The 62593-nt window shown below is 42.2% G+C and overlaps 1 protein-coding gene across 2 annotated transcripts; it reads left to right on the top strand.

The window, feature by feature from the left end:
• Positions 1-17514: 17514 nt before the first annotated feature.
• AQP4 (aquaporin 4) lies at positions 17515-26582 on the top strand. 2 transcript variants are annotated; one of them, XM_066992888.1, is made up of 5 exons: positions 17515-17532; positions 21557-21971; positions 22893-23057; positions 23427-23507; positions 25637-26582. In XM_066992888.1, exons 2-5 carry the CDS (start codon positions 21591-21593, stop codon positions 25913-25915), a joined length of 906 nt encoding a protein of 301 aa, XP_066848989.1. In that variant the 5' UTR covers positions 17515-17532; positions 21557-21590; the 3' UTR covers positions 25916-26582. The 2 variants fall into 2 exon arrangements, with proteins under 2 accessions (XP_066848989.1, XP_066848988.1); XM_066992887.1 differs by lacking the exon at positions 17515-17532 and adding an exon at positions 17610-17719.
• The last annotated feature ends 36011 nt before the right edge of the window (positions 26583-62593 follow it).

Here is a 62593-nt window from a genome sequence, read left to right as displayed (position 1 = left end):
CTGCTCTTGGTCTGCCAGTGTCCGATCATCCATCCAGGTCCCAGCAATTTGTTGCACAGAGGGTGCATATACCCATCACCTACCAACCCCATGGGCTGCTTTTTGACCCCAGAGCTTCCTGAAGTCACCATTTTGTTGTTCTTCCTGCCTTGTCAGCACCTAGCAAACCCCAGGGGCCGGGTGGATGCTGCAGTGTTAAATGGTGGATGTGTATTGGTGGTTAGTCCTAGAGGCAGTTGTGTCCAGTGTCCCACAGTCTTGGTTATAAAATGAAATCTTCTATTCTCCTTCTCTCTCTCCTCCCTTAAGTGCTGTGTGACCAACACATGTGGTCATTCTTGCAGTCCACAGCTGCATTCAATGTGGCCAGAATGTCCTAGGAGGAGAAATCGCTGCAAAATGAATAGAGAGGAATCCCTATGCCCTTCCAAATGGAGAAAAAAATAAAATAAAATAAATAAAATAAAATAAAATAAAATAAAATAAAATAAAATAAAATAAAATAAAATAAAATAAAATAAAATAAAATAAAATAAAGTAAAAATAATAAAGACACCTATTGTTTGTTTTCTGGAGTGATTTGGAACATTTTGCTCCAGCATCTTCATATAGCAAACTGTAGAAGAAAGAAGCAGTTTGGCAGGAAACAAGCAAGTGAAATGTCCTTCTCCTATGTTCCCGACAACTGTTCATGGTCAGAACTATTGCTGTCCTTTCCCTCATCTTGTGCAAATGTATGGCTTCAGTCCTTCTGCAGAATTAATTGTGGGACACATAGGGAGAGAGACCATTTCCTACATAACTCCCACTGCTTGTTTTTGCCTCAATTTCCTTCTCAGAAGAGGAGGAAAGCCACTTACAGCCTCCAAAGTGCCAGCACATAGCCCCACAGGCTCTTCTCATCTCTCCTCGTGGCAGGATGAGCTGCGCTAAGGACAGAAGGTAAAAGCAGGCCTGGCAGCCAGACGCAGAGGTGGTGCTGTATGGGGCTACCAACACCTGCAGCAAAGCCAGCCCATTCCCTGGGGCTGTGGAGCAAATCTTCAGCGTGAGGCTTGGAGAAGTACAGATGTTCATCACCAACGAGGACATCCATGGGTGCCTCAGGGAGATAAACGCACACGGTGTTACTCGTGTGAGCCATCGTTGTGCCTCAGATGGTCCCACAGATGTTAACACCAGAAGTGTTTTGCATGGGATGTCTGACCAATGGACCGTCCTGATGCATGCCTTTCCTCAGGTGAGTAACATGTCCGTAAATCTCCCCCTTTACACTCAAGATGGTGTCTGATTCCACCTTCTCCCATAGAAATCCCTCTGTTTTTTCTGTACGGCTGAGGGCTCGGCCCAGGGGCCCATGCTGGAGATGCGGTTCCTTGCCAGGCTGATGGTCTGGGCATCATTACGCTACCGCCCAGGTGCCCTTGCATCACGCCAGCCACCCTTTACAGAAAAGCCCTTATTGAGTAACATTGAGTTCCCATGTATCTTTACCGAGCACAATTGCTTTTTTTTTTTTTTTAATATATTTTGGCCATGCACTTTCATGACTGTCTTGAGCAGGACCCTGCATTAAGACATTTAAGAGCAGTTCCTGACAGAATTTTTATTTTGTGTCATCCAACCTCCAAATTCATGTGAAAACTGCCTTTAGATTTCACTTGGATTTGACCTTGGTGTACAAAGCATCTTTTCTACTGACACAGCAATGCTCTCTAGATCCTCTGCTCTTTATAAATATTGATTCCCACCTCAAATCCTGAATGAATCTCTCTTGCCATGTAGGGACTTCTTCCAGGTCATCAGGGATGTTAAATAAAAAATAAATATACACCAATATTTTGATACCCTTATATTTGCTTTGTCTTGTCTGCTGCAGATGTTTGTTAATTGTTAATTTACAGAAAAAAAAAAAAAAAAGCTTATGTATCAATATATTCCCCAGACTATATGCAAATAAAACAGTTTAGCATCCTAATAAAGAATGGAGATGAATTCATGTATGTTTTGAATGAATTCTTTAATTCAGAGAAATAAATAGTAATACATTACAAAGTCTCTGAAGAACTCGAGTTTAACCTTGAGCTTGCTTTAGTGACAAACTTCAGCTTATCTGATCAGAGAATGAAAGAGATTATGAGGAGGGGAATGTAATTGTATTGAAAAAAATGTATGGTCTCATAAGATTTCATATACTAAGTGGTCTTAGATAAAGCCATTGTTTGAGTCAAGGGGGGTGAAAAAAATGTTATTAGCAAATGTTTGGTTTCTGCAAATGAGAGAGAAAATGACATTGATTTGCATGCATCCGTGGACATAGACATCAGGTCCCTGGGTTGTCATCTTGAAAATCTGGTATGGTTTGTATTTGTGATTTAGAAAGGGAGGACACTACTTAAGGCCTTTAAAGTGTGTATGTGCACAGAAGTGTAATTGTTTGAGCTGCACTGTTGTTCTATGGCTCTAGTGAAAGTAATTCAACTTCTTTTGTATGCTCAACTTCAAATTTCATAGCCCCTAACTGCACTTAAAAATTCATTTTTTGAAAATCTAACCCAGACTTGTGTGAAGAAGAGCCTCTCCACAGTCATCTTCAGTGACCTAGGGGATTCAGATGATCTCAGTAGCAGAATCTAGATTGTACTTTGCCTCATTAACCACATTTTGAAAATCACCAGCCTGCTTTGCCAGGAATTAAGTTACATGATTTAAAATTAACATAAGAGTTTAGCATAATTGAAGTGGGACTGTGATATCTGACTTGTGGGATTATAAGAGATGAAGGCATAATTTGCAGCATAAAAGATAACCTCTATTTTTAAAAGTAAATTTTAAAAGGTCAAAGTGTGAAGTTGAGTTTTAGTTTAGCTTATATTTTGTATGACTGCTAGGCAAAAACAAAAGCTGAAGGTCATCCACTGTAACTTACATAAAATCCCATCTCCACAATGATGCACAGATGTTTGTTTTGCTCAGAAAAAAGATACAGAACATATGCAGAAGAGGAATGAAAACACACTCCACAGCATTCATTCAGTGCAATTGCATATATACTAAAGATCAGCTGCAGCTTGCAGAGCCTGTTTTACAGGGCTCCATTACAGTAAATGCTTTTTAGTTATGAACATATCTTCATTTGCAGATCTCTAAGCACTGCTGTAATGCAGGTCAGTTGTCAGCGTAAGTCAGATGTTCCATAAAGGCATTACAGCGAGTCCATGGCAGGGCTGGAGCGGGAGGAGAGCGCTCCCTTGGCTGTTTGCTCTGCTCCAAACATCGCAGTTGTACTTCCCTCCTGAAACAAAAACTTAATTTTGGGAAAGTAGCATTCCGTATTTGCCTTTCTTCTTAAACGAATGCATGTTAATTTGAAAACAAAGGAAACTTCACAGATGTGCATTCACAAATTCTTGGTGTTTTTGCCCACATGAGGCAGCTGCCTCTCTCCATGAAGGATTTGGCCTGCAAAGCTGAGACAGCCATCACCCCTATCTCTTCTAAAGCTAAGCTGTTGCTCGCTGGCAGTCAGAGGTGTGCAGCCACAGTGCAATCAAATATGACACAGCCTCCTGAAATGTCCTCTGGTGTAACTCCCCCAAAAGGCCAAACTTATTGGAGCTACTCCTGCCTTGGGCTATTCTATCTCGGTGATGGGTCATTGGAGATCACCACTTTAATTTTAAATGTAGTTTAAATTTAAATGAAAATTACAATATGACACTTTTCAGAAGTCTGAGAGGAAAATATTTTAATAGACCTCTGTATTGTGTATGTAGGTTATATATAAAAGTCTTTGTTGTACGTGCCTTCAGGCTAACCATGCATCGGATAAGTATTTTTAACTGTACTGTTAATACCAGTTTATCAGCCATGTAACCTGCTGTGATGCTTTCAGAGCTAAATGAATCTGGCCTTGGAACCTAAAGTCTGAAATCAGGCCATAAATTGTTACACTTCATAAAAAAAAATAAATATAGATGTACTTGTCCTGTATCAAGAAATTAATTTACAGTTCAGAGGACAGGGCAGGGACACAGAGTACTGGGGGATGGAACTGACTTGGCAAAGGGAATCTGCCCATAGCCCCAGATACTTGGGACTGATTTGCCTTCTGAAAAGTGTATACGTGGGTGGGTGGAGGAAACAGTCATATTACTTAGTTTAATGAGAATGTTTGCAGTGAAAATGGGTGGTCATAAAAATATTTATCTGGGGGGAGAACTGCTAAGCTCTTGGCTCTGTAGCTAATTGCAGGGAGTTCATCAGATTCCTGAGGTATAGCTCTGCTTGTGGCTGCAGTATCAAACTTGGACTTCAGACACCTGGATTCTCCTCCAACTTCTGTAGCTTCATGGACTTGTCGAGCAACCTGACCTGCTCTCTGCCTCCATTTCCCCATTGGTAAAATGGTCTTGTAAATGGGTGGTAATTACACCATGAGTCTTCTGCTAAAAGTATTGAACTCCGTGCTTTAACAGATGTGTTTTGAAGTAAGGTATTAGTATGGAATTTAGCTCATAGGATGTTCATGCCCTTTCTTTACATTTTTTTCCCAGTGGACTGGAGGAAGCCAGGGACTTCCCAGATTTGTTCCAGCCAAGAAGTGCATCATTCAGCTCCGTTCTGTGCAGTTGGCAGCCTTAAGAATGCAAGCTCTGTTTCAAAACACTGTGCATCTGTCAAGCCTGCCCAGGCACTGCCTCAGCATAAAACCAGTGCCAGGTTGTCTGACCAGAGGAAAGTGCCCCTCCGGTTCCTTTTGTACAGATGAGAGCAGACAGAGACAGGCTGAGAATCTTGCTTTCTCATTTTATTTTGAGCTCAGTTTAAGAGAAGTTATTTTATTCTGGTGCAATAGCCCTAAACAGTGCGATGCTCAACTTAGAGGTTCTGCAGAAGCAGAGGAGATATGTGAGCACCGTAAACAACATTAATCGTAGAATCATAGAATCATAGAATGGCTCAGGTTGGAAGGGACCTCAAAGCTCACCTCATTTCAACCCCCCTGCCATGGGCAGGGACACCTCCCACCAGACCAGGTTGCCCAAAGCCCCATCCAGCCTGGCCTTGAGCACCTCCAGGGATGGGGCATCCACAGCTCCTCTGCGCAACCCGTACCAGTGCCTCACCACCCTTACAGTGAAGAATTTCCACCTAATGTCCAGTCCAAATAACCCCTCTTTTAGTTTAAGACCATTCCTCCTTGTTCTATCATTATCTACCCGAGTAAAGAGTCCTTCTGCATCTTTTTTATAAGCTCCCTTTAAGTACTGAAAGGTCACAATGAGGTCTTCCTGGAGCCTTCTCTTCTCCAGGCTGAACATCCTCAGCACTCTCAGCCTTTATTGATGGATCCCACACATGTAAGCAAGCTCCTTCCTTCTCCCAAACGCTATCACTGCATCACCTTGCACCCAGGGCCACGTTCCCCCAGCTCCCTGAGGTTCTGGCAACCCTTGAGACAGCCTCCAGTTTGCCTGGCTGCTAGAGACTCTCAGGATTACCTCCCACTAGCACAGCCACTTTTCCTGTGGCTCTGTGGAGGCTACTAATAAGGTGGAGACTGTATCGACACAGAATACGTAGCTTTGTCTTTAGAAAGTGATGTGATTCACAAACCTGACAGAGGAGAAAGAGCCCCCTTTCCTTACAAAGTGAAACAGAAAAACCGTAACTATCATAACTATCATCACTTACATACGTATGTATGTATATATATATAAGTATAAATATGTAATTATTTCTGCCTTTCCTCTGCCTTCTCACAGTTTCCTGCCTTCTTAAGTATGTCAGCACAAACAGGTGCACCAATTGCTGGTTCGCTCTCAGCTGTCAAGCATAAGCCAGCTCCAGCCCAGCACATCTATGTTACCGTGGCACTGAGGCTGCACTAATAAGCCTGCCTGAGAGTATGGTACTGTCAGTCACCATCTGTGCACACATAACCGTCTTGGTCTTATTCATGTAGAAATTCCTCCCATGTATGTCAGATTTTCTCCTCAAATTCTTTCCAGAAAACAGTTTCCACGGAACCTCCCAATTCTGCTCATTTTTCAAGATTTGCAAATGAAGTGTCCCATAAAATTTGCATTCAACAACATTCTGGGAAGTGATGGGTAGGAGCAGAGCAGTTTTATCCAGGCATCACATAGAGATGTAAATTAGCACTCAGTGGACTGTAAATACATGTCACTAGGATATTAAATGCTAAAGGTTTAATTTTCCCAAGCTAGTTACTTGGGTGTAAAAACTGGATGTAGGCAGACTAGCATCTGCCCATTGAATTATCTCTTTCTTAATAAAAACAGGCGCTCATGTAGGCAGATCTTTAAGTTTTAGGATTGAGTTATAATTCATCAGAAAACGCTGTGTGTGTGTGTACAGACAGATGAGTTCTCTATCGAAAAGTTTCCTTCCTTCAAACTTACACACATGCGTGTATTAATGCATGCATATATTTTATAAATGCTTGTGAACACACACATAATGTATATATTTGAGAGGCATAACATTTAGCCAAATGCTTCTCAGTGATGGTATTGGAAGATATTTAGCTTCAGTTCTGCATTTGACCTTAAAGATCTTAAATCTGTATTAAGAGATACACTCTGTAAAGAAAAAGAGCTCCCATCTATTGGCTTGGGATGTGCTGACAGAATTTGGATTAACTCTATTCCCATCTCTGAGTATAGCAGAGAATGAATATGGTAGCATTGTACATGCAAAGGTATTGCATGCTGTATAGGCATTAAAACATTTTAATAGTGTGTTGTGGAGCCACCAAGTTATTCCAAATGAACCTGAGCTATTCACAGGGACTGCAAGTTTACCTTTTGCACAGGTTTTCTTCTTACTTCTTTAGCTTGCCCAGAAGAGGATGCTGCCAGGTCTGAGGGACTGCAGTTTGTGCAGCTGCACCTGGTTCTTATCGTGGGTAAGGCTACAGGTTTTTGGGGGGAGGTCCTTTGGTGGGTAACTTGGGAGGAGGGGAAGTAGACAGGAGTATCAGCATCTTTCTGCTTTCAGGAGTGTTCTGGTGGCATCACCTATAACGTACTCTGAGACATAGACACCAGTTGTCACCTTTTCTGTGACTTCTGCTATTGTTTAAAAAAAAGAGAGAAAAAAAGAAAAGGGACAGAAGGAAAACCTCTAATGAGAAGGGGAAATGTTAATTGTGGCTGGAGGTGACAGTGCACAATAAGAAATTTTGCTGCCTTGCTTTTGTATCTCTGATGAAAGTACCCTAAGAGTGCAGCACAGCAAACATTCAGCTCTGAGGGAGGATGATGTTTCCAGAAATCATCCTGATCCCTGCAGGTCCTCCTGAATAGCAGGGAAAATGCATACACAGTTAGACAAAACTGTTCGGTGTCTCAGCCATGCTGCCAACAGATGCTCTTCTCCCATTTCTCCCCGAACCTTCCCGACTGCCTTCAGACAAGGGGCTACCAGGTAGGGACCAGGTGGGCCCACGATCCCGCATTGCCTGTGCATGCAGAGGCTCCGAATGGAAGCGTTGCTACCAGCCAAAAACCTGACTCACAACTGGCTTTCTGCCTTGCTTAAAAGTGCTGCTAAGATTGAATTTTTCAGGTTAAGCCATTGCACATTAGGCTACTCCATCCACGAGCCAGCGGTTGGAGGCTATAGGCAAATCTCTTCAGGTCTGAGCGAGTGCTGCTGCCAGACAGACCACGAGGAGCTGCAGGTGCCTCCTCTGAAAGGCAGGTGCCCCTAGGGGAGCCCCCAAAGTGTGGCTGGAGAACCCACTTCTTGGGTAAATGTGCCTAACAGCTGCGGACAGGGTAGCAATGTTCAGTATGAAAAGACAACCCTAAATGTACTTTAACTGGAACCAGCAGAGGCTACTTTGTCAAAACCATAACTTTCTGAGCAAGCCATAGAAAAGGAGAGGGAATAATTCAGGACACTTGAGAGATTCTTTCTAGCATTTTCAGTTTGGCTTTTTTTTTTTCTTCCCCTCCTGCAAGCACTAGGGCATTTCTATAATTTATTGCAATTTACCAAAGGAAAACAAGCTCTCCCACTGACATCTTTATAGCTCAAATCTGTTCTCTGTGCTGTCTTGGTTGCAGAACTGGGCACACGCTGAATGAGAGGAGTGAGAGAAGCTGGGAACTCGTTATGTAAAATCTACAGTAACCAAGCTTTTCTAGTGCTATTATGCCCTGACCCCTTACTTTGGAGCAATAACAAAACCACTGAGACTGGACAATTATAGGGTTTCCCAGGCTCTTTTTTTCTTTCTTTCTTTCTTTTTTTTTTTTCTTTTCTTTCTGGCCTCATCACAAAACCCAGGCAAGTCAATGGTGTGCCCAAACTTCTGAAATGGTCTAGGTCTTTTGGTATATCTAATGAACAAAGAAACAGTGGGGAAATATCTCTGTTTTATTTATTATCTGAACAGAACAGTAGCCTGTCTACAACAAATTCCTTGCTCTACATCACTGAAGAAATCTCTGACATGTTTTCTAATTGCTTGATATTTGGGCTACACTATGATCCTCATCGCTTTTATGTTCACTTTGTTTTCTGCATGTGGTTTAAATTCTTGACACTCGTGTGTAACTCAAGTAATTATTCTCCCCTCTGAGACGATATTTGTTCCATTTCAGCATTGACACTTAAGTAAAAAATAAAAGGGCTTTCTTGTCTACAGGCTTCTAGGACTTCATACACACATTCTGCCTTTTCGCGATGTTGGAAACTGAGTCATCTACAATTCCACAGCTATGCTATCAGCACTTTGCGACAATGCATTTGGGATCAGGATGAGCTAAACCTTTTAAGGATGAATTACAAATTTCCAAAACTGAACAGCAAAAACTGCATTGTGAGACTGCATGGAAGTGCCTCGCTGTGCCATTCACACAGATACGTTCAGTTCACAAGTCTAAAACCATTTTCTAAGAGCCCCTTCTGCAAACTCCACCCTGCAGGACTGAGGAACAGTTGGTGTGGTTTTCTGCCCCCTTTTACACCCCGAGGAACGAGCGGGCTGGCGTCTCACCGATGATGGTGCTGATGAGGCGTGTAGCTGAAAAGAATCCCTTTCACTGGCGTGTTGGTTCTGCCGCGCTGCTGGGAAGAACAATCTGCTCGTGTCAGTCAAGTATGCACGATGAAACTGAAAATCCGATGGGTTTGGAGGATGTTAAACATATTCAAAAGGGGACATATGAAACCACTAACCCCTCAGAATTTCCTATTTCAGTAGTGCATTCTTAAAATATATATCTTCTCTGTATGCATTCTTACAAAAATAGATACAATTTTAACAAATATTTTTTGGCATGTATCCTTGAAGAGGTAGGATTAGACATTTCTACCTCCTTTTTAAACACTAATTTAATACAATACCTGCCTTCACAAAAATAATTCTCTCCACGAACCTCACACAGTTCCCTGCAAACAGTTTATAGCTGGGCTATAAAGGCTAGCCAAAGCATGGGTGCAGGAAAAGAGATGACTGATGATTATGGAGAAGTAAGCCTTGCAGAATGGTGTCAGACTAATTGTTCTGTATTGATGTCTGCAAACAAATCAACAAAATATTTATTATCCCCAAAGTCTTCTGGAAAAAAAAAATGTGTTTTGGTGCTGTTTTTAATTATTTACACAGCTTACTGCTTTTTTCCTCAGTTGGCTTGAAAATTGGCTTGTCCTTCTCTAGGAGCGCACAGAAGGCAGTAGTGGAAGTTATACTGGAAAAATATCGCTTAGAAAGTAACAGGAGTTTCTTGCAAACAAATACAAGGAAAGCCCTGTGGCCCTCTGCTTGATTTCATCCAGTCGTTGCAGATTGCATCCACCACTCTCCCTCCACCCCTGTGGGGTGCCAGGAAACACTCAAACACTGGGCTAGAGCTTTGGGTCTCAAAAGACGGTTTGCTATGTCTGCATGTGCTTCCAGAGCACATTCACTGCAATTCAGCAGCTGAAGACAGAATATTGTTGAGTGATCAGTTTTCATATGTTGGCCAACCAACCATGCACCCATGCAGAGGCTATAAGCTGGTACCAGTAAAGGTGAAGGTGGTGTCAAGAAGTGTTTATTTATTTATATTTTACTGAGCTGTATCTCTATTACCTTTGTTGGTAATTCAGCCAAACACAAGAATCTTCAGAGCAGTACAGCTTCTGTCATAAAAGAAACTAAGTAAATCCAATTCCTCAGTTTAAAAACCTGTTAGTCCACTAAAAATGCAGCATCTGCATCAAAAGTTATTAGGCTTCCCTATTTTTTATTATTATTTTTTTTAAGCTGGAAATGTGAGAAACTGTCAGAAATGAAACTAATGTTCTACAAAGGATTTCAAGAAAAACATGCTGTCAGATTTTCTTTAGAAGCTTATGGACAAAAGAGCTTGAACTTGTAAATATTCATAGTCAGACCCTGCTCCTCAGATAGTTCAATGAAAGAAGAACCTTTGCATTGAGGAAAGATCAACATCTTCACTTGTCCTGAGGTGTAGCTTTTAGAAGCTATTATTATTGAGAGGGAAGAAGAAGAAGAAAGAAAAAAAAAAAAGAAAAGAAAAGAAAAAAAAACAGTATAAAATACATAATATTAAGAAGACTGTTACTATTGTAATCTGCAAAGACAGCCTGAATGATCTGAAGCAAAATTGTCTTTTTCAAAACACGCTGCATAAACCCATTCATGGCATACATTTCCACTAAGTGTATAAATCCATGAATATGAAGCTATGTATGTATTATCATTATATTATTATAGCAGATGGCTTGGGCAAAGAGCAAATTCCCAGCAGTGGGGCACATGTCAGCTATCCAATGCCACCAAGTCTTGGTATTTCCCTCCACAACCACCACCCCCCCAAAAAAAAGAAAAAAAAAGTCAACACAGGATAAATTCATTTTTAAAATTACACACTGGTTGACAGAGGTAGCTGCACTGAGCAGTGTGTTTGTGCATTTCTAGAGGCTTTACCACAATACTGAGTGACATTTGTTTAAAACATTACCACTGTACATTAGCCATGGAGCATTAAATGGATTCAGACCTAGTCGACAGATCCCTGAAAGTACTTAATGGACCTGTGTAATGGTAGCTGTTGGCAGGGATCTGAAGGGATTGCTGTAGGGCCTCATGTGGTTCAGGGGGTTCCTCAGTAAGTAAATCTGAAGGTAAATATAGAATCACTGCCAATTTAGTTTGAACATAAATCAGTATGTTGAGAAAAGAATGGACAAACAGAGCACAGTGAATTGTTTTCTAGTTTTATCCCTGTCAGACAAGATGTCTTCCAATACAAGAACATGCAAAATTTAATGTCTCAGAGTGAAACAAGCCTTATCTGCAGAATGATATCTATGTCCTGAGAAGGACAGAGGGGGCTTTGTGGAGGGGTGAGGAAGAAGGCTTCCTCAGTGTGATGCTGCAGTAAGAATGGCTCGTACAATTCGTAGGTGTGCTACAAGATGTGTTTTTACTTCAAAACATGCGTGCTGGGAGTCCAACATTTAAAAAGAAAAAAAAAAGTATTTTAAACAGCATGTTGAAAAAGTAGCAAAAGCAAAATCAAGACCTGAAAAAAAAATGTTAGAGTAATTTCTTTAGAGTGAGAGCTCAGCCTGCTTACCTTCTCAAAAGGATGATGAAGAGATGACTTGCTCACATTATATAACTATCCTCATGGGAACAAAGTAGAAGTACAAGAGGCTTTTTAATCTGGGAGAGAAGAGCATAAGAGGAACCACTGTATGGCAAATGAATTCATACAAACTCATTTTAGAGAGAAAGGCCATTTTTGGTGATGTAAATGATTAGTCTGGGGAATAAACTGCCAAGGGAATGGGTAGATTTTCTATCCTGTGAGTTTTCAAATCAAGCAAAGACGCTTTTTGTAAAATGGATTTAACGAAATGTAAGTTATTGAACTGTGTTATGAGGTGAAACGTGATGGTCTATGGTATATAACATTAGCTAGAAAATGTTGTGTTGCTGTCTGGTCTTAAACTGCATGATTCTTTGACTCTTGTGAACAGAACCTTTTAGTTGTGGCCACATCAGGTAGAGATGGAAGTAATATAACAACTAAGATAAAAAGCACCTTCAAATAAACCATCTTCTGCAGCTGGCAAGCAAACTTCTCTCCTGGAAACCAGATTCTTGCTTGAGTGTGCTTCTTGTTTCACAGATACTGGAATTACATGTCATAAAAGGCCTTTATGATGTAGGTCTTTACGATAAAGGTTTATGATATAGGTCTTTATGATAAAGGTCTTCTGGTTAGTTATAACTTTGTGAGTGTGGGGTTTTTTTGTTTGTTTCTGTATTTGGTTTTTTTTGTTGTTTGTTTTTTTTTTTTGTTTTGTTTTTTAAGTAGTACTCTTTGTTTTTAACACTAGGTGAAAGAAAAAATCAAATACACAAACGATATCACTTCTACCATGGCTCAGCAGCTGATAGGATCAAAAATCATTGAGGATAACAGCTGCACAGGGAAAGAGAGGCAGAGCTGTCATGACCTTCATTTCTGAAGGAAATTAAGGGCCTGGAGTGGTGCTGAGGGAAGAGGTTGAGCATTTGGAGATGAGGAGCTGATAAACAGCAGCAGGACTGTGAAGGAGAGCAGCTCAGATCAGCCAGGAAAGCATGGCTGGATACTAAAGAACATGCAACAGTGGGGTATACAAAGTGTAATACTACTTTTTCTGTGGCTGATAAAACCTGTGAGAGCTTAAACAAATTTCAGCGTCCCACCTAGAAAAGTTAGACAAATCTCTTTGGCCCCACTGGGTGCAACTACATGACCCTCAGCGCACAGCCCATCAGCACCTTGGGCTCTTTCTCCCTCCCAGCACAGGTCATTACCTCCTTCCTTCTCCCGCATTTTCAGTCACCCCGCTGGGATGCTTCCCACCCACTGCTGCACCCCCATGAGTGCCCGGGGCTGCTTTTCCTCTCTAGCTCATCAACCCGTGGCTGTGTGTCTATTCCTACATATTCCCAGCAAAGGGCCTGTCCGTGCCATGTTGTAATTAAACTACTTCTAAAGATGGAAAGCCTCCAGGTGGTTCCTATACTACCTAGATCACAGTTTTGCTTTTCCAGCTGTAATTGCTGCTTATTGAGCTGGGGTGGGGAGCAAAGAAAAAGCAGTCGATCCAAATCGTCTCATCAGGAAGGTAATGGAGCAGGATGAAGGAAGCGCAGCAGTCATCCAAGTGCACAGCTTCTTGTAAAACCTTTATGAAAAGCCTGAATGAATCCCTCAAGTGAATGGCCATTTTGTCCCTTTCAGTTCTCCTTCTCCAGCATGGGACTCAATGTGCAGCTTGTGGACAGACGGATTCCACAATAAACAGAGAAGGAGAGTAAAACTAAACCCTCTGGAGCTTGGCCAGCAGCAATGTCAAATCTCTTGACTGATTTCCCAGTGAATTCTTGCTCTAAATGTCAGGAGAACATAGCCCTGCAGCCAGATCTGGACCAGACTGATACCGAGGCGTGACAAAATGAATGACCTAAGTAACAAGATTACACCACAGGAAAATTAAAACTTCAGAAATGTGCAAAGATCACATTTCAGTAAGCGGTGCTTTATGTAAGATCCTTTTAGTAGACAAAGCTTAGCCCAAACTTATAAAACATAAAGTGGCGAGGGGGGGGGGGGGGGGTGTCATTAGTGGCGACAGAATGAAATGTTCGGGCCAGCGGTAAAGAAAGTCGGCGTTTCTGCAAGCGCCAATCATTTTTGAAAGGCTTGCAGCCTGCTTTCAAGCGCTCTTGTCAACAGGAGCCAGGGAAGGTCACAGGAATTTAGTCTCCTAGGAGCCTGTGCCACTGTGGAAATGGCAGCTAAGTCTCTCCATCACTTCAGGCACTTCTGAAAATCGTTCTTGAGGCTCTCCTGCAAGTGACAGCAAGTGTCCCTTTCGCTCTGGTTACCTGCTGCCTGCTCATGCTCACAGGGCTGGCAGGAACCTGAGCAGCCTGGAGATCTCTGATCTTCCTTCAGCTGCAGCTGAGATTGGCCTGAGGGCTCAAAACACATTGGAAAGAGCAAGAACACCCAAAGAAAGAGGGTGGTAGGAGAGAGAGCACATTTGGATAAGCTTCATTCCCTTTGGATACAGAAAGCCTGAAGTGGTGCTGAGAGAGGAGCTCAGCAAGCTGAGCAGCTTAACGAGAGCAGCATGAGGGAGAGCAGTCCAGGTCCTCTGGGTACAAGTGAAAGAGGACCTTGGTCACTGACAAAGCACACAGTGCTTCTAAATTATGCCTTTTTACTGTTGTTCTGGATTTTCTTCTCTCTGTTTCAGCCTACAACCCCCTTGAGGCAGATGTGATGGAGTTGCCCAGGATGGATATCCATGGGACTCACCATAGGAGTGGAGGGACTCTTCCCACGCTGCAATTCAGCGAGGTGACAGTCTACTCCAGGGAGATTTTCTGCCTCTCTCCCTCGTATTATTTTAGCCGGAATTATCTGTTTGCACATTCCTCTCCAACCTCGGCAGAGTGCCCACTCCTCCACGACAGACCAATCCAAAATCCCAGACCCAGCACGCTTCAACTGTCTGGGAAGTCCTTGTTCAGAAGGTGGATGTGCCTTACGTGTTGCAACATCTTCTCACCATGGCTTACTTTCCTAGGGAGATCTTTTATTCATGATGCCCTAAAAATAACTATAGAAAGTCAGCTGTAATGTTCAGTGAAGGAGAAGCAGAGGCACTGTGAGTTTCTGCTGCGTATTTCCCCCCCGCCCCCCCCTTAGACAGGGATTGAAAGTTAGCTCAAATTTAAAAATTGTCGTGTATATTCATTTGTGGGTTATTTCCTTAATTGTGTTTAGCACAGCAGCAGGAGGAATGTTGGAATGTTTCATCCTTGGGCAGAGGTCCAAACCAAGTTGAGCCAGGTTTTAAAGAGATGAAAATAGATAGGGGAGGAAGAAAAAAAAATAAAAAAAAAATCTATGTGGTCCCCCAGATCTCAAGAATGGCAAATATATCACACATTTATCCCTGGATGAATTGGGGTTGCTTTTCTCTGTTTTTCAGTGCCACCTCAAGGGATGTCTTCGTTGCCTCTGTGTTTTCAACAGAACATAGTCTGTTTGATCAGGGCTGGCACAGTGCAGTTTGCCCCAGGTTTGTGCCCAAAGCATTGCCTTTCTCTGTTTATGTGGCCACAACCTTTGTCTAATTCTCCAGAAGACCTATTGCAGTGAGAATGGTAGCAGTGACAGAAGCTATTAACGTTCTGGCTTCTCCGTGTGGTAGGGATCTGCTCTGCCGATCACAAAGAGCAGATACGTACTGTCCACGAGAAAAGGAAAAACAATTATTTGTTTTGCTAAGTGAATTTTGTTTGCAAATAAACTAATGGGCCACGAGAGCCCAGTCTGCAAGGTGCCAAAGAACAAGCGTGCTGTCAGGGCGAAGCTGTGAAAGCAACCTCAGCCCTGGTTGGAAACAGGCAGCTCCAAAACTGGGAAGAAATTTGAGATTTCTGTGTGCTCCTTTTGTGGCCTTTGGAACAACAGAGAAAAGGACATGTTAGAAGTATCTGTGGTACAAAAGGCTGAAATAATCAAATAATTAATTCATTAAATGCAGGTGGTAAAAGATGTGTGTGATACATTCAAGTAAGGGAATCCACAGGTGTTTGAAAGAGAGCACTAAAAAGAAGTTTTTTGTACAGTAATTCCTGTTCAAAGGGCAATAGGGATGAAAAAAAAAAAAAACACGTATGCAGAGGAGCATCCTAACTGAAGTGCTTTCACTGTGGACAGCAACTCCTGCAGCCTCAATGTGAAAACTTGTCTGTGAGTATATGAAGTATACGACAGGCTTATGTGCCCGTATGACAGTATTTGGAATTGAAGTTTCTGGAATCACTGTAACAGGCTGTGAAACTGCCTGAAAAAGACTGAGAAACCAAATGCACCAGAGGAAGGAGCAGAGCTGTGTGATGATGCCTGCACCCCTTCTTGGCTGAGCGCAAGACAGCAGCAAATGAGGCAAAGCTTGAAAACAAGAAAGTCAAACATCCAGCCAGCTGTTTTCCTTTGTCATCAAATTGTGAGTGCCTCTTGGTCCCCTTTATGACTCTGCTCTAAAGAAGGGAATTGCAGGCAAATGTGAGAGAAACACCTACATTTGTACTTTATGATCACCTGGTACGTACCATTAACTCCGATCTGTATTTAACACATAGGCATGAGTTCTTTATTGCTCGGTGTTCAAATTTGTTTAGGGTATCCTGAACTGATAGCGTTACACATTGGACTCACTTTTTGCCCATGTAACTTGTTGCCTACAATCTCCTAGCAGAAGTTAAGAGAGGATATCCGTGGTTTTCCATGGTTTCCACATCCAAAGTAGTTCTTCAGCTCTTGCACTCTTTTCTAATGTGCAGAAAGATTGCCTGGCACAGCGGGTATAGCACCGGCCAGTTGATTATTACATCTAATTTTGATTCTTTCTCTGTTGCCATATGGGTGTATGGCAATAGATGTAGTTTCTCTGTGCATGCTGTTTTAACCTGGTTTAACCCCTGAACAGCATGTCCTTTAAAACATTTTCTATGTAACTTATGCACTGATTATTTTACTGCGTTCAAAGGTCAAAGCCACCTGGAAAAAAAGAAAATTAAAAAAAAAAAAAAAAAAGAAAAGGAAAAAGAAATAGCAAGAAAAAAGAAAAAGAGCAAAGGAAATAGGAAAAAAGAAAAAGAAAAAGAAAAAAAGAAAAAAAAGAAAAGAAAAGAAAAAGAAAAAGAAAAAGAAAAAGAAAAAGAAAAAAAGAAAAGAAAAGAAAAGAAAAGAAAAAGAAAAGAAAAGAAAAGAAAAGAAAAGAAAAGAAAAGAAAAGAAAAGAAAAGAAAAAGAAAAAAAGAAAAAGAAAAAGAAAAAGAAAAAGAAAAAAAGAAAAAGAGAAAAAGAAAAAAGAAAAGGGGATTTTATAGATAGATACTTTGTTCGATATTCATGCCTGCCTTCTTCAAGTGTCAGGTTCTGTGCAGTCTCTAACAAAATAATCCTGCCTGGAAACTTGGGTAACTTTATTGATGGTCTGTTTTCGTATAGCCTAAAGGGCTGTTTTTTCGTCAGATTTTTCTCATGCTATGGATGGATTGGGTTCCTCTCAAGGTGAGAACCACCTGAATTGTCTCACCGGCATCAGGGTCAAGAGCTCTTTTCAGCGGCCCCCGCCGGCTTCCCACACGAGGCAAAACTTTGCTGAAGGCAGCAGATTAACCCCTCCGCCCCCCTGGGAGCCAGCAGGGTCCCGCTGAGGTATGCGGGGTGTTTCACACACCTAGATCTCCCCACCTCACAGCGCCCCGGACTCGATTCCCGCGAACCCAGCGCGCAGCGGGAGAAGAAACCGCAAAATCTCCCACTCGGACCGATCATCCCCAAACCGCGCAGCCCCCCCCCCCCCCCCCGCGCTAATTAATTAATCCTATTCCCAAGACCGCAAGCGCCCCCTCTCCGCCTCGAGCCCCCTCCCGGCCGTCGGGGAGCAGCAGCAGGTAGGGAGGGGAGCGATTGGGAGCCGCGCCCCCCCCGCCGGTCCCCCCCGGGCCCCCCCCCGGGTCCTCCCCCGGGCCCGGTCCCGGCCCCGGCCCCGGCCCCCGCCCCGAGCCCCGCGCCCCCCCCGGCCGGCGCCGCAGCTCCGCGCGGAGGCATGAGCGACCGGGCGGCCGCTGCGCGCCGCGGGTGAGTGCGCGGCCCTCCGCGGGGTGCGGAGGGGGGAAAATACGGGGGGGGTAGGGGTGGAGGGAGGGGGGGAGGAGATAAAGCTCGAGAGGGGGCTTGGGGAAAGTTTCGAGGGGGAAAAGGGGAGTCCCGGTGGGGATTCTCTGCGGTGCCAGGGTGCGGGGTAGGAGGGCGGAGGGGGGGGGGGTATGCATCGTGGGGGGCTTGCACGGAGCCCGGCCCTGTTCCCTGAAGGTGATAGCTTTCAGTCGCCCTTGGGGTTTGAGGCTGGAGGTGCCGGAGGGCTGCAAGCCGGCGCTGTTCCGCGCCCTACAACTTTTATTCGCCGCGATCGTGCGCTTGCCCCCCTCCCCTGCCGCCCCCCTCCCCACAAGCGGGTGCCCGGTGTCCCGGCGGGACACGGCCGGCACAGGTCGGGGGGGCCCGCGGATGCCCCCCAAAGAGCCGCGGATGCCCCCCAAAGAGCCGCGGATGCCCCCCAAAAAGCTGATGCTCACACGGAGCTTGCACCCCAGGTAGGGTCGCTGCAAGCCCCCCCAGCTGCTGGCCCTGCTCCCCGCAACCATAGTAGTGAGGGGAGGAAGAATTTGGTAAATGCCGTTTGACATTTATATGGATGACAGCGTTACTGCTTACGCTGCTATGGCTTCGGAGCTGTAGTCACTCCGGCAATGTCCTGGACACCAGTGAGTCCTGTCCGTACCCCAGGCTCCTTTGGCCCTGATGGCAACGTGAGCTGTGAAACCCACCCTGCACCCTATCAGTCTCCCGTGTGGTCTAAACCAGAGGATTTCAAGTGAATCCATACAAATTTAATGTGTGACCGGAACACAAAAGCATTGTTCTGCTTTTCTATTTTGTATTTGTGTACGGCAACGATGAACAGCAACTACTCCAAAAATTGTTTTGCAACTTTGATGGCAAATCTTAGTGGCTGGAAAGTCACGTTTTCAGTTTTAGAGCTGGCAGCCATCACCATCTCATCTCGAGGCTTTAAATTAACTGCATGCAGAAAGAATAGTGGACGTTGGAGGCGGTGTTGATTTCCAAGTTGCTTTTGGATTTAAGTGAAAACCTGGGCTCAGGGCTAAAACACAGTATTAAGCTTTTATTAGCAGGTGCGCAGCTTGAAAGAAAAAAATTTGCTGTGACAGCTGGGTGTTTTGCTGGGTGTTGAAATCATAGAAAAACAGACTGCTTCAGAAAAACATTTCTGTATTCAGAATAGGTGTTTAGATCATTAACTATCAAAGTATGGCTGGCAGTACAGTTCTACCATTTTCATATTTTCCATGCAGTGTGCTATTTAAGAAAAATAGAAACTTTCTTTATTTCGATGAACAAGGTTTTGTGCTTTTAGACTTGATGATCCTTATGGGTTCCTCCCAACTCAGGATAAGATTCTGTGATTCTTTGATTCTATGATTCTATGATTCTATTGAGTTATGCTTTTGACTTATATCCAACATTTCTGCATTTTCAGGGCTGTAAATAATATTGACTGAGTTGATTGTACATGTTCTCATAGGGTCTAGCAGTATGACATGGGCCCTCCTTAAGTGGTAGCCTGGACAGGCCCGTCAGCAGGTCAGCAGAAGTTGTGATCTACCAGATCCTCCCTCTGTCACACATGTGCATGCACCACTCATTCACTCTTGCTGTGTTCTGGGACTTTCCCCAGCTGGAAGGAAGCTAACTACACAGTTTTAATACCCAATACAATCACTTTTTTCTTTCCACTCCTACAAGATGAAGGGATGTAGCTAATTTGCACATCTCGCTGTTCTCTGCATACAGAAGGAGATGGGTTGGGCACTCTTGGACAACGAAGCCAGGAGTCACCATACCCCTGTCTCACATTCTCCAAAAACCTACGGTCCCCTCACTCTCTTCAGTGGTAGGAAATTTTACAAAAGTCTAGAATATAACACCAGGGCTTGAGTTTTGCTTAGAAAAAGCAGGCGCAAGCTAAAGCTCAGGGAAACCCATGGTGCATCTCAACTGAGATGGGTGTGAAAGGGTATGAGTGCCACTTTCCTTGCCTGTGCATCCAGGTTTCTTTTCCATGGACACCAGGATATGCCTCATCCCTGTATGAAATGTTCATCCAGGACAAATCCTGTGACGCTGACCCCTTCTCAGTGTAGATGCAGTTCCTGTGTCCTCCTGAGGCCACTGAATTAAGTTGTTAGTAAGGGAGTAGCAAGGTTGTTGGAGGTAAGCTATAGACAGTCTTTAGGTTGCAGTGAGAATCTGGGCATAGTGTTCAAAGACAAGGATCCCCAAAAAGCTGTGTACTTTAGCACTGGGGGAGGTGGTGAATTTGGAGCCATTTTGAACAAAAAAGCCTGATCTAGGTAGCTGGTCATTAACTGGCTGCTAGTATGAGATCTTACAAGTCCCACTCAAACTTCAGAGTCTGTCAGATCACTTCACAAGCACAGCCATTTGCAGGAAATAGTGTAATTCTTGTTCTCTTCTGAGAGTCTAGAGAACTGAGATAGAGTACAAATGACCTACCCAAAGTACACAGTAAATTAGCATAAGAAATGAGACAAGGAAACAAATTATTTGCTCCAGTCACAGGATTAAATTGCCTTTCCCTAACTCTCAGCAACTGTTAAGAAATTCATGGGCCATTCCTCTTGCAATAACTTGAAAAAGCTAGACATGCATTTTATGCTTCTTTCTGATGTAAGTGGTATTAAATATGCATTGTAGCTCAGTTACCTTAGATAACTGAGCATAAATTCATCCATCTTCCACTTGAAATTTTGTTCCCAAATGTAACAGCTGAATATTCTTTCTTTTGTTTTCTGGGTTTTTGTTTTTTGTTTTTTTTTGGAGGGGTTGTTTTTTTTTGCTTTTGTTTTTAAAAGAAGAATCTTGTTAACATTCCTTAGAAACTCATTAAAATGCTTCCCTTTTGGCTTATTCTCCTAATTTATTAATACCACAAATAACTTTTCTTTGGTGACCCACTTTCATAGGTATCTGAGCATCTAGCAAAACTGTAACTCATCAGGAAGGCTGCACAGACTAACGAATAGCATTTCCAGACAGGGGAAAATCAAGACGTTCCTTTCTTTACCACATGCAGTTGCACACACCAAATGTACAGAAAACATGTTTCTATTCCACTACTTAACTCTGCACCCTTAGCCCCTAAAAAGGACTTAATTGACTGCATGATTGATTTAAACGTCAGAATTTAGGATTGCATCTATTCTCCTGGCTGGATTCAAATTTTACTCTATGTCCACAGAGAAGAAACAGATTTTTGCATAACTATAAATTGAAGTATTGGTTTGTGTGAGTGTTCAAACAAATAGACTTTCTTTTACAAAAAATATTTGGTTTTGACTAAGATACTTTTTACTGAAATATTGTACCTGCATTGTGAAAAGTACACATTTTCTTAGAAAAAGAGAATACCCACTGATTTAATGAGCATGATGCTTAACAGGCCACTGGAAGTGGTAGGGCTTTGCAGACTCTTAGGCAGAAGTCAGCTAGTGTAGAAGATTACACTTATTTTCATTCTCATTTATTTCAAAAAATATAGGGGGGTTCTTTGCATGAACCAAAGCTATAGGGACAGATTTATCACAGAGTATGACTAATTACCCTGTGTATCACACCTGCAGATACTCAAACACTGGCAGTATTTTAAGGGCAGTCTGTTTTGACAGTGCACACATCCGTGGTTGTCCCAGTCCAAGGATACTCAGCCTTGAAGCCTTCCCTCCAAAGTCTGCCAGATAGCAACCTTCTAACAGGAGAACATAGGAGAACATTATTGCTTGACTTCTGATGAAGACTTGTTTTCCTTTTCAGTAAGTGTGGACGTCTGTGCAAGTGTGAGAGCATCATGGTAGCGTTTAAAGGCGTCTGGACACAGCCCTTCTGGAAGGCTGTTTCAGCAGAATTTTTGGCCATGTTAATTTTCGTCCTTCTCAGCCTCGGTTCCACAATCAACTGGGGTGGAGCAGAGAAGCCCCTGCCTGTAGACATGGTCCTTATCTCTCTCTGCTTTGGACTCAGCATCGCAACCATGGTGCAGTGCTTCGGGCACATCAGCGGTGGCCACATCAACCCTGCTGTGACCGTGGCAATGGTCTGCACGAGGAAGATCAGCCTCGCCAAGTCGGTCTTCTACATTCTCGCCCAGTGCCTGGGAGCCATCGTGGGGGCAGGCATCCTTTACCTCATCACACCACCAAGTGTGGTGGGAGGCCTGGGAGTCACTATGGTAATCACTTCTGCTCCAGCTCCTGGAGTAGACTAACTCGGAGCCTAAGAAAATATAATCAGTGTCACACAGAATAAAAAGAGCTCAAGTAGAGATTTTAGGAGCTGGTTGGTTTATTTACAACATCCAGACAGGGTTTAAAGCTCTCCCTGGGATGGCTTTATGCAGCGCAATATCTATAGCTATTCTTTTTATAAAAGTTCTCTTTTCTAGAACTTCCCCAAATCTGATGACAGCAGGTAATGTTAATTTACATACAAAATTTAAATAATATATGCATGAAATGCCATTTTCATATGGACTGGGGAGGGGAAATTAATTCTATGCCATTATGATGGGGATTGAAAAAACATCAATTTAAAATGACATACTTTTGAAATAGATTGTGGCTTAGATTTCAGCTTTGTTCTAAACTAATAAGAAATGCCATCAGTTAGCCCTGTTGCAGGACTTATTAAAAATGCACTTGAGCCGCACACTGCTTAATTTTTAATTGAAATTTAAATTAATTAAGTCAGGGCTAATTAATGAATTTATAATTGAATAGTAAATTACAGCGCTCCCAAGAAAAAAAATGGTGAAGGGGAAGTGCAGCATTTGCAAATCCCTGTGTAAAAATAAACTACACTTCTGCAGTCTAACTTTGAAGTTCTTGTTGGATGTTACTGGCAAGCTGTCTGTTGTCAGTCCAGCTATAATTTTCCATGGCTCTCAAATTAAAAAAAATAAATAAATGGGAAAAGGGGGGAGAAGAAGGGTGGGAATCTGCACCTCCAAAAGTTCATTGTTGTCTTTCACTGTGTACTATTTAGGAAGTCACCAAAAATATAATTCATTGAAATATAGTCAATGCATGTGGTTGCTTTCTGATTTACAAAATTGCTTTTGCTTCATCTCCGGTGTTTCTTTCTCTTCTTCCAGGTACATGGAGATCTTTCCGCTGGCCATGGACTCCTGGTGGAGTTGATAATTACATTCCAGCTGGTTTTTACTATTTTTGCCAGCTGTGATTCAAAACGAAACGATGTCACTGGTTCAGTAGCTCTAGCAATTGGATTTTCTGTTGCAATTGGACATTTATTTGCTGTAAGTTAATGGCTTCTCTTTAAAAAAAATAGAGCCTTTGTCCCGTTATGTCTACTTCAGACGTAAATGGAAGCTTCTGTAGACTTTATAGCTGCTATAGCTGTATAGCTGTTGTAGTTTTTATAGGTCCATGACAAAAAAACATTGGAAGTAGCAGGAGGGTCCTCTTGGGCTGCTGCATCAGAGATTTCCTGCCTGTTCTTATGATGGCTTTGTTAATTTTGTGATAAGACTCTGGAGAGTGACAATACCTACTGTCAGGATTAGATGTCTTACAAAACCAGGGTGTCCCATAGTGCAAGGACTAAAAGAAATTGAATAACTACCTTTGAGACTCTAATAACAGGTAACATTTTGTCTCTACTTTAGATCAATTACACCGGTGCCAGTATGAACCCTGCTCGATCATTTGGACCTGCTGTCATCATGGGGAAATGGGAAAACCAATGGGTAACTCTGCTTTCATGCTTCCTTCACCTTAGCAACAAACAGCTATCAGGATTTTTCATACATCATCTGCCTTTAGTTGTCTATCCTTGCACACCCCATAGAGGCATCACTGAAGAAGACAGGTGCTGACTTGCCACATGCTTTAGAGTAATCTTGCTGCTCCCCTGGGGCCGTAGTGTGGTACACAGCACACTAGAATAGCATTTTGCTATTCGGGGGTCATTTTGTGGAGGTAGTAGCTGTGGTAGAAAGGAAATCATACAAAAACTTCCAAACAAAAAAAGCAATCCAGCGAGACGGAAAGAATTGAACTGCTAGAAATAAAAAAATCCTCCGAGGCAGATTGCAACCCCCCCAGTCATGCTGATGAGAAGTTATGGAAGTAATTCTGTTGGCTTCACGTCTCGCCTGGTTCCACGGCAAATTGGGGCAGACATATACAACGAGAGCAGAGACCCTCTGCAATCTCTTTCCAGGGAGAGAACCTGCCTCGGCAAATGCCCGCACTGAGAGACAAAGGAGTTGCAACCTGGTCTTTACAAACTAGACCAGATGTTACCTGTTTTGATTTTTGATGAGAAAGCATCCCCTTAACTACAGGTATTTGTGCAGGAAACAACTTGATAAACAGATTGTGAGTGACACAGCCATTTTTATAGCATCCCACTACTGAACTTATCAAAAAACAATTAATGTTTTATAGGGAGAGATGGATTGCAGCTCAGCCTCCCCTAATTAAAGATAAGGAAAGCACTTCCAGGGACACTTTCAGTACTAACTATAAGATCTGCATATTACAGTGCATATAAGGATTTTCTTGATTTTTAAAGTATGGAGCCCACATTGCTCCCACTGCAGCTAACAACAGAGATAGCATTGTCTTCAGGCCCTGAGGCTCCAGTTCTGCAAACACGATGCCATGTGTAACTTTGTTCCCAAGAGTTATCCTATTGAGGCAGATCTACCCAGTTATCAGTGAATGGCTTGTTCATACAAAAAACTGCAATAGTTTTTCACGAGATTAATTATCCATTCTCTGAGGGAGCCTGTAATTTACCACTAAAGCTGTAAACAGTAAGCAAATGTACTATGTAGAAAGTTGTAGGAGAAGCTTAGCTGCTGTCCTGGTCATTTGGAAAGACGGCCTTTCTCTCCTCCTTCAGAGCGGTGACATTAGCATGTCATTAAGAGAAGTCAGTGGGCCTCTTCACCTACTAGTGTTACAGAATTGCTGCATGTTGTACTGAAATAGCTACCCTACAAAGTTGTGTGTGTCATTTGCATATGGTTATACAAATTAGATAATCAGATAGATGGCTGCCTGTTGGGTTCTGCAGGATCAGAAGTCAAATTTGGACTCTTGGAAATGTGAGTCTGAAATATTGAAACAGAACTGCTTGTATATATGCATTAGGATAGGTTTTGTTTCCTTACACGTTGATCATCATCTTGGGTGAAACTGCAGAAAGAAGATGTTTTTTACATTGGTATTTATTTGGTGTGTCATCTGGCAAACAACACAAATGCATTATCTACAGGTGGAAAATAAACAATGAAAATTTAGAGAAAGCTTCTTGGAAAGAGGTGGATCAATAAAAGTTGACAAAACCATTTATCTCTGAGGCTATGGGCTTGGTTCTCAATCACCTTACTCTTGCTAGTTTAAAAGAAAAGCAGAAATACTAGGGAGTATTGCTGAAGTGGGCAAAATACCTGTGAGAGAAGAGAGACAGGGAGGAGGCAGAGAGGGAAAAAAGGCTACATGGAACTAATGCTGTTAACTGCCTAAGAGACTGCCTTTTGACATATTTCATACATCACTTCAGAGAATTCACTTCACTGTTGAGCTGCAGGTCACCATCTGTGAAACTCAGTGCTCCTAACTAGAACCTAACACTTCTCTGCCTCATAATCTGGTATGTGGGCAGATTTCATCCCAGGCCATGAAATCCAGTGAACTATATGGCCATACATTTCTGGAAAGCAGAGTTGTTTTAAATGATTGGGCTAGAGCACTTCATATAAAGTTTTCGGAGTGAAGTCTGTAGTGACATGATTTCCTCTGAGATCCTGGCTTCTTTCTTTGCTGTATAGCTTAATGCCTATGTTTTTCCCACCTCTCTTTGTAGGTTTACTGGGTGGGACCAATAATAGGAGCAGTCCTTGCTGGTGCTCTTTATGAGTATGTCTATTGCCCAGATGTTGAACTCAAGCGCCGTTTTAAAGATGTCTTCAGTAAGGCTACCCAGCCATCCAAAGGGAAATACACAGAGGTGGATGATAGCAGGAGCCACGTGGAGACTGATGACCTGATTCTGAAGCCTGGCATAGTTCATGTGATTGATATTGACCGGGGTGAGGACAAGAAGGGAAGAGATCCGTCCAGCGAGGTGCTGTCTTCTGTATGACTAGCAAGGAGCACTGAAAGCAGAGAGCAGCCTGCTAGCATGTCCACAGATATCCTTCCACCTATTAAAGAAACAGATCTCCTCTAAACTGAGCATCTACCATTTCTTAAAAGGTATGGTGTGGGCAGCTGCATGGTAGTGACATCATCAAACCATACATCTGCTCAGTTGGAATATTAAGCCTTCACTATAATTCTGATTCCCCATGAATTATTCCAAATTAAGAGTTGTTTCTACTACTTTCATTCTCTTCTTTCTGGAATAACCCCAAAGTCAAAAAAAAAAAAAAAAAAAAAAAAAAAAAAGGAGTTGAAAGCATTCTCCTCTAATAAATCAGTCAATAATGAGATGAAGATAGAGATGTTTAACATTCAGATTGACAGTTAAGACATATCAGGAAATGCCTATAGACATGAAGACCTACTTATCAGATTGTTCTTCTGACACTTAATTGGCTGTTGTCAGCTCTCATTAGAACATCTTATCCATTAAGCTTTCTCTGCAAGGTTCAGGGAGAGCATCAACAAAATTTAAGAGTTCTATCCAAAGTCAAGCAAAGGAGTATTGTTTCCACTTACATACATCACTATTGCCTTGCAAACTACCTCTGGAAAAAAAATGGTATTTTAATAGGTTTTGAAAAAAATTCTATCAACCCATCAAATTTCACTCATATGATTTCCTGTATAAATATATTACCTTCATCTCTTCCCAGGAGTAAAAGTGCTGAAATTGAATGTTGAAGTCTACTGTAATAAGGCTGCAAAGCATTTGACTGTACTTCATGCTCGCCCATGTCATTGTCTGTCTGGTGAAACATTCTCCTGGGGTTTGACTATTGACCATTTAGTGGTAGCAGACTCTCAAGGTCATGCAAAGAATATAAAGGCTTTCCTGTTACTTAATAACTCAAATAAGAGATATCAGAAGAAAAGAAGGCATATCTGTTTTCAGTGCACTTGTTCAAATACAGATTTCTGTGCTAATTTATGTAAACTAAAGGTTTAAATTACTTACCTGCTTTCTTACAAGATGGTTGGAGATCTGGGTTTTTTTAATTTATTAGTAATGTAGAGGGTTTTTAACTTTTAACTGTATTGAAACACTGATTGGGAAATATTTTTTTATAACAGATGATAAAAATACGACTGCTTTTGTTTTTCTGTTTTAGCTGATGCCTAACTAGTTGAACAAGATCTTTGCTTGTTCCACTGCTCATACAGTCTTAATTAAACCTCCAGCACCTTCACCAGCTTCTTTATTTGTTGTTAGGAAAACATGCAAGCACTTGCAGGTTTTTTTTAGGGGGAAAGGGTAATGAAATATTTTCAGTAATCAGTCTTTCCCTCATAGAAGTATTTTGATAGACATAATCACCCCAACAGGACATTTTATAAAGATTGTACTGACTTACTGCTTTTGCTACTGATCAGTGGTTTTGAGTTTTACAATATGCAGCTGCCAAGCAGTCAGGAGCATTACATTATTACTGTAATTGTATAGTTTTATTTTGAAATTGAAAAGCTACTCCTGCCTACTTAGCAATAAGAGGAAAAAAAAAAAGCATTAGTCCTGACAATGGGCTGTAATAGACTCTTTGGCTCTTTGACATACTCTACATGCAATTTTTATTACAGGGAATGATATGATTCTAGTGAGATAATAAACCACTGCTAAACTCAAGTCTGTGCACTTTGATCCTAGGGCAATTCTACTATCCCAGCTCACCAGCACCGTGTAGCCCCAGCAGTACCTGCAGTACTGTTCTCCTAGTTTCACACTTTTCTTGCCTTAAAAAACATGTTAGAGAGTGGTACGGGCTCCCTGCATTGAGCGTGAGATTTGTGACTCCTCCATGCATTGCAGTTGGGCCACAGATCTTCCTCTGCTCCCCCTGGACACAGCACATGGCACACGTGCGCAGGTCAGGGCTTCCTTGGGTGACCCTGGAACAGCCCTGCTCTGTGCTCATGAGTCCTCCCGCTCTCTGTCATGTACCTGTGTGGAGTCTGGTAAAACAGCTGATATTTAGCTGTGCCTCTGACACAGCAACAGCATCACGCTTTAAGGGCTTGAGTACAGTTAGGGAATTGCTTGGAAGAGACAATGTCAGATCACAGATAAGAGCCAAGCAGGAGCTGAGTAGCACTGGTAAGGAGCTAAGCCACAGCAAGGACTGAGTCTCCTGGGGAAAGGCACAGGTGTTTAGACTCATATATATATATATATATATATATATATATATATATATATATATATATATGTCTCCTCAGATAGGCAAACATCATGCTACATAGATTCAATCAGAAAGATTAAAACTTGTGCGCTTTTTTTTGTGTGTGTAGGCATTTGTTCTGACTTCCTTGTTTTGTCTTGTCTTGTTTTGTTTTCCTTTGTTTTATTTTGTTTTGCTCTGTTTTGTTCAAATGCTGTGTTTGTTAAAGGGACACTTTGATTAAACCTTTTGCATGGCTTAAGCAGATAAAGTGAACAGAGTAATACTCATAGCACTGGTGGATTGTTAAGAATTTTTTTGCATTTTCATATTTAAAGACACTCCTTAGAAGCTCATAATAAGTGAATTTTGCATGGTACTGTATTATTTAAATAAGAAGCTGTGATTTCTTTTATGCTTGAGGGTCCTTTACACAAATGGCATGATACTTTTCTCCACCCAGCCTGATTCTACTGCTGAGGTGAGCATAACAAGAGCGTGGCACTAGCCAACTCAATTAGGAGGATTTTTTTCCCTGGAATACACTTTATTAGCAAAGTGTGACTACCACTCAGAACCAGTCCTGGGAGAGCACCTCGCTCAACAGGAGTACTGGAGATAAGATGCCGAGACTCCTGAAAAGATCAAGGGAAAAAAGGGAAGCTGAAGTAAAGAGACCATTAGATCATAAAGGATGTTGCCATGCATTGGACACTGGTAGGAAAGCGAGATATGGTAGGCCTGCTCCTGCTCCCATGGAATGAGATTCGTGGATAGGTTTGTCGTTAAGTACAATGGAAATGATCCTGAGCTATTTAGGGGTCTGATGGCTTCTGTCATGCACTTCACTGTAGTTTTTCCAAAATAAGAGCTTTTAAGCAAGATAGTCACATCTGGAAAGAGATGCATTTGACTTGAGGTTTATGACCCACCCGAAAGTAAACTCTTAGGTGTAGCTGCCACCAAAGCTGGTTCTACCCCACAACAAGAGATCACCATTTATGTAAGGGAACCTCCATAAGGGATGGGTCCTTCAGCATCCATTAGGACTTAGCTTTAACCTGCAGGGATATGTGCTTTTCTAAGTTGTTTCACAGTGGTATCATCATCATAAAATAGTAAAATTTTGTTAAATAATAGACTAGCATGATCTTTTCATGGATTGGAAATAAAGTATTTATTGGTTTATGTTGGTTGATAGATACCACAGTAAGTTTGATGGGCATTTCACCATTATTTTGGGGTCCTAAAAATATATGGATGAGTCTTACTCCTCCATGATGGCACAGTTGTTTAAATATTGTTATATATTCATAATATTTAATCACTGGACATCAGAAAAGAAAGGACGAAAGCTAAAGGTGGTTACACTGAGTCACACAAATACCTTTCAGGTTGCACCATTTCCAAGAAGTTTATCAGACAAATTCGAAATATTATCATGAAAGAATGACAAAAATAAAAATTAAAAATTAAAAAAAAAGATTCCTTCGGCATTTTGAGTTGTCATAAACTTTCTGTTCTTAAAGTATATGGAATTATCATTTTTTATGGTATTTTTTCATTCAGTGGAAGCAGGAGCAAGACACATCTTGTATGCAGTATTTAGGCTTGTCACATGTATTTACATATGAGTTTTTCAAAATGAGTTTTATTTCTGATTATTAATTAGCCATGGTACCTGCATAAAAAGCTAAATAGCCTTCAAATAGGATTTCCACCTTTCTAGTGCTTGGCAACAGAGCAGTTGCTGTTGTGCCCTGCAACATTTTATCTTCAGTCTGTGTAACACATGAAGGATATTATACACCATCCAGTATTTATAATCTAAATAAAATATGTGAGAATTTACATTGTGAACCTTCCTGTCTAAGGTGAGAGAATACCATACAAAATTTTCTTTGTCTCAAATCGACCTGTGTGTATCTGTGTTTCTCAAGGACTTAACAAACAGATGTGATGCAAATTCAGACTGAATTACTTATTACACGGTTACTTACATGATCTAAATCATACTGATGCAGTCTCTGTAATTTAGGACAAATGAGGTAGAGCAAACTATGCACAAGGATTTTTCCACAAGACTGCTTATTGTGGTAATGTTAGTCACCATGACATCAGAACTAATGTTGTAGGACTTAAAATTTCCTTATGTTACATTTGGAATAATCTACTGAAAAATACACTGTGAAATAATATATGATTTTCTGGTTCCCACCTGTGCTCTACTGTATCTCACACTACTGTTGCAAATAAAGTATCTGTTAAAAAAAAAAAAAAAAAAAGATATCATTTGGTCACTGAAAACATTCAGCAGTCCTAAAGATCACAACCAAAACATGAGAAAAAAAAAATCCAGAAAATAGAATATGCATAACAGGAGCCTGGAAGTGTGTGCAGCTGAGAATGAATGACTTACTGTAGAAAAAAATCTGTCAGTAAAGAGATGTGATTGCAAAAGATAAAATGTCTTTATGGAAACAAGATAAACCAACTAGAGCAAAAATTATGCTGGTGTACATACACTGCCAATTGTGCTACATGGGTTTAAAACTCGTGGAATAATGGAGAGCTAAGGCTTTATACAAGCGATAGGAATGACGCAGGCAATTAAGAGCCCTTTTACTATTGCATGGGTTGTGAGACCAAGCTCCCATGAGGAACTGCAGCATCAACATCAGGTCCTGTAGTGACAATGTTTTTCGTTGTCTGGGTCCTTACTTGGAATGCAAAGTTTAGCTCCTAAAACATGTATGACACTCATGTTTGGATCCTTACAATGATTAGTATGAAAACCCATCACCTGGGGGAACACCTAATCAGCAGGAAGAGCTGAGAGACGACTCACACCTGACACTTACCACTTTCAGAGATTTGGCTCTTGCCTTCAGCTGCTTTAGAGGTAGCTTCAGGGATATCTCCCAAGGGGCCAAAGTGTGCATGTGGCTGCGTGTGTGGCATATATCTTACTGCACCTTACTGAAATGGGCTCCCAAGGGAATTTAGGCAGAACTAGTCGTTATTTTGGGGTCACAAACAGGCAGGAGCCACTTCGACATTTTGGGACTATCTCCAAAGAGGCGCCTAGGTGTCCAGAGAGTTAGACAGGCAGACAACTAACAATGTAACTCCAAGGTTAAGACGCAACAGGGTCCTGGGAGGGACAGGAGAGCAGCAGTGCAGGCAAGGGAGAGCTTTGCAGTGTAGCTCTCTCTAACGCTGTGGTGTCACAGGATAACGGTCCCTGTCATACGAGGACATGCATGTAGGCTTGTGGGATCACACCGGGGCCACTGAACAGGAGGAGTAACTGCACCGTACCAGGTGAGTGATGTCCTCACTCTGAGCTTCAGTGGTGACACAGGCTTCAGCAGAAAACTGCAGCTGTGGCCCAGTTGTCTTCTTAAAAAGAGAACTGAGAGCATAGATAGTCCCAATATCAGCTTCCTTTTGAACCTTCCGTTGGCTTTAGAGTCCCTTATCTGTTGCAGATTGCGGTGCATTGCAAATGTTATAAGCTGCTTAATTTATATCAGCCTGATAGCTTTTATCTTAGCTATTAATTTCTTTTGACCTCTCTTACCTCATTAGAAAAGCAATCCTTACAAGTACAAAGACTGTGGAATAATCTAGCAAAAAAAAGCAATCGCAAGGTTCTTTTGAAAGGCAAAAGGAACTTACATTATTTGTCTCTCACCTTGCAGTGTGAAACAGGCAGAGGCTTTCTCTGGGGCTCGACATTCAGGCCTGGCAAACAGAGGTCCCAGCCACTCTTCTCCACTTGCCACAGCAAAGGCCTTCCTCTGATGTTTCATTTACACTTCTTTTTTGATATGAATCTTCATAAAATGCTCAGGAACTCACAATATGTATAAGAGTTTATATTAGTCTACTCTGCGTATGTGAGTGTGTATGTGAAAGTGAGCTGCACAAAAACGAGCAACTGGATTTACTCCTGGGAAAGGACAAGATCAGTGGGTAAAACTGTGGGAGGCTGGTTGCCATTTGAGATTGCTGCATGCTCCACTGGGATCCCAATGAGTCATTTGTTTCCAGTTATTTCTGAGACATATGGATTTCAGCCTGAAGAGGGGTTAGGGCTGTCTCCTACTGCCATGGACCGAACTGGGTTCTCCTGCTCTTCCTTCCAAGGATCAGCTGCCATGAGTTTTTGTTTCCACACATGAAACATTCAAAAACTGCTTGCCTTACACGTTTTGGAACCTTCTAGCACTAGAATTATTTTACCATTATCCTATTCTACTTCAGGGTTAGCCTCATTTCTTCTGTGGGGATTGTTGCTTTCCTTTGGACCAGCAGATCTCAGGGCATTGGAGATACATTCATTTTTCTCAGAAATTCCTTTGATAATTCCAGATATCTCCACTATTTTATTCCATTCCTTAATTACTTCCATTTGCATTGTATCTCAGTGCCTAGCTGCCTAATGATCCCATCTTCAGATGAGAATACATGTTGGTTTGGTTTTATTCCCTGCCTTCCCAGCAAGATGAGCTCATCAGAGCTGGAGCTTATTCTTCTGAGCATCCTTCCCTGAGCTTCTTCAAGGGGCTGCTTCCTCTCCTTGGTCTTGTGGCCACTCTCTGCATGTGGCAGCAGAGAAGTCTCAAAGGGGTGCTTCTTATTTGCCTTGACTTGCCAGAGCCACACAGTACTCAGGGTAAATCTTGCTTTATCTTCACAGAAAAGACAAAGTCAGTTTGCACCAGCTGAACCCAGTCTTAGAGAATTGCAGTAAACAGTGACCCAGCAAGGAAATAATCAATTCTGAAAGACTGGATTTCGGCTTGTAGCAAGTCCCTGGGCTCCGATTTGAAAGAAAAACATCAATAGGAAAACTGGAACAATGGTAGATTGGCCCTGTAAGTTCTGAACATATGCACATGAATATCCAGTAAGAAAGAGCTGAATGCTTCATGATTAAACATGACAGAGTAGGGACAAAATGAACTCTGGAGATCAGAAAGACGTACATAGATGTTGGACTCTGTTTGCCCACAGGTATAGCTCCAGAGAAACAGCTGCACAGCATCTTCTGAGAGCTGAGTCAGACCAGCTGTGCAGGCTAGGATGCACACAAACACAAATGTTTCAGACACAAGCCTTTTTTGTTTTGTACCCTCCTTCCACAGCTGCCCAGCACAGTTCAGATTTCCTGGAGGCAAACATTGCTGGGGCATAAAAGCAGAAGCTTCTGTGGCCTCCAGACTAAAATGAGAAAAGCTTTGAATCCTCCAACCTCTTCACTTTGAAAAAGCCCAGCAAATACCATGGAAGGAGCTTTAACAGAGGAGGTCAAAAAGTTCATCTGGATCCCTCTACATCCTAGTCATTCCTGGGGCTATCCTTAGAGTACTACTCCTTAGGTTAATTTATCGCTGTGTAAACAAAATATCCCCCAACTCCTTGTACCACTAGCCTTTCTGAGTTAGAATAGATATTCTTTGGATGAGTGCATCTGGAGAACATCTAAAGTTTATATATAGCAGCTATTGCTATTGTCTCTGAATGGTGAGGAAAAGGTCAAATCAAAATGATTTTATTCTCTCCCCAGTTAGAAAAATTTCTTCATCTGCTCGTATTTGTGTGGGAGTTTGGTCTTTTTTCCTCTTTAAAACTATGTTCCTTTCAGGATATTCATGCTATATTTTACCTCTTCTACAGGTTGAATCCTCAAACATTTTATAAAATTAAGTAGAACACTTCATTTTCTCATCTAGTGAAACCTTTTGTTATCTTATTTATTTATTTACTTTTTTTTTTTTTTTCCAAAGAATGTCATTTGAGGGTTCTTTAACTTTTCTGGCTGATTGAGATCTTTGCTTTGCAAGATCTGGTGGCGCTTTCCACCACATGGTCTCCATTTCTCTATATTTCCTGCATAGACAGTTGTCCCTTCAGTGAAGACCCTGTGGCAACTGCTGAGGTTTTTTACAAAGAAGCTCCAAGCACACAAATTTCTGGTTCATATCCTTCTTTTTCTTGTTGTTTTTTGTTTGTTTGTTTTGATTTGTGTTTTTCTTTCAAGATGGTATTTTCCGTAATAAAACACACAAAATCTCCATAAACTTAATTTCATGATGAACCTGAATTTTTCCTGAAGTCTTTCCCCTTCTTATCCATTTTCCCAACTTCTTGCTAATTATTTTGAACTTAACATTAAAACCTGCATATCTGAGAGAACTTCTTGAGTAATGTTTCTTTCCTATATTCCATTCCATTTGTTTCGTATTTTCACTGTTTGAGGGGCCAGTAGCTTTTGTGACAAGTATGCATAAACTTTTTGTAAAGGAAGAAAGCTCAAATTCTGTGGATTAACTGGAGTCTTAGGTACTGGAAGGAGCTGTCATTTTATATCCCTGCAAACAGAAATTTTAGTCAACAGTCACAGTTTCAGGGATAACTGAAAATATATAATTCAACCATGAAGTGAAAATCTAGATACTGAATTCCAGCTCTGCGGTCAGTGGATGGAAAATCCAAATCATACCTCTCAGCCCTCAGAAGGGCTTCCAAGAGATTTGCCAAGTAGAAAAAAAAAAAATAATAGCCTTGTACAGTTTGGGGCTGAACCATCTCAGAGGATACAACTACCTAATGATTTTAACTTTTCTCTGCCTAAGAGCAGAGGTACTGTGTCTTCAGAGTGTCTTCATGGGCAGAAGATAGAGAGAGAGCAGGACTTCACATATCTGAACTCACCTGTGAGTTTAAAACAACAGCAGAAAATTAGACATGGGGTTGTGCATGGCCCGAGTCAATGAGGAGGCAAGCTGAGGACAGGCAGAGAAGAGGACGAGCTCTTGGCAAATCAAGAAATGACCTGTGTTGCTCCAGACTGCTTCCCTGACAGCTCCTATAGAGCCATGGAAATAAAGTTCCTCCTTCCACGTCCAAGAAAGTATGTGGCAAAAGAACCTAAATAACAATAGGTTTTCCATCTCCCAGAAGGAAATCCTGTAGCACCCCATAGCTAAAACAGCTTTCAAACACTAAATCCTGCAGTCCTAGGAAATGTTTAAAATTATTTTATAATTACAATTTTATATGCGTACATATAATTTTAACATTTAAAATTACATATATGTATTATATAAATATGTGTCTATATGTATATAATACATGTGCATATATTATAGATAGTTAAGCAGCTCTGGGTACCATCATGTTTCAATGGTAAACTTTGACAGGGAAGATACGAGAGGCAGCCTGACACCCATACTTCTTTTCTGAACATTGTTATTTTCTCTCTTATGAGTGTTAACATTTCTACAGCCAACATGAAGTGTTTATTCTGCAGATAAATCTGAAAATGGGAGACTTTACTCTCACGGTTGTTACAGGGACAGCATTTTCCACATGGTTTGATTTGACATGAGGCTACAAATGCTCTGTGTAAATATCAAACTGTAAAATACCAGCACTGAGTAAAAGTAATACAGCTTGCTTTTGCTGAAACCTGATGGTTTTCTCTTGTCTGCTTTGTACCTTCTTGAAAGCAAGCCAGGTCAGGCTTCACTTCCCACGATGGCAGTAGGTCTTACCACACCCTTTCCTTCAGAACATCAACAGAACCAATTTATTACAGACACTTTTTTTCTTGTGGGTCCTTCTGTCTGCCTGGAGCACTTTTGGTACTGAAAATCCATTGACAAAAATAATGACAAAGAGGATATTTATTTTGTTTTCCCTTTTTTTTTTTTCTTCTTTTTTTACAGACCAAACTTTACTAGTGAGTTTGGTGCCTAAGAGACATATAACCTAGGCATGTCATTTGTGCAGATCAACTATTTTTCTTCTGCAGGCCTACATATGAACCTAGAGGAAAGATGATGCCAAAATTACTATCTTGATCATATAATTATGCATTATGGCTGTGCTTCCCATGTCACTGCTTAATGTCAGCAGCAGGGCTGTAGAAACCTGCTCAATCACAGGTATATTGGCCTTATGGTTGATGACATGAAGCTCCCTTCCTCTTCCTCCCTATTGCCATCTATCCTGGCTGAGGATGTTGCAATGGGTGGTCTGGTATTTCTCAGCTGCCCCAGACTCACAAGTTTGAGTTTAGGGTTGAAAGACAGAGTTAATGAGCACCTTGAGGACATGTAGGTGTCCCCCCTCCCCCCAACACACACAAACACACACACCCCTGGAGTACTGCATTCAATTCTTGGGGCCCCTAGCACAAGAAGGACATGGACACGTTAGTGAGTCCAGAGGAAGGTCACAAGGATGATCAGAGGGCTGGAGCACCTCTTCTATGAAGACAGGCTGAGGGAGCTGGGGTTGTTCCGCCTGGAGAAGGGAAGGCTCTGAGAAAACCTTGTAGCAGCACTGGAACAACTTGCTCACGGCAGGGGAGATGGAACTAGATGACCTTTAAGTTCCCTTCCAACCCAAACCACTCTGTGATTCTGTGATTACATAGGGAGAAGGCAAGAAAAGGCAAGGCAAAGCTTGTGTCTGCTTAGTGAAGACGAGAAGACCAGATTTGTAATGACATTAGGAAATTTTTACAGTAACTTATGTGCCAAATCCAAAACATTACCATTTGCGCACTAGGCCTCAGAATCAAAACAGTCTCTTTTTGAAGTCAGATGAGTTTTATTTATTTATTTATTTATTTTTAAACCTCATGTGATCATCTGTTACAACTGTGAAAGCTGGAAATTTCATGATCTGAGACTCCAGAGCTTAAAGAATAGCCCCAGACTGATAATGAAAGAATTTACTAGTAGTTTTGTTATTATACACTTGCATTAGCCCTTGATTTTTAATGATGTTGTGTTCTGTAACAAATGAAACAGGTGAAGTGTCTCCACTGGGAGTGACTCTGGGATTAAATGCTGTCTGGAAATTGGGGTGGTCATCCTTCTCACAGCAAAGCATGGGAGCTCAAAAAAAAACCACACCTCTAGACAGCTCAAAAAATGTCAGGTGGCCTTGTCTCAGAAAATGGTTACCATGAAATGCCAGAGATGCTGCAGCAGTGGTGTTGGTTGGCTCTGTACAGTGTGATCCTGCTAGCATAAGTTCAAACAGTCTCTGGGAAAAAAAATAAAATATTTGTGTTAAGAATAAATATTGTTTTAAAAACATATGGTAAAATAAAGAGCATGAAAGCAATCGCTTCAAAACACATTTCACAGCAAGGTGTATCTCACTTTAAGAGTTTCACATTAGGAATCACACTGTATTTCAGTCCTTTTGATTCAATTTGTTGGCCTGACTTGTCCCTCAGAACATTCCTTACGTGACCCTCAGAGCTTCTGTCAAAATCCAGTTGTGAGCCAGTCTCATAAGGGAGGCAAGAGTTTATGCTGCTAATTAGTAAGGCCAACTAAAAGACGAGCTCACAGTCCCAGAGGCAGCAATAAATTGTTCTAATCTCTGTTAAGAAATGAGAACTCCTTTTTATGCTGGATGTCACCTACTCAGTCAAACTAACGTATGGAAACAAAGCTGTAATGCCGTGCTGCAAGAGTAAGTTGGTATCCTGTCCACTGACAGCGAAAATAAATTATTCAAATGACAAAATGATGTGCTGTAGAGTCCTCATTACCAGAACTAAGGTTAGCCAATTGAAGTGTGCTCCATAAAGAAGTCAGGCTCCTTGGAAGAAGGAAAACTCTTAAATGTAGGTGCCAGAACCCCAGTCCCAGAAGTCTGCAAGTCCTTCCCTCCATCATTGACACAGGCAAGAAGAATTTTTCAACGTGCTTGTTTTTGACAACTGCATTTCCCTACAAGAATAGGCACAGTCTATGCTGACCTGCACGCATTTCCAGCCATTTTAAGCCATTTTAAAATTGGTTTTAAGCCCTTTCTTTCTGTGTAGGCTACTGTTGAGAGCCCTTGCTGTGCCAAAGGTTGAAATAGTGCCAGCGTTCCCATGACTGGCAATTGCCACTAGAGGACTTCATCACGTAGTGGGACATGTTTGCACAGATACAGTGGGCGTGGATTATTCCTACATTTTGCTCCAGATTACCCATCTCTTGCAGAGTCTGGAACAGAGCAAGTGAGTGCTTCTCAGTGGAAAGCAACCTTGGCTAAGCAGTGTGTGACAATTATTTAAACCAAGCTGACAGAGATTGTACAGATACCTTTGAAGCCCATTCACATGATTACTCCTAAGGGTTTTGCTCAGGAGGCGGCAAGGAGACAAGCACATGAAAGTGATGTCTGTGACTCTTAGACTCTTCTGCAAGAGGACTTCTGATGGTCAACTGGGTAGAAAACCAACATGCAGCGTGTGCTAAGAATATGTGACATCTGCAAGCACTTAGCGTTACCCAATTATTTTTAGGGGAATCCTGGTTAGAATATTAACGCCGTAATACTTGAAAGTAGAGAGTTTCATCTTCCTGACAGCAACCAGGCTGACAACATTGTACAGGAGCAGTGGCATTTCTGCCAATCAGAGATGTGGTAATAGCCTTGCCGAATTATTTAGGAAGGTTGTGAGTTTTACTCTTTGATGTTTATCATTTTTCATTACACGATATTCTGTACCAGCAGGTCAGATTTCCATTATTAGGAGTTAACTGTAGTACGATAACCCAGAGGTCGGGGCTTCACTGTACTAGGAACTGCGCAAGTGTAACAAAGAAATGATCTCTGTCCCAGAAGCCTGGCCCTCATACTAGAGGTCTATTGGCTGGCCTGGGGATAAAACAAACAGCCCTGGGGAACTGAGGGAACTTGAAACAATGCAGAGGCAGCCAGGAAAACAAGGATCACATCGAACCAGGTGTGAGCTGCAGGAGATTCTCTTCAACTTTCTGAAATGCCTCACTAATACAAGAAATCTTCCACTAGATTGTACTTATACAAATGTGTATAAAGTGTACTAATTGGACATATACAAGTGTGTTTAATGTGTGTTTCAGATATACATTAGAATTTGGTATATTTCCTGACTTTCTAAAAAAAAAATGAAAGGGAATGACACGGAATATATGCGGACTTAGTGTTGAAAAAAAAAAAAAAAGTTATTCTCTATCATTATGTCAAGTAGCATTTGGATACAAAAGTATTTCTTCACTAATGGGAAGAATTCCTGAATACTTTCTGGATACTTAGCATAGTTACTGAGCAGGGAAAAAACTGCTAAGTCCATGTAGTATATCCCTCTGCCAGAGCCTGATTATTTTTCACAACTCATGTGTTAATACTTTTCCATCCTACTTGCAAAAGTACTTTGGTCTTGATCTGAAAGTCAGGATTAGATTTTTGGTAGCCTCCTCTTATCTCCATTTTGTTATATCTTGTTTCTACTGAGCTACAGTTTTTCCCTACCCTGAAAGTTTATGGCCTTCAGATATTGTAGTTGTTTTTTTGTTGTATAAGGCCTGGGACTCATGAAAACATTGCTGTGTCTCCTGTGATAAACACTGAGAGATTTATATTGCCTCATCCCAAAATAGGATATCTGATAGAAATACACTAAGCCCAGGAAATCACAGATTCATTAAAACTGTGGACAAATACTGATTTTAAGCGCATCAGTATTGCGAGCTTTGAAAGTCTCACTTAAAAGCAATCTGAAGAAAGACTGCAAGGTTGAGAGGCAGGAACAAGAAGCGAGCAGACAAACAAATATTTGGAAACTCAATGGCCAGCCTTCTGCACTTCCTGCAGCACGCAAACACCGCACAGCCTCAGCGGGGAAGCAACTGGCACTGCTCAGCCCTGGGAGAGGTTTGCTGGGCTGGGCTGAAGCCACAGCTGCAGCGTGCCCTCTTATGGCCACACCAGTTGCTTTCCCTCTCGGCTTTGCTCAATGGTATCGAGGGGGGAAAGAAGAGGGTCACTTTGCTTTTTGTGTCCCCGTTTTTTTCCTTTTTTTTTCTTTTTTTCTATTTTCCTGAGAAAGGAGGCATGGGAAGAGAGTGTAAACTCTGTGCGCTGTAACATGTTTAGAAAATAGGCTTGAAACTTCATGTCAAGATCATCAAGCAGTGCCTCATGTGCCGAGGAAGGTGAAATAGTGAACAAAACGAAAAGAGAGGCTAAATGTCAGGTTTGCCATTTGCTGATGACATGTATGGCTTTCACGCCAAGGTGTATGTAAACTGAAACTGGGTTATTGATTAAAGGCTCTGCATTTAACAGACAGCATTAGGCTAGTTGACTGAGTGTTTCTGTGCTGGCTCATCATAAACTGGGCTCTGTACATAATCATCTGTATTGCTGCAGCATTTCCACTAAGGGGCCGACTGAAGTATTGCCAGTTTTGTCAGTAGTCGATCATTAGACCTGTTCTAAAGAGCGTGCTCCCATGCCTTCCTCTCCCTTTGCATCTGGTACCTTGTTCTCCCCTGACTTTCCCTTGTCACTTCTCAAGCCTGTCCCCCCAGTGCCCTCTTAGAGCCCCCCCGGTTCCAGTGCAGCCATCCCCCAGCACCCCTGCATCCCCAGCACCTCTCCCTCTGCCTGCTGAGGATGCGCCCACTCCCACAGCATTTTCCAACCCACAGAATCCCAGCTGGAGTACTCTGGGACTCAGCTCATCCCTTCACACCTTTCGTATCATGACAGCCACCTCAGTCTTGATTATTTGATAGCACCTCTGCTCAGTGGATGTTTAAAAACACACAGAAATCCCTGAGAGCTCCAGGCAAGAGCTGTGACTGTGGCATCGATGCCTGCAGTGCAGTGACTTGGCAGTGCCTCAGAAAAGAGGCATGGGGCAAACTCTACCTTTCCCCAGTTTCCCGGTCAGCCTTGGAGATCCAACATATTCTGACCACTGAATTTTCCAGTTCCAAAGCTGACCTAACCCACAGGAAAATAAATATATCTCCCTGTTAGACTCCTGGCTGCTCCACCAGAATAAATCCTGGTGCCACAGGAGGGTAGGCAGCAGTCCTTGCAGACAGCACTGCATGCTCTGAGCGCAGACTATTCCTGGGATGACCTGTCATCCTGGGGTGCAGGTTCATAATGGTGCCTGGCAGCCATGCACGCACACCCTGGTATTTCTGATTGCAGTGTGTTTGTGTTTCTACTTTCCCTCTGGCTCATTGCCTTTTATATTTACTTCAGCGTGCCCATTCACCTTAACATTAAAAAAAAAAAAGCAGTCCAAACACTTTTTCTGTAGATCAGAGAGCTTCTGCTGCAGCTCATTCTGCTGCAGTTAACCTTCCTGAAGTCTGTCCTTCATTACAAAAATGTACGAATCAGACAGTTCCAATACCTCTGATTACTGATGTTAACACAGATGATATTTAATACAAAAGGTGAAGGTTGTTTTAGAAACTAGAAACCTATCTGCAGGCTTACTTCAACCGAACCAAAGCCCACTGGAATGGCTCTAAAAACATAAGATAAAGCTATCTGAAATGTCACAATTATCTTGGTACTGCTTGCCTTAGAAATGAAGAGAGCGAGGTTAGAGAGTTTCTAGAGTTATATCACTTCTGCCCAGCCCTTGGGAGCACAGCTCAGTGACCCTTCAGTGTTTCTTTTGTACTTTCTCTTTGATGATTGGACAGGAATTTTGTAATTAAGACAGCTTTTGCTGCATTGTTACAGTTTTCCATGCCATAAGAAATGCCTTTTGTGGTTGACAGGGAGCAAGGATGTCAGAATCCGACCTCTCTTATTAATCCACACAGAAGCATTGGAGAGATTCACTGCCTAGCATCATGCCCCCAGTGTGTGTTTATTTATTCTTCAAGCCTTGCATTTATCTTATTGTTTACAGTAAGGTTCATGCTGTGGAGGAAAATTCTGGTATGGAAGCTCTAGGAGGAACAAAAGGATTTCTGTGCCTCTCAGGTGTTCATTCCCATACCCACAGCATGGTAGGTAGCGACCAAATGCTTTGTTTAACTAGGAACCAGGGAAGGATCTTGAGGGCTACAGTGCTCAGTCTTTTACCATCTCCAGTAACCATAAAACGTAATGCTTTTCACCCAACACATCAACCTTTCTGAATGTTAGGATAAGTGGCTTGTCTGCAACAGCCCTAATTAAAAGGCTGCTCTGGAGCTTACAGCTCTGAAGGCTAGAAAACTTCCCTTAATTTCCAGTCTAAATTTATTCATAGCTAATCTGCACCCACCTGCTCACCAGTGGTGACCCCAGCAGTGGCTCAGAGGGGCTCTGTCTCAGCCAGGGTGCTGGTCACCCCTTTCCCCTTCTCGCCTCTGTGCCAGCAGCTCCCTGTGAGCATTTGCTGCCTTCCCCAAAGGCTGTGGTTGCTTCTCCTCGTTCCTCCCTTTTAGTTTTAACACATGTAGCAAACAAAGGTGTGCGCACTCGTACTTCAGACATTACCTTAAGGCTTCTGGTTTTCTTCCTTAGCTTCCCCTCCAGCAGTCCCCAAAAGAAAAGAAGGATTTGTGAGTTCTTCTTTTAATCCTAAAACGATAAAAATAATATAGACCTGTGCAAGAAACAGGGAAAAACTCTCACCCAAATGAGTGCCAATAGCTGCCAATTCTCGTCTCTTGATTTTGCTTTAAAGGCTGGGAAACTCTCCATATATCTGCAGGGATATAAATGAGCTGATACTGGATAACACTCAAATAAATATGTTCTACGAGAGTGGAAGCACATTTTGCAGAATATACATACATATTCTTCTGAAGGGCTACATCCAAAACTGAAACCAAGCACCACGGAGAAAATTGTTCTTTGTAATTCTCCCTGATTTAAGCAGAAAAAAAGCAGAGGAAAACCAGGGCTAAGTGGCATTTGAAAATATACCAAGGTGGGCAGTACACAGCGTAAAATATTTGGACACTGCAGTTGTGCAGGACTACTGTTTTGTCTCCACATCCTCCGCCTTCAGATGCTGACAAGTTCCCAGGGAATGCCTTGCTTGTGCCAATCCTTCTCTCAATAAAACATCACAGATATTAAAAGCCTTGGCCCAGGGAGATGATGTCTTGTGTAACCAAACCTTTGTGGTGGTATGGTGGCTCACAAACCACCAAATTTTGCAGATTAATCATCATCTAATTTTTTATTTTTAGTGGAAGCAGTCTCTGTGTTTTGAAAACCAATGAAGGCTGGAGCATGCCTCTCCGTGTGTGTTCCACTTGTGTATGCATGCTTCAAGTAAGAATCTGCTCTCCCCCAAAGACATTTTGCTGTGAAAATCCTATTATAATGGATGTCTGTACATTCATGGTAATGACTGATAGTTTATCTGAGGCTACCTGTAAAGTTTCTTTCTTTTAGTAATGAAGTACATGGATTTGGCTACACCTAGAAATTAAAACATCATCTTCAGCCTCATGTCAATGGAAATGGAAATCCAAAAGGATTATTTCATTTTTTCAGTAGAGGAAACTAGAGGAAGGAAGGAAGGAAGGACAGAAGGACGGAAGGACGGAAGGACGGAAGGAAGGGAGGGAGGGAGGGAGGGAGGGAGGGAGGAAGGAAGGAAGGAAGGAAGGAAGGAAGGAAGGAAGGAAGGAAGGAAGGAAGGAAGGAAGGAAGGAAGGAAGGAAGGAAGGAAGGAAGGAAGGAAGGGAGGAAGGAAGGAAGGAAGGAAGGAAGGAAGGAAGGAAGGAAGGAAGGAAGGGGAGGGAGGGAGGGAGGGAGGGAGGTGTCTTTTAGAAATATTTTAAACTGTCTTTGAAATTTTCTAGATTTCTAAATTGTCTCAACATGAAGATTTCTCAGAAAAGAGGAAAATACCCTGCTATGACAGACAGGTAAATCTGATTATGCTCTCCAATGCAAAACTGAGGAACCTACAGTAACTGATTTGATTCATTAAAGTAGGGGGAAATTCAGACAAGAATGGATCATTATAGGTAAATTCTGGAACTATCATGCTAAGCAAGTCCTCTGATTTCCACCACAAAGCAGAGATGATATTGTAATCTATGACTGATCACAGCAGCTGTTTCTAAGATGTTTAAAGCACCCTACTTTCCTTCGTTCAGCAGTTAAAAGCAAGAATAGGCTAAGAGAGTGTATGGGATATTTTTTTTTTCTAAAGTGGGTAAATAAAGGAGTGTGGAGATGTCACAGCATCCCACTAACACTGCCCGATACAATTGTCTTCATTGCTGAGGAACAGATGAAGCCATACATGTCCTTCCACCTCTCCTCCATCTCTGCTCTGACTGGCCTGGCGGGGGGACCCAGCAATGAGATTTAACCAAGCAGGATATGGGGAAGGTCTAACAGCAACACTTCTGTGCTCATGGCAGGTGAATTTGTCCCACTGCAGAATGCTGACCCCAATGCCCAAAGAGTTATGTAAAGCTTGTCCATGTATCTTTCCATAGAGGACAGAATAGGGTGTACCGGCTTTCAGTGTTTTTGAGGCCACGCTTCTAACGGCTCTGAATCTCCATTTTAGTTGCTTGTGACAGCATAGGACAAACATTGAAAATAAATTATATAAATTTAGTAGTGATAATGAAAAAGGGCTGCACAAAGGGGGAATCATAGAGTCATCATAGAATCATAGAATGGCTCAGGTTGGAAGGGACCTTAAAGCTCATCTAACTCCAACCCCCCTGCCATGGGCAGGGACACCTCCCACCAGACCAGGTTGGCCAAAGCCCCATCCAGCCTGGCCTTGAGCACCTCCAGGGATGGGGCATCCACAGCTTCTCTGGGCAGCCTGTGCCAGGGCCTCACCACCCTCTGGGTGAAGAATTTCCTCCTAATGTCCAGACTGGATGCCAGAATGTTTCCTCCTGATGTCTAGACTGGGGACTGGAAACTTAGGTATGGGGGGAGTCAGTGTGCTTGTTACTGCTCTTCTCACCACGCTGAAATCACAAGAAAGCTTCGCCTGACTTTGCCAGTCATGGGTAAGGTTAATCAGAGGTGCAGGGGGAGTTTAATGGGGTGTGAGCCCCATGGGGTGACTGTGCAGAGCATTTCTTCATGTGGCAGGGCAGCCGCCTTTTCTGGCCTTCTCCCCACAGCAGGGTTATGCCGTGCTCCAGTCCCTGCGTGGAGAATCCTGAGAACCTCTTTGAAGGTTTCGAGAGAACTGGAGTCCCATGCCAGCCTGCACTGCTGGGGAGGATGGAAAGGCATTTCCCCCCTCTCCTGCCATCCTGAATCATTGTCTGTGCCATCTTTTTGCTTTCTCATGGGGGACAAAGACCACCAGGAAACACATTTAAAAATCATCTGTGGCACACAGAAGGAGAAGAGAGAAGTTGTTGGTACATTTCAGCAAGCCTCGTTAAAAACATCTCTAGGCACTACAAAGTGCATGTTATCAATATGCATATGTGATGTCTCTGAGGCAGAGTTGCCTTTAAGGTACGTATTCAGCAGGACAACATTTTCCCATGTGAGGCAAGGAACAACAGTGAATCATATGTGTGGGAGGGAAAGGCCTTCTGGCTATGTACAGTATTTATTCCCTTTTGTGTCTTGCTTCCCCCCCTCCCCTCTTTTATTAATGGCTTTTGCAATTACTGGTAACGGAGTATTGCTAGCTGGCAGAAAGTGGTGATTCTGCAGTCGATTGTTTGGGAGATGCTGGATGCATAGGGAAACGAAACACGGCTCGTGCGTAGCTTTACGTACCCCTCCTACCCCTGAGTGCGAGTTGGCCCACACGCTGTTTGTGTTGCACACTTGCCTCCCCAGCCCAGCGCCACGTTACTTGACCTGACATAAACACATACAGATTTAGAAATCCAGAAGGTGAGGCCTGCAGTGCACGCATTGAAAATTCCTACTGAAGATGTCAGCGGGGGGGTGGGGGGGGGGGGGGGGGGGGGGGGGGGGGGCAGAGAAGCTGATTTAGATTTAAGAGGGAATCTAGAGAAAAGTTATCTGGAGAAAAAAGTACCTGCTCCACGTAGAACCACAAAGGCTGGTTAAAGGACTTTGGTTTTTCTTTCTCACCTTCTCAGCATCTCCCAAAGTGCTGATCAGTGACCATCAACAGATGCAAACAGTGGCATGCAGACAGTAGGCAGCAATTTTCCCATGTTTTTGGGAATAAATTGTGTCCAAGTAGGAAACCAGGGGCACGCAGCTGTAATCAAGGAGCCCTGATGCCCCAGCAAAGAGCCTGTTCTGGCAGTGGGGCGGTTATCCTCTATCAGGCCTGGGAGGCTGGCAATGTGCTTCCCTGCTGCAAAGAGATAAAGGGCAGGCCACTCCAGACAAATGGGCTTTTGGTTGTCTTTAATAGAATTATATTGTCTAAGAAGAGCAAGGTCTGGTACCGATGTGCATTGATGCAGAGCTGGTGCAGCTGTGACTGTGTCGGACATGCAACTACATACACCACTGGGACAAGAGTGGAGTTACGGCTTCCTTACAGTTCCCTCTTCTCATTGCCATCCCTCCTTCTTTCCTTTTGTTCCTCTAAATAAGCCTTCAGAGGCTCCTGCTGAAGCTGTAGTATCAAAATGCAAGACGCTGCATAAATATAGGAGTATAAGTGACCTGATATTTTAACTCCGGAACAAAAGAACTAAGAAAGAGACACTAAAACTGGCATCGCTGAGCTGGCAGTGTTATCATTTGCAAGCACTAGTATCTGCTGCTTCCTCTATTTTTCTCTTGCTTGAGAAGAGGGCCACTGGTGAGAGGGGAAAGGGTAGCGGGGAAAATGGGCAGGTGGAGTGAGCAGGATGAGGCTCGTAGGAAAGACTGTGAGAGGGGTCACAGGAGGGAATCGGAGCCAGCAGCTCACTGATGAGAAAAGAGCATCTGGTAAAGGAACTGAAAGGTTTTGAGGCACCAGCGAGTAGAAACGGTTGGCAATTTCCTGTCAGAATGGAAAGGATATCATTCTTCGCTGTGGAAAATGCCCTTTTAATGACTGTCCATCAGCTAATATTTGTTTGAAATTTTCCAGTTTTACCTGACTCTTATTTTAAATTTGTGTTGGGGAGGAATTGTCACGCAGCTGGGAGTTGACATTTCTGGCAGGCTCTTATCATTCACATTTTCTACCTAGAGGCAAAGAGCGTGAGATCCTTCCAATCTGGGAGCTACAGCTGGGCTGATGGGGAGGCGTGGAGCCTGGTGCTTGCTCCCAGCCATCTGCCTGGAAGCCTCACACCATGGCAATTCTCTCCCCGTAGGCAAAAGTCAGGCTGACAAGAGCCTTTCAAGACAGCAACCAGCAAATCAAATAAAGGCTTTGTTCCTTCGGATTGGAATGTTTCCCTTTTCTTCCCAAATGAGACATGGATGTACAAACAATTTTGTGAGAAAAGTCTGACTCTATTGATGACCTTAGAGAGTACAAAGGTCCTTTGGTATCTGCTTGCCTGTGCTTCCACTGGCTATATCTCTTGACAGACCAGTTATTTTGTCCCTGAATTTCACATGGTTGCTAGCAAGACCAGCTGCCCTGAGGAAAAGGCTCTCCTGTACACATTTCTGTCCCTGGGAGCACTCAGAGACAAGGAATATGCTTGGCTTCCCCTCTCCTCTGCCTCCTCCCTGTGCCCATCGCAGGCATTTTTTCTGCTCTGTGACAGCTCTCTAGCTAACAAAATGAAGCAGGGCACTGTAAAATGAGCGCAGCCTGGCATCAACACTGGTGTATGTAACATACTGCAAACTTTACCACCTACATTAGGAAACATTAGCCAGCCTACGGAACTCCGACAGGGTCTTTTAGTGTCTCCAGAGGGCCCCACAGACCTAGCTCTGTGAGTAGGTTGACCCTGCATGCTGCTTCTCACTGCATTGCAGCTGGAGCATCCCCTAGGAAAAGATGATTTTGGTCAACTAGGTCAACTATCAAGCTTCTTCATGATAATCCTGAAAAATAAATTTCAGATGGAGACTTATTTTTCTATTCTATTCACAATACTCTGGGGTTTGGGCAACTTCTCGAATGAGATAGGCCAACTGGAGACAGTCCACACAGAGAGCAACAAGAATGACTAGACGTCTACAAAACCTGATGCTGGAAAGACTGACCTGATATCTGATGGACCTAAATAGTTTGTCTACAGAAGAAGACACTCTGACAGATATCAGATACAGTGTCCTCTATCGTGGAAAGACTAAAAAATAATGGATTTTAATTTCCGAATTGCAATAACAAAATTCATATGAAATATTAGGAAAATTTGGAAATGATATGGTAGGGAATGCATTGCTAAGAGAGTTTTCCAAGTAAATATCCTTGGAGAGGAACAAAGTAGGGAAAGACATGTCAGATATGGAGGTTGATCCTGTCTTGGATAGGGGAAAGGATCAGATGACCTTTTGAGGTCCTTCTCAGCATGATGTATGTCTGTTCTGTGCTCTCTGATAGAAAAAACTTGGGTTGGGTTTGCGTGTTTTTGTTTGTTTGTTTTTTCTAGACGCCTTCCTTGGTTAGAAAGCAGATATGCAAACAGAATCCAAATGTAAAGAAAAAAAAGACAGGTAGAAGAATTCTGGGCAGCATCAGACAAACTAAACAGACTGAGTAGACAGAGGATACTCCAGTGAGCTACTCACTTATTAGGCTAAGGATCTGCGTGTATGCTGAGAGTTGTATGAAAAAAGGTTCTGTGGGTGGGACAGATGTATCTGCTATCTTGGCTTTGCCTGCGCTACACTTACCTGTGTTAAATAAACAAAGAAAGCGCTCTAAGTGTTGCTCGAAGATTGAATAATAAGTGAAACATTTCTTCTTTTGTTAGTAGCTTGTGTCCTTGCTCATTAAGTCTCAGGCTGAGCAGCCAAAGGGAGTGTTTGAGACATAAATGCCAGAGGGGACTCCCACTGCTGAAAGCAACCGACAAGCAGCTTGAAATGTGTTATTTCTATTCCTGTAAGACCATGCTGATCAGAAATATAAGCTCTGTGTCCTTTCCTCCCTGCCCTCTCTTCTCTTCCTCCTGCAGCCCCTTGAATAGCACTCGGGAAGTTCAAAACATCCCTAATCGCAAACTGGTGACCAATAAAGTGAAATTATTCTTTTGTCTTTTGCTAACTAAATTAGCAGAGATCAGTTTTGGACAAACTCCTCATTTTAGCTAGCAATAAGATGAATACAGACTTTTCCCTGCTTCTCTGCCTCTTTTGTTTTCAAATTCATTTTTTTAAATCACCTCACCAAAACTTCTGCTTCTTGAAAAATCTACCAAGTCAGAATATAAGAAAAGAAATAGGAAGTCTATCCAGATTCACTGGACCTTTCAAAACCAAACCTTTCTCTCACCAAAAAACAAAGGGTATATTCACTGCTCTGAAAAGCAACAACCACTTACACCAGACCATCGTGTGCCTTTTAAGTCATTTCCTCGTGAAAATTTCCTCTTCCTTACCAAAGTCAAATCCCTCAGACAAAGCCAAGCTTTGTTAGTCCTAGCAAGAAACATGGGTTCCTGTGCAGAGGACAACTCAAGAAAAATTTCCTACCCTCTTTTTGTATGTCTGTTAAGATTTTTAGCTCTAGCACAGCTACTAATCATAAATGCCTATCATCCAGAGAGCAAGACACAGTCTTTCCATCTATACCTGACACTTCCCAAAAGAATAATTGGAGCCAGTGCATATATTGTAAAATGTTCCCTTTGTAAAGCAACTGCATGACAGAGAGATGATCTAATGTGGACTGAGCAGTGCTGTGTTTTACATTATAACAACTCACTCCTGCAATTATTGCCAGATGTTAGCAAGCGTTCTGTGAGTCTCCCATCAAACGTTAACCACTCTTTCCAAATTCATACAGCATTCAGAAGCTGAGACTGCTGTTTGGCTACTACTGGCAAGGAAGAGAAGAGGAATTAAATAGCCTGTTTTCTTCCTTTCTTTTTACCTATAGTTACAGGGATTAAACCAGTTGAGTAATAGGGAAGCCCACAATGCTATTGAGACACATAAGAACTTGATTTTCAGGTCTCCTTTGTAAATGATATACCTCAGCCTCAATAATGTAATCTGCACTTCTACTTAGTCAAGTATTTAAGCATGATATTTCACTGCTAGTGTATGTCACAATTTCTGAAAGAATGAGCATCTATGTATACAGATAATATTAATTAATATACAGATTAAGTGGCTTAATGTGTTGACAACATTCGCTAATATACTCTTATTTGCAGGCAGCAGAGTGAAATGTATTGACCACTTCATCCTGTTTCAGAACAGCTGCTGGAGGATTTACCTGCAATTACCCACTGAAAGTGAAATAAAAGATTAGTAGAAATAAGATGTCACTCTGGACTTAAGGCTCCTGTTGCTAGGGAAACCTTAGAGTTAGCATCCTGATTAGGGCAAAAATTGCTGTAACCCAGCTCTACCTTTGTCAGCATCCGTGTTCAGTACAGCTGCAGATAGCCTGTTTGTTTGGTGAAGGACAGTGATTGCCCGCTGTGATCTCCCGGTTGACCGAACAGCCCTTACTGAAGGTGCCTCATCCAGACAGCGGCTCACAGAGATGCATAGCAGGGGCTGCATAACTGAATTACACCAATACAACACCAGTGCAAGCAGATGGTGGAAAATGGAAAAGGCTGATGTAGCAAGGGGGATTAATTATGTTCCAAACCCACTACCTCCAATATCAAACAATTCATGAGTATCCAGGCACCCAGTGCTTGCCAACCACTCCTACAAGAACACATTTCATACAGGAAGAACAATAATGGAGAGGCATTAGTCAAGTGAGATCTTGGTAATAAAAACTGCAAAAGGACTCAAAGCAGTGAAGCAAGGCCAAAGAAAATGAAAAGTACTCTTACATGTTTGTGTCTGGGTCTCCAGAGAGGAAAAATGGGTGATCATGTGGAAAGTAATGGAGGTGGGAAGGGGAAAAAGAGTCTTCTCAAGGGATCATGATTTGTTACACAGTCCTTGCTGAGGAAGAAAATCCTTTGCATTTTTGGAGAGTCAAAGGAACTAATATCAGAAATCCTGTCTCTTCCACTTTCCCCCATACTGGGGAACCCCCATACCGGAGAACCCTCTCTGAAGATTCTGGTGTCTGCAGCTTCATGTAGGGGCCAAAGTGGGTCCAGCATAGCACTCCTAACACCACAAGACATTGAATAGGGCCTTCACCTGTGTAACGTCAAGAGAACAGATTTCAGACCTGTTCAAAACACAAGCTAATGCTGTACATTTGCAGAGTTTGAAAGCTGTCAAGGATCAGTCTGTCAGCATAACTGAATTACCTGCAATCAGTACTTGGCTGGATTCAGTGAAATAGATGCTGCTGTTTTTGTACTTAGAGGTAGCTTCTGCTTCAACTCTGTTAGAGGTATGACATTTAAAAATGTACTAGTTCACAAAAACACTGCTAGAGAATTACCATATTAGATGAGAAAGATCGTGGGCCATATTGTTTTTCAAAGCTTTTGTTAATATAGTGCATTAACCATCATTTCATTTAACACAAATAATGAACTTGAGCCACATGTAAATTAGAGAGTAAATTTATAAAATTATCTCATATTTAAATTACTGGTTTACTTTGTACCTGCCCTTTGGGGAAGAATAACCATCTTTAAGAGGAGAAACTGAAATTTTGCATGCTCAGATCATGACCAGAAACACCAAAACCAAACCACTTCATTAATTCTTTCTTCTTTAATGTTACCCAAGTGCTGATTTTTTTAAATTATCTGGGATTAATATCTTAAATATTCACAGACATTCTTGCATTCTTCTAACCACAACTTCAGTACCAAAAGAAACATTAGAAATGCCAGGACTGTAGGAGTGTTGAAAAGAAAATTATATTCAGAGCTCAGGAAATACAGCTTGTCTGTGTGTGCTTACAAAGTTTACCATTTCTTAGATATTTGGAGAGTTCAGCACTGAAATTTAAAGGGTGTTAATATTGGGTCTCAGGTGTGTTTTAGCTGCAATGACTTAAGTAATTACTGCTTCCAGCAGTCCACCACATCTTTCTGTAGTCGATTATAACACATTATATAAAGTATGGCAAAAAGCAGGGTGGGTCCATTACTTAGCCACCATAGGTCACAACTAAATGAGTCATTACTCTGAAATTCTCAATGCTGGGTCTCCGAAGAGAGAACAAAAATATTCAGCATTTTGCTTAGGAAGACTCCTTTCAAGTCTTAGTAATTCTAAGCAAACCATCATCTGATTGCTAAATAATGATGAAACCAACTTATTTTATTCTCTTATGACTGTTTATTTCATGAAAATTTTCTTCTCAGTTTTTTTTTCTTTTTTTTTTTTTTCTATCAGCTACAGGTTTTGCTATCAGCTACAGGGAAGAGTCCTTACACTGGAAAATTGTATGTATTTATTTTTTACACATTTATGTATATAATTATTTCACTCTCCATACTCCAGTAGTGACTTGGCCAGTTCACAGTGGTTTAATGGCAGAAACTTTGCTACTTTGGAGGACACCAGAGCATTTATTTTCTAAAAATAATAAATCAAAACATTCTGTGTTGTAATATATTGTAGCGTATTCTAGCCATAACTGTGAATCGCTTCTGTCCTAAGATTTGAAGGTTCAGTATTAACAAAATAAGTGAATCGTACTATGTATAGACACACAACTGAAGGGATACTGTTTCAGATACAGCAAATGGATTTCCTTTGTTCTTTTCCCCATGAGTTTTCCCAATGTACTATAAGTTCAGTCAGAAGACAGACCAAGGCATAACAACTTATCAACCCAAATGAGTAAGAACGTAAAGTTGTTTTTATTACCTGCACATCATAAAATAGCACCAAGGTGCTATTCACATCACCATTATGACAGGTTGACTCCGACCAACAGCCAAACACCCACAACAGTTACTTGCTTGAGTTCCCTCTTCAATTGGATCTCTCCCTTGACATGATACTCCAGGAAATTTCCAGTCATTTTTGCTCCAAGTAGCCTTCTTATGTCCCTGCATATCATGCTGGTAAGGACAGTTCGGTGAAGGTCTTAGATCTAGAGAGTATATTCTGTGGTCAAGGGCTGCTGCATACTGATGGCCTTATGCTGGCCCCCAGCCAGATCCTGCTCACTCCTCTCTCCCACATGACAGTAGGATAACAGAAGGAAGACGAGAAGACTAGTGTGAGAAGACCCCCAGCTCCTCTGAATGGTGCTGGACACGCTCTCCTGGAGGAGAAGAAGTCAGGGCTCTGCCTCTGAGGACACTAAGGCTGAGACAGAGACCCATCTCCTAGTTCTCATGATTGCCCTAGGAGTCAAAAGGAACACTGTGGATTAGGTTTACATGGCAAGGTTTTGGTAGCAGGGGAACTGTAGGGATGGCCTCTGTGAGCAGAGCTCAGCAGTTGCCCCATGTCAGATCAGAGCCAGCTCCAGCTGGCTCCAAAAGGGACCTGCTGCTGGCCAGAGAAGAGCCAGTAAGTGAGGCTGGTTGGGTCTCTGGGAGAGCAGATTGAAGAAAGAGGGGGAAAAATAAAAATATAAATAAATAAATAAATAAATATATATATATATAAATGCTGTGCAGCAGCAGCTGGGATTGAGGAATGAGAAACAGCCTTGCAAAGAAACACCCAAGTCCAGCAGGAGGGCAGGAGGTGCTCTGGGCATGGAGCAGAAGTTCACCTGTGGCCTGCGGAGAGGCCCCTGGTGGAGCAGGCTGTCCCCCTGCAGCCCATGGGTCCCACACGGAGCAGATCTCCACGCTGCAGCCCGTGGAGGAGCCCCCGGTGGAGCAGGTGGATGTGGCCTGGAGGAGGCTGCGGCCCATGGAGAGCCCCCGCAGGAGCAGGCCCCGGGCCGGAGCTGCAGCCCGTGGAGAGGAGCCCACGCAGGAGCAGGGGTCTGGGGGGAGCTGCCGCCCGTGGGGGACCCGTGCTGGAGCAGTTTGCTCCTGGGGGATGGACCCCGTGGTACGGAGCCGTGTGGGAGCAGTTCTTGAGGAGCTGCTGCCTGTGGGCAGCCCCCGCAGGCTCAGTTCGGGAAGGACGGCATCCCGTGGGAGGGACCCCACGGGGAGCAGGGGCAGGGAGTGACCCTGAAGGAGTGGTGGAGACAAAGCGTTAGGGACTGACCGCAGCCCCCATTCCTCATTATAAAAGCTGTCAGCAGAAGAAAAACATAAGCACCCTTACATAAACCATTTTTCCCGTGTTTTTAACTCCACACGCAGATGAAGCTATGCATTACGTGCATATCCATCTGTGGTGCCTCATGGAAATCAGAGCTGCATTCCAAGTTGTACCCTTGAATAAAAGGGTACCATGTTAACTGTGGTTTGCATGATGCTTCCTATAAGAAGTTCTAGAAATTCTGCTCCTGGGGTGGCCTTAGGCTCCAGGCTGCTCACATTAGCTGCTCATATTAGAGGAATTTTCACTGTAAGAACATGAAGGAAATTCCGAAGTAGTAAAAGTAAAAAGGTACCCGCAAAACTAGGAAAAATGAGGAAGGAGATCACAACAAGACACAGAAGAGATTATATATGTCTAGAGAAGAAAATGCTTCAGTGTCTGCCCTTTAATAATGAGTAATCAAAACAGGAGTGTGATTCCACCAGAATATTTTGGAAATAGAGCGTTTTCTATTCTAGATTAAGTTTATGGATTACTAGAACTCTAAAAACCAATGATCAGAGACAGGTGCTGTCTGAATTAAATGAACAACCATTGCACACAGAAGCAGTAACCTTGAGGAAAAACACATTTGAAAATATTCCTCACAAGCATTCATCAAGCCAGAATTTTGCAGTTCTTTTCATGTTCCTTCTGTCCAAAGCATAGCTCCTGGTAATGTCTGTCCTGGTGATGAAGGTAAGAGTAAAATTTATCTGTGCAACAGGAAGGAAAAAGACATCTTCAGACTCCTTTGAAGTTTTGTAGCCTTGTACCAATGGCAAAACAAAAACTAGAAGTGAAATCCTGATTCCATTGACATCAATGGCAAAAATCCATTAAATTCGGTTAGTTTAGGGTTTTGTACCAGAAAGCCATCCAGAGACTGAGAATACAGAATATGGGCATCATTAACCATCCCGCCAAAGCAATCCTAAGTTTAATATGTGGACTGTAATATAGGTGGGTCACCCTGCTCAGTTACTACTATGGCTGATCTAATTAGTTCAGGGCTAGTACACTGAATGCAAATGTAGGCATAACCTGAGACAGTCATTGCAACAATTAATATGAATGAGATAAACTTTCCCAGCTAATGACATTTTGCCCTGTCAAAGACTTTGCTCCATAAAGAAAGCGTAGTGAGAGCTTCGGTCAAAAGTTACATTTGTCCATGGGAAGGTTCCTTTTTAAAAATCTGCTGTTTTTCTGATAGAGCCTGTCTTCCAAACAGTGGAATTTGAAGCTGAACATCTGTGAAATGAATATTTTCAGTACATGCTAATTCAGAATATGCTGCAGGCAGAAAAGGTGCAGCAGCTGTGAGCACCACAGGTTCTGGTTGGGTGCCAGTACAAGGCAGTCAGTACGCAGCAGACCTTGACCACTGTACACACTCTCTAGATCTGAGAGGACCGCTGCTGAATAGTCCTTACTGGTAGGCAGGAAAACAGCAGGATGACCACTCAGAGCAAAAATGACTGCAAATTTCCCAGTTTTCCCCTGTACAGGGGGAGAGATCCAATTAAAGAATCAGAACTGGAAAGTGTAAGAAAGTTCGTGATGATTAATCCAATTACTTGAAAGAGATACTGGAAAAGAATAAATTTATGAAACATCCACAGAAGCCAAGAATAGGCTTTGACCATTGACAGGATTGATTTTCTACTCAGCAGAGAAGCTGCACCTGGAAAATTTTTACCCTGGGCTCCCTGTATATATGTATACATATTTATATAAATAAAAGGGATGGGGAAAAATGTTGATGAAATGATTCCTGTGTCAAAAATGTTCAATGATTATTAAATGCTTGTTTATATTAAACAAGCAGCTACAGGCCCCACCTTATTTTGAGGACCCATGGTGTCAGATGTGCTATGTGGGTCAGATGTTACAGTATGTGTGATACATAATACTTGGGAGCCTTCTTTAAAAAGATTGAATCAGTTGAAAGATAGACAAAAGGTAGACAAGAGGAAGTGCTGTCTCCATTTCTGTATGTATATGGCGAACTATATTTTGGAGCAGAAGTTGAACAGGGCTGGAAGGGGTCAACAAGAAGGAAGGAGCAGCCGAAGAGCAGCAGCAGGGAGGTAAGAACCAGGCCCAGACTTGATTAAATCCAGCTGAGGCAGAAGCTGTTCTCCCACTGCAGCAGGAAGCAAAATGGCACAGTTCGCCACGAGCTTGCAGAGCTAGAAACACTGCTGATCACATCCAGTGCAAGCATGAGCAGTGTATGCTGCAGAGAAGGGAGGAGGGAAACAAGGTACCATGAGTGCCAAAACGGCTAGAAGAAGAAAATTCTTGCTGCAATGGTGAGAAGGAAGAGTAGGAGCCAGAGTTCTTGTCTTATGTCTCGAATGGGACAACTCCAACTTTCACCTTCATCTGCTCTCCATCAAAATAGGACTCTTGAGCATGTGAGATTGAGACAACCACTCCAAAAGTTCTGAAGATCATTTGGCTTTGTTACTGATCTTTTTGGGGATAGAAAGGGAGACCTTTCTTTACCTTTCCAGCCCCCTGTTCTTCTGATGGTTTATCATCATGATGCTATTCAAGCATAAGATAGTTGTGAAGAGAAGATAAAAACAGCCAGAGAGCCTACCACATGATTATGATGCTTGGACTTGTCTACGGTTACTCCTGAAGTTGTGGCCCCATCTCCTATCTCTGGGTTACCTGTGATGACCACCCACTGCTGAAGAGAGCTGGACACATGGAAGCTCTCCTTTCTGCCTCACTCCAAAAGGGTGTTGGTGCAGAGACTATAGCTCTGAAGCTGACTATCTTATATTTCAGCCTCCCCAGTGACAATTTCCCCTATCTCTACTGTTTCTGAGAGGACTTAAATATATGAATTAATGTAGGAATAAAGAGATGCTGTAGTGGAGTTGCTGAAAACAGTACTCTTTTCCAGGGAAAAAAAAAAAAAAAGGCACCAGCTGCAGAGGAGGCATGAGAACTGGGGAAGTGACCTTACAAAATGCACATACACACAGTACATATGTATATTCCCTCTTTCTTTGTCATCATTCTTTCGGTTAGGTCCACCAAGCAGTGTTTAGTGTACTTATGTAAGCAGTAGCAGGACTAACAAAGGCAAGAAGTAGAACACTTTTTCTTGACTGAATTAAAACCAGTCCTACGCAAACATGAGTAAAATGAATGAATATTCATGTCCTAGTTTGAATATGTGGTTTGTCAGCTATTTACCTACATGTATTTAACACCCACAGAAGGCCTAAGGCAGATGCCATAGACTTTCTTCTACTTGCTTTTGCAGAGATCTTACAGAAACCCCAAAGGAGTTACATTACTGCCATTATGATGCTATGAATGACTGATAGAAGTATACTATTCTCCAAAGTGTTGGTTGGCTTAATGTAAGCCAACATGCAGCTGGTGCATAATGGCTTGGGACTAATTCTACTGGATCCTCAGCTATGGCCTTTGGGAGCCCAGGAAAGCTGGCTTATGTTTCTTATGTTGTAATTTTCTTCTCTGTTTTGTGCCTCAAAGAGTGATCCAAGCTAGGTCTTGGGGCTAAATATAGTGTTTCAGTACCTATAACTAGATCTGGCTAACTGGCAAATGAGGGAAGACAGTTCTTCCTGATTCCTCCATCTTCTTCTCCCACCTGTTCGAGATACATTGGAAATTAGTTTAATCTGGATTGGGCTATTCAGCAAGAGTAATATGCATATCTGTAAACAGTTTACTGTGACTTTAGTGAAACCATTTAGTAAGTGGTTTATTGTAAGGCAGTAGCAGTTTGAATAAAACCCTGATTCTGTTAAAATTAACACTAAAATAACTTCCATATTAATTGAATTTTAGGAGAGAAAGAGAGAAATTCCATTTCTCTGCATGATCGCAGTCATGATTACAGTAAATCTACAAAGGTCTATGGCCGTAGTGGAAAGATGCCTGGTAGCAAGACACAACCTCTTAGAAATACAAAGGAATCTTTGTCAAAGGAAGGCACATTGCAAAAATCTTTTTCTCCCCCTCCAACTCCCTCCTTTAGGACACAACATATCAGCATGATCCCTTTGTGAGAGAGATCTGTTCACCTATAGCTGTGGGGACCATTTGGAGAGCTAATAATTATTGAGACTCTTGTGTTTCTATCTCATTGTCTTATTCTGTGTTCCTTTCAAACTTCTAAGTATAGGTTGGCCTTTGATGATATGGCTATCTTGATATGACAGTTTCCTAATAAACATCTGCCATCATGGTAATTTAATGTTCAGTAGAAACCAAATAGGCTTGGTCTCCTTCTCTTTTGACTGCAAAAGATTTTCTTTTTTTCTAGGCTGCAAACTGGTAAGTGTGCTCAGAAAATACAGGGAAACAGGGAGGTGAAACTATGCTTATGTACAATTTTCAATCCGCACTCAAAGGAAAAAAAGAAAGTAATGCATAGAAAATTTGCAATGGACTAGGTGAGTACACCAGAAGAAATGTCTTTCAGATGTGAGAGCATGGGGACAGGATGTTACTGACACAGGAGATGGAGAGAAATGGGGATAATGCAACCCCAAAATGTTGTGCAAGGGAATGGGGTGCTCTGAGTTATGCTGGGTGCCATAGAGGGGAGAGGTAGCAGCCTATTTTGGCAGCCTCTAAAGCCCAGGATAAACATGAGTTGTTCCTGCTGATTAAAAAAGAATATTTTCTTTATGTCATTATTTTAGAGGAAATTTCAAAAGCATTCTAGAAACTCCCACAATGGTAAGGTGATCCTATTCAGTAATAGCACAGTTCTTCTGTCACTGGGAAGAACATAGTATTTTACAAGACAAGAAACTGACCAGCAGAATGGTATATTACAGACTGGAGCAAAGATTTTTTGTTACCTGAATTCCTAGACATCACATAATTCTAAAGACAGTTGGCCTAGAAAATGCTATTATAGATTAAATCACTTAATTAAAGAACAAACAAAAAAAACCACTAATATTTTTTTACTTCAAGTTTTTAATGTTGCATTGTTACATTGGACTTCATCAACTGAGATGACAATTTGAATGGCAACTTTTCTTCCTCCCTCCCTATCAGTAAAGTGTCAATGTCAAACTATCCTCATAACTAGTCACAGTATTTAGAATAAATCACTCAGTAGTCCATACTTTAATTCATTTTTAGTCTTTTTCCACTTCATTAGTAAAATCAAACTGTATTTCTTTGCTCTTTATGTTGGTTTGGTTTCTTTAATTTAAATAACATCTCTTCAACTCCTGCCATTCCAATGTGCCAGCTTTTAACCCAGGAGGATGGTGAAACATGTTCAGACACCCAAATATTAGCCAGATTGATCCCTTCTGCACATGAAACAAGCATTCTGTAAATACAAGCCCTGTTTGTTGATTCTCAGCATCAGACTTCTCTCTTCATTGCACTGGAAATAACTTTAAGAAGATTTCACTTATCTGTGCATAATCACAAGACCTGCCCTGGGGCCCGCAGAAACAACTGTAATGTTTTAGCACAAGAAAGAGAGTGCTGTAGGCAAGGACAGACAATGAAATGGCTTGCAGATGCAAAGGTTGTGTGGCAGTCTCTTCCAAAGTCCTGGATATCTTGTGTTCAATGTCCCTTTCCTCCTCCTGTGGGTCTCTTGTGGATCATCGCAAGTGGAAATCATGCCCAGAAATTCCCTGCTGTTCACCTTTTATTCTGCTTTTTTTCATCAAGGCCAGGTGGAGTCCAGGGTATTCTTTGACACCTGTAGTTAAACTGCTCTGAATACTATTTTTTTATACAATTAAATGCAGGTCCTTGCCTCTTCTCAAGCACTTCTCAGATCATTTTTTCACTCTCTGTAAGTATTAAGATGAATAACTCCAGCTACAGCTACCCCTCCTTTTATGTGTATAAAGAATGCAATTTCTACATCTGGGGTGTGACAACAGATGCAAGGAATTAGATGTAATTGCAGTATTGTCACCTTTAGTTAACGAAATGTTTGGAGTAATTAAAAAGTGGTAGTAGATTAGGATCACATGTTGGCTTTATTTTGTACAACTATTACGCTTGCAGCTTGACAATTTTTTGCTGTGTTCTGCATTTTGGGAGCTTAACACAGAATTAAGGGTTGCTGTTTGTAAAATCTTGATGAGTGGGTGCTATTACCCTATTACCTTTATCATGTATATTATCTATAGCACCTATATTATCTATAGCATCTATATTTTCTATACTATCTATATCTGAATTATGGTTATTATTATAACCCATTAAGGCTACGAAACTTCTTACATAAAGTAGTAGCACTATGCTGTAAACAAGCATTGCTGTAAACAAACATTTCATTTACTTCGAGGTTTGGGTTTTGTTTTTGTTTTTAAACAAAGTTCCCTAGGGAATTTCTGTAGTGTTCGTTTTGCAAGACATGCTCCACTGAGGTCCATCAGCCAGCGGGCAGGACCCGGGGAGCACTCTGCCCGTGGCAAAACACCGCAGCTTCAGAAGCAGCTGCTGAGCTTTACCACGATGTTTCCAGGCCCTCCTGCCCAGCAGTTCCCCAGCCTCTCCCGCTTTGAATGAGAAGTACCAAATGGAGCATGCAGAATAGAGAAGCCAGTCTTGGCTGTGCATCTGATCTCCAGATGGAACCTTTCCATCTATTTCCTGAAAACCCTTTCAGGAAGTGAGGCTTGAAAGGAGCAGGGAAGCACCTGCATCAAAGCTAGGGGTGAGGCATGGAGAAGACAAAGTTATTTGAGCCACAGAGCTGTTTCTCCAACTTCTGACATGGTTTTTTTATCAGTGGCAGAAGAAAGCAGCTATCCATGTGTTTATTTGATGCTGGCTTCATCCTGAAGCTTTGCTGCTGTGCTTTGAAAAAAATCTCATCTTGGTACCAAAAGCAGCGATGAAGATGGAGCAACCTGCTTCAACCACTGCTTCATTTCCCAAGTCATCTCCTCTTCAGCTACCTCTAGATTTCCACCCGAGGAAAGCTAAGGTTCAGCATTATTGCTGGTAGCATCAGTAAAGGGTGCATTGGTTTGATGGAGCACACAGGGATATTGTTATATCCTGAATCACAAGGCAGCATTAGGTTGCAACCAATAGACAGAGCATGCTGTATGTTAAGTGCAATTAAATTGCTTACTGCTGTCATCTTCAGTTTCCATTTAAATGTGTTTGCTCTGAAATATTCACGCAGTCTTACCTGTGCCTCTGCCCTTCTGCCCTGCTCCATGGAGCAGAAAGCAGACTGGGATAAAAATATCATTTACCTCACCAAAAATTTATGCTTTCTGAGCTACTTCAGAGAATTTGGACATTGATTAGCTGGGAGTAAGCAGATACAAAGCTTAGGGATCTGCTAATGGAATATCAATACCACAAAGCTTGCAGGTTGAAAAATCAGGATATGCACTCAAGGAATCCTGTGGGATTGTTATGCTTTATTTTGAAATCTCATTATATTTTGGTCATGTGTATTACTGTTATTTTTAACTCCCGCATTACCCTTTTCTGAGGGGGTGAACTTTCAGTAAAATCAATGAGAAACAGAGTGAAGAGACTTGCTGATTCCTGATGAAGGGCTGGGATGATTTTCCAGTTTGGAGGCCTCCCCTTAGTGCTGCTGGAATCAGTCTGTTTCATATTTGCAGTGCCTCCTCTCCTCCCAGATGCCATCTTCTCTACTACCTTTGCCCTAGCAAGGCAGGTTGGCCAAAGAAAATGCAATAGGCTGTAAGTTTTGGCAAGGAAATAAGCATGTCTTCCTTTTTTTTTTTTTTTTTTAACCTTTCATCATTACCACTGCAGGCCTCCAGGAACTAGGTTGGACCTCCCACATTGATGCCACATCCAGCATCCTTCTGTCCTCTACAGTACTAAGAGAGCTGGTCGTATGCTCGACTGAAGGTGACCAACAGCAGCATCTAGTGGCTCAAGCACGGTTTCAAAGCAGATTTTGTCTGCAACCTTCGGCCACTATGAACTTTTTTGCACGGTGAAATGAAGTAAGATTTCTCCAAAGTCATAACACTTGTGAAAGTATTCTACCTGGCAACCTTGGTGCACAGAGAGGTTTTGCAGCTGGGTGAGCAGTTTTAATATACCGTGTTTTGTATGCAGACACCTAATGACCTCCGTGGGATGACTCAAGGCCAAACTGATGGTGAGGATTTGCATACTGAGAGATATGAAGAACAACATAAGGAAGAAGATAAACAACAAGGTGATGAGGCAGAGCACATGGTAACTGTGTTTGCAGCGCCAGGCTGATGGGCAGCTTCCTTCAGTGCTGCCAGAGGCCAATCACTGTCTATGCAGTGGGTGAGCACCTCTGTCTGGTGAGCAGGCTCACTAGATGTGCCCACAAACCAGCTGCTTGCCTGGGCAGAAAAATAAATACCAAAAGTAAATGCTGTTTGCCACACAGTTCATGCAGCAGTTTTTGTTGTTTATTTTGGGAAGCAGTCTGAATATTGGAATGTAATACCTTGGATCAAAGT

The sequence above is a fragment of the Anser cygnoides genome, chromosome 2 (assembly GCF_040182565.1).
Source record: "Anser cygnoides isolate HZ-2024a breed goose chromosome 2, Taihu_goose_T2T_genome, whole genome shotgun sequence".
Lineage (NCBI taxonomy): Eukaryota > Metazoa > Chordata > Aves > Anseriformes > Anatidae > Anser > Anser cygnoides.
This window is presented reverse-complemented; position numbering and strand designations above follow the sequence as displayed.

Bases quoted from the DNA above. Each gene is read 5' to 3' on its own strand.
- AQP4 (XM_066992887.1), top strand. From the start codon at position 17,688: ATGAGCGACCGGGCGGCCGCTGCGCGCCGCGG. The intron at 23,058-23,426 runs GTAAGTTAATGG...TCTCTACTTTAG, and splicing joins CAATTGGACATTTATTTGCT to ATCAATTACACCGGTGCCAG. The intron at 23,508-25,636 runs GTAACTCTGCTT...CTCTCTTTGTAG, and splicing joins GGAAATGGGAAAACCAATGG to GTTTACTGGGTGGGACCAAT.